Source organism: Cajanus cajan, chromosome 1, assembly GCF_000230855.2.
Source record: "Cajanus cajan strain Asha chromosome 1, NIPB_CcT2T_4, whole genome shotgun sequence".
NCBI classification, from domain to species: domain Eukaryota; kingdom Viridiplantae; phylum Streptophyta; class Magnoliopsida; order Fabales; family Fabaceae; genus Cajanus; species Cajanus cajan.
This window is the reverse complement of record NC_138517.1, coordinates 43,620,963-43,693,051: the sequence shown is the minus strand read 5'-3', so window position 1 is coordinate 43,693,051 and position 72,089 is coordinate 43,620,963. Positions and strand designations below refer to the sequence as shown.

General features: G+C 34.2%; 1 protein-coding gene and 1 long non-coding RNA gene across 2 annotated transcripts; one reads left to right on the top strand and one right to left on the bottom strand.

Annotated features, from left to right (window-relative positions):
• Positions 1–32,436: 32,436 nt before the first annotated feature.
• Positions 32,437–64,147, bottom strand: LOC114916607 (uncharacterized). Its single transcript, XM_083069096.1, has 5 exons — positions 63,641–64,147; positions 59,195–59,312; positions 58,958–59,056; positions 32,841–34,810; positions 32,437–32,705 (listed from the first exon to the last, which is right to left on the bottom strand). Exons 1-4 carry the CDS (start codon positions 64,145–64,147, stop codon positions 34,023–34,025), a joined length of 1,512 nt encoding a protein of 503 aa, XP_082925222.1. The 3' UTR covers positions 32,437–32,705; positions 32,841–34,022.
• A 4,156-nt stretch (positions 64,148–68,303) lies between these two features.
• LOC145949810 (uncharacterized) lies at positions 68,304–69,927 on the top strand. The gene is made up of 2 exons (XR_014428179.1): positions 68,304–68,668; positions 68,799–69,927. It is a non-coding gene; the product is annotated as an uncharacterized LOC145949810 (long non-coding RNA).
• Positions 69,928–72,089: the final 2,162 nt, after the last annotated feature.

The following is a 72,089-nucleotide window of genomic DNA, read 5'->3' as shown; positions in this document are numbered from 1 at the left end:
CGTCGCAAACTTTTCAGCATTTCGACGATATTGCGACCCTTCATACGACAGTTATTCAAAACCGTCGCAAAATTATTCAACATTGCGGCGGTTTATCGTAAACCGTCGCAAAATTTGTTAAACATTGCGACAGTTAATCATAAACCGTCGCAAATTTTTTTTAACATTGCGACAGTTAGTCATAAACCGTCACAAACTTTTCAGCATTGCGACGGTTTACTATAAACCGTCGCAATCTACAAGACAATTTTTTTTATTAGAATTTAAAAGTTTTTTTTTGAAGTATTATGTATATTATCTTAATGAACTTATATTTTATTAACAATTTTATATATACTTCCTTTAACATGAAGTACACAATTTTTTTTTCTTTATATAATTTCAAAATCGTGACTAGAATATAAATTTACCTTTCAACAAACTTATGAATTTATCTTGTATGTAAGATGTGTTAGAGTATATAAATAAATATAATTATCATTTTATAACTTAATTTTTGAGTTATCAGATCACATATTATTGAATAATTTACAATGTTAAATTTTATAAATTTTATTTTAAATGTCCATCTTTTTAACACTATTAAAAATATAAAAATAAATATGTTAAATTTTATAAAAATCTAGTTTAATTTATTTATGATCTAAATATGTTTTTAATATCTAATATATATTTTTAGATGATAATTTATTTCAAAATATATCTTATAATAAAAATTCTAAATGGAACATAAATCTTCAGATTTATTTTTCTTATTTTGATTTTTTAATCAATATATACAATTTTACTATTTTGATTTTTTCAATCAACGTATACAATAAATAAAAAACACAAAAGATAAACATGCATGGTACAAATTTTATTTTATCAAAAACTTATTTATTTTAATATATTACATTATATATGTGAATATTAAGACATATATATATATATACATATATATATATATTATAATTAAACTTTTTTAAAAAATTAATTCATTCTTAAGAAATTTTTTTTATCACATGAGAATTAATTTCTTTCAAAAATTTGACAGATATCAAATAAATAAATATTTTTTCTGAATCTATATTTTTATTTTAGTAGAATATAATTTTTATTTTTTAAAATATATTATTTTTTTAGATAAAAATTATGTATATGTCAAATAGTAGTGAGGCAAGTGCCCCACTATTCCAAACGTGCACCCGTCCCTGTATATATATATATATATATATATATATATATATATATATATATATATATATATATATATATATATATATATATATATATATATATAATAGGAGGTTATAATTATACCGGTGTAACTTTTACTAAATATTATGCCGCTCAATAACTTTATATTAAATGTGAATTTTGTAAATCCAACCGTTAAATTAAAAGTTCATATCACTTTATAAGTGTATATCAAATTTTGTTAAAATTGAAAAATAACTGGAAGGTAATCAAGGTGTTTATATTTTAGTGTATTTTGAAATGAATATATTACATCAATTTTGTTTTATAAAAATGAAGTATCAAATCATCTTGGATTAATATAAAGTTTTGTATATATAATCTATGAGAGATATGAACTTTCAATCTAACAGTTGGATTTACCAAATTCACATTTAATATAAAGTTATTGAGCGGTGTAATACTTAGTAAAAGTTACATTTAATATATATATATATATATATATATATATATATATATATATATATATATATAAGGGGGGTTATAATTACATCGGTGTAAATTTTACTAAGTGTTACATCGCTCAATAACTTTATATTAAATGTGAATTTTGTAAATTCAACCGTTAAATTGAAAATCTTTTACTTTTAAATCATATATACAAAATGTTATATTAATCGAAGATGATTTCTTATAAAACAAAATTAAATTTGTCAGAAAATTTATATTTTCGATGAGAAAATTTTTGTAGGAAAAACTATATTATTGATGGAATATTTCAGAAAAATTTATATTTGTCGAAAATGTAAGAACTGGTTTTAAATTTGATATGAAAATATTATGATATAATTAGATAAGATTTTAAGTTAGTATTTTATTAATGGTTGATAATTAAAAAATAAAACAAAGATAAATACATTTTTTGAATTTTATATGTTTGATTTAAGATAACTTACAAAAAAACTCTTGGTAAAGTTATTCCGCTCAATAACTCATGGTATGTGTTGAATTTCATCGATCCAATTAATTATTAATTTAAAAGTATTAAATTTTACTAATAATTAATATAAAAAAATTAATTAGTTTTGGAATAAATTATTTGCTAATTAACAATATAATTGAAACATTAATTATTTTAAATTATTTAACTAAAATCTTATTGACAATTTACTATATGATCTTAATATTTTTGTATAACTAATATCTGATTTTAAATTTGATAAGAGAATATTATATATAATTAGATAAGATGTTAAGTTAGTATTTTATTAATAGTTGATAATTAGAAAATAAAACAAGGATAAATACATTTTTTTTTGAATTTTATATGTTTGATTTAAGGTAAATAAATATATTAAATTAATTAATAATTTATTTAAAATATTAAAATTTAATTTATAAGTATGTAATAAATAAATATTTATAATTTTATAAATTATATTATCATTATAAATTATAAAATTAAATAATTTAAATTATAATTTTAAATAGAAATAAGTAGATGTTAATTATAAAAGTAAGTACATATAAATAAAGAATAACTAAATATATTATTATTATTATTATTATTATTATTCGTAATATAAAATTATTATATATTATTATTATAGTACAAATATGAGATTGTATATTTGATGATGACTTAAATGAATTAATTTGTATAAGTTATACTGACAACATACATATATATTTCGGTAGCTTACTCATCAGAACTTTACAGTTAAGCGTGCTTGACCTGGAGTAGTACAGGGATGGGTGACCTTCTGGAAAGTTTCTCAGAAATTGCACAAGTAAGGATAAAACACGCTAAACAGTGAAATATCGTGAAATAGAACCATTGAGAGGCCAAATATGAGGATTGTTACATTAATAAATTTATTAAAATTAAAAAAAAATTATAATTTTCGACGGGTAAAAAAAGGGTCATAATATTAATTTAGAGGCAGTTGGTGCGACAGTTGATGAAAGGGTCGCAATGTTAATATAGAGGCAGTTAGTGCGTCAGGTGCTTCAGGGGTCGCAATTCCAATTTTGCGACGGTTTGTGCAACGGTTCTGATAACCGTCGCAAAATTGCCTTGTGACGGATAATTCTGCGACGTTTCCCAAACTGTCGCAATGTTGTATTTGCGGCAGTTCTAACCGTCGCAATGTAGGCCATATAACCGTCGCAAAATCGTCATTTTCTTATAGTGACCTCCTTTGCTCCATCATTGGTCCTACACTCCTATATTGTATTGCAAGTGCCATGCCATCCTTATCGTAAATGCGACACTTAATTACTAGTATAGGGAATTGGTAAATCCCTGGTAGATCATGGCTTGCTTGATCTTTGGTTGTAGACAATTAACAAACTTTACACACTTGGATTACTTGTTATCGGCACCGTTGTAGTGGGGACTAAAGCCTACTAGCTCCTTAAACTTGGTGATGTATTCTGCCTCTGTTCCGTTACCTTGCTTCAGCTCTAGAAACTCTATCTACTTCCTATTCTTCACCTCTTGAGGGTAATATTTCTTCAAGAAAATCTTTTTGAAGTTATCCTATTTTACTATAGTACCCTCAGCCATCATCCGCTGCAAAGTGTTTTGCTAGTAGAACCTAACATCTCTAGACAACTTGAAGGTAGCAAATGGCACTTCTACGCATTGGGGCGCTCCATAGCCTAAAAGATCTTCCCCACCTCAAATATCCGCTGCATAGTTCCATTAGGATGAAATCCACCCTTGAAGGTAGTCAGATTGATCATCTAAAACCTTAACAACCAATTGGTTTTTGCAACGTTCATATTCCCCATCACTTAAACTATCACCTATAAAGCATCAACTAAAGTGCGATCATTCATCCTTGCCATTACTTTTCTAATTAACAAAAAGTAAACAACAACTTGAAACATTCAACATCAAACATACTAGTTAGAGTACACACATAAACATGATAAAGGTTCATAAGACACTAGGCAAATGAACTAACAAGTTCTAATACTACTAAATGTAACACCCTTTTACCCCAAAACATTTATTATAAAATATTATAGAGAAAACAAGTTTAATTAAAAATATAATATAAATAACTAATTTAACTCGCATTGTAAAAAGGTTCATGCGTTGTATAATAATTTTTTTTAGCAAAAAGATAGATAAACATAATTATAAGTTCATAAAACAAGGCACAAACCAGCTTTTAATAAAACTTCTTAAACTATAAATCAAACTAAACTCCATCTATAGCTAAAGAAAACATAACAAGGTCTTTAATCCCCAATGTTACACTATTAAAGCAAGAACCCAAAACACCAATTGATGCACTATGCTTTCTCTCCCTCAAGCTCAACCTCATATACATGCTCTACTCCTACATGACAATTATCCCAAACAAGAACAATATATAACACAAATATAAAGGAATGAGAACATATCTCATCCATGTATAGTACATACGAGGTATATAGGTAGCACTAACACAACATACATCCACAATTAATATCAACATAAAATCTTCCGGTACTCAAATTTCATCATATGTCATTCAAAGCATTAAAGTTACAATCACACTCATCAATATATACATATATTAAGGACTCATGTGACATATGCTTCTAACTCTACATGCATACGGTACCAAATCTCCAACATCACCAAAAGACGCTCCAATACAAGGCAATCTTTAAGCCATGGATTGAATCACTAGACATTGGGTGACCCTTTCAATCCACTCTTGACTAAAGAAAATCTTCTAGGATCTAATCAAAGCATTACGATTTTACATGGTTGCCCCCATACTTGTCAAGGACTCCGTACCATAATGCTCCCAAGGTTTAGGTGGATGACCATAGAGACTCTTTTGTATAATTCACACTACCTCACCAAAGAAAGTATGTATGTATGTATGTAATGTATATGGGCTCCACACAACCAAATCAATACAACACAACAACAATGAAATATATCAACAAGTCTGGACTTTCGCACAAAGTACTTAACCTTGCTTGGACTTACTCATCTCATCATCATCATCATTACTAACATCACCATTATCATCAATTATTATCATACATCTTTATCATTACTTATTACCAATAATTATACTTTCATCATTTCTTTTCATCATACACACTTCCTTTCTTTGTTTAATCAAATTATAATTATATCATTCCTCTCTTTCTTTCTATCATTTTTTTCCTTATCCATATTCTCATTTCCTTCCTCTTTGTTAAACTAATCACAATTAGCTATTTTATTTTATTTTTATTTTTAATTCTAATTATATTACTCTTTATAGGCTCCTTTACTGCTTATTTTCCTTAAAACATAGTCCAATTCTAGCAGCAACATGATGCCTAACGAGAAAGTGCTCATGCCTAACATGGAGTGGTTAGAGGGAAATCTTTTTCCCCTTCACGCCCAATGTGGTCATACCCATGCCCTACGTTGAGAGGCTAAGGACCTCTCAGGTAAAAGGGAATAAAAAGGATGACAAAAAAGCAAAGATTGAATAGTGAAATCACTATGTATTTTCATTCAAATGGAAGCGATATATATATATATATATATATATATATATATATATATATATATATATATATATATATATATATATATAGACATAGACATACACACACACAAGAGGTGACCTAATAGGATAATAATAAAAGAAAGCATATACAAATTTTTCCTATGTACTTCTCACTATGTGCTGGTACAACTCTTGTCGTATGTACAACTCACTATGCATTTGTCTTGCATATGCTGATTTGGTCCGAATTAGGTATTCCTTCTATTATCCCCCCACAAGATGGAGGTAGGAAAATGTCAACTAACTCCAGCTTGGATAAATTAGAATGAAATAGTCTAGGTGGGAGAGCCTTGGTAAAGATGTCAACCAGTTGATGTGAGGAGGAATCTGGTAGTAATTGCATTAAACCTGTTGAGATTTTTCACGGACCAAGTGACAATCAATATCCAAATTTTTTGTGCATTCATGAAAGACTGGGTTGGTAGCGATATGAAGTGCACTTTCGTTATCACAAAATAAAATAGTAGAGTTAGAACAAGTGACTTGAATATCATTAAGCAAGTAAGACAACCACTGGAGTTCACAAGTAGTGGATGCAAGGGCGCGATAATTGACCTCAAAAGAAGAGCGAGATACGGTTTTTTTTTCTTAGTCTTCCATGAGATCAAAGAATTTCCAAGAAAGAAACAATAACTAGTAATAGAGTGCAGAGAATCAATGCAAGTTGCCCAATCAGCGTTGCCGAAACCAGATATTTGGAGAGGAGAGTCTCTACGAAAAAGAAGTCTTTTGTCGAGACAACTCTTGAGATAACGTAAAACTCTCAAAGCGACGTTGTGATGAGCCTGAGTAGGGTGAGCCATGAATTGGCTGAGTTGTTGGGTAGCATAAACAATGTCTATACGAGTACTTGTGAGGTATAACAAGCGGCCAACCAAATGCCAATAGGACAAAGGATCGACCATCAAGGGACTAGAGTCATGATGGAGGTGAAGAGAACTATCCATCGACATGAAGGAGGGTTTGCAGCCAAGCATTCTAGAATCAGTGAGTATATCAAGGCAATACTTGTGTTGACATAAGGAAATCCCAACGTCTAAATGAGCCACTTCTAAGCCCAAAAAGTGTTTTAAGAGCCCAAGATCCTTAATGCGAAAATTGGAGTGAAGACATGTTTAATATGAGCAATTTCAATGGGTCAATTTCCAGTTAACACAATATCATCAACATAGATAATCATAATAGTAAAATCAAAACCAAAAACTATAATGAATAGGCTATGATCAGCTTGAGCTTGCTTGTAACCACAAGAAAGAAGCAAAAGAGAAAGTTTTTCATACCATTTGCGATTGACTCACTTGAGGCCATAGAGAGACATCTTCAGTTTGCAACATTTGGAGGAAGCATGGGAACCTAACCCAAGAGTGTCGGAACCGGAAAAATTTTGATCTTGCTCATATATGGTTTGGACCTCCGTTTTAAAAATCTCATCAGTTAGGGAATGCTTGAAAACCAGATTAATCCCTAATCAATGATTTTTGAAAAGGTTCGAAGGATTCGCACTGATATTTTTCTCAAAATGTTGGAAAAAGAAAAGATTTTTGAAAAGTCAATTATGGCCTTCATAGCCAGAATTGGGTTCGGAGGTCATTTACGTGTAGGGAAGGTATTAGACACCTTACAACGCCCTAAACCGGTACTCTATGATAAAATTAACATGGTAACGAATAATAATTTGAATATCTTATTTCCCTTTTGATTATTTACAAGTTACTCTTACATTATAATTGCATGTAAAGATGGGGGATTTAAACCCTTAAACGTTTAGAATAGTATGTCTACATGATTGTTATTTATTTATGACGATTATCATATGAACAAAGTAGTAAAAAAAAATGAAGGAATTTATGAAAGTACCTCTGAAGCAAGATTTTATAAGATTCGTCTTTGGAATATGGGGTTCAAGTGCTTTTTGGCAGCCCTTCACACTACAAATATCCACACAATTCTTAAGAAATACAAAAGAAAAGAAAGAGAGAGAGAGTATCTGAACTAAAACTATAGAAAACAAGTCTAAAGTTGTTGTTTTTTCGATCCAAATTTTGTCCCTTTGCACTGTGCATGAGGCACCTATTTATAGGCGTCAAACTAACTAGAACGATCATTTCGATTTTGGAACGAGTTGTTCCAAGCTAGGGGTTTTAAGCTAATTTTGGAATTAGGAACGAGCCGTTTTGATTTTGAAATAGGTCGTTCCCAACTGTCTTTTAGCGGCTTTTTGACCCCAATAAATAAAAAAAAATAAAAAATACACGAAATAAATTAAAAAAAAAATAATTTACCAAAGTAGGTGATTTTTGACAACGTGGCGCCACGTGGAACAGAAAACGCAGGGGGGTGGGGCGTTTTTCAGAAAAAGCCTCCCCGCCATGCGCCTTGTATGGCTGATGTGGCACCTGCACACGTGGAAAAAGAAAGAGTAGGGGGGCAGACATTTTTCAGAAGGAGCCTCCTCCCTAGGCGCCATCTGTTTTGGTGCTGACACGTGGCAGGTTGGAGAAGAAAGAGCATGGGGGGAGGCGTTTTGTAGATAAACCCTCCCCCAGGTGCCATCTATTTACGCGCTGATGCGTTGCAATGCGCCTCTCCCCCAGGCGCGTTGTACACTGTATAATACGTGGCACCCCAGCCCTAGGCGCTATCAAATTCAAACACTCCCTTTCATTAGTTAAATGTAGAACGTGTTATTGGGTTTCACAAAATTCACTTCCTCTGGTGTACTAATATTTCTGAGCATATACATAGCTAGGAACAGTTGGAGCGCTATACTAGAGCGTTCATTTTACGCATAATCGGGGGATATCTATTAACTGATCACTCTAGCTCGTTTGTATCCCTCAGATACTTGAGTTTCCTAGAAGACCTGGATATTCGTGGTCAAATGAGGAAGTGAATTTTGTGAAACCCAATAACACGTTCTACATTTAACTAATGAAAGGGAGTGTTTGAATTTAATAGCGCCTGGGGCTGGGGCGCCACGTATTACATAGTGTACAACGCGCTTGGGGGAGAGGCGCATTGCAACGCATCAACGCGTAAACAGATGGCACCTGGGGAAGGGTTTATCTACAAAACGCCTCCCCCCATGCTTTTTCTTCTCTAACCTGCCACGTTTCAGCACCAAAATAGATGGCGCCTAGGGGGGAGGCTCCTTCTGAAAAATGCCTGCCCCCCTGCTCTTTCTTTTTCCATGTGTGCAGGTGCCACATCAGCCATACAAGGCGCATAGGGGGAGGCTTTTTCTGAAAAACGCCCCACCCCCTGCGTTTTCTGTTCCACGTGGTGCCACGCTGTCCAAAATCACCTACTTTGGTAAATTGTTTTTTTTTTAATTTATTTCGTGTATTTTTTTATTTTTTTTTTATTTATTGGGGTCAAAAAGCCGCCTTTTAGCATATAGATTTACGAGCCAAAATGGTCCATTCTTGATTGGGAACGACCCATTTTAACCTATGGTTTCCATACCTTTATATTCATATGGAACGACCCATTCCAGGCTCCTAATTATGTCTTTTTGAGCTCCTAGGCCTTCTGAATTTATTCTGGATTGTTTTGATGTCATGTTGTGATGGACCATGGGCAAATCACTCCTACAAGTGATTTCCATCATGTTGGGCCTTCCAAAGATTGCTTGTCCTGTTCTAGTAGTCCTTTGTCTCATTTTGGTATCCTATACAAAATTGGGTGTCTACAAGGAGGAATAACCATGTACACATCTTTGGTAAGATCCCCATGAAGGAACGCATTGTTGACATCTAATTGTTGAAGTTGCCAATTATTAACAGATGCAAGAGTAAGGATAACACGAATGGTTGCCACTTTAACAATAGGGGAAAAAGTTTCGAAGTAATCGATCCTTTCAATTTGGGCAAAACCCTTGGCAACCAGTCGCACTTTGTAGTGTTCCATAGTTCCATCTGGTCTTCGTTGGACTCTATAAACCTACTTGCAATCGATGGGTTTGACTTGAGGAGGTTTGTCCACGATGTCCTAGGTTTTATTCAAGACTAAGGCATCAATTTCAACGTTCATGGCCTCGATCTAGCAAGGATGGGAGATGGCTTCAAGATAGTGGTGAGACTAAAAAATACAACAATAATTGGCAACAGACTGAATTGGATACAAGCATCAAGAGAATGATTGATTTGGCATTGTAGACAAATAATTGTAGTGGAAATTATGAAGGAAAGGAGGTGGATTCCTGGGGCGAGTAGAATGGTGAATAGGTGGTGTTGGTGTTGGTGGAGTTGGTGCATTGGACGGTGACTTGAAAAGATTTGGTGTAGGTGGGTGATGAGAGGTCAAAAAAGAAAAAATTATGTTGGCTGGTTTCGGTTGGTGGTGTGTGTTGTGGGATTTGTAGTGGGGATAGGTTGATAAGTAGTGTAACGACCCGCCATGGTCTCTACACTTAGTGGAATCGCACTACTACTAGTAAAACTAAGAGAAATATTAAGCTGGATAACTCATACATACATATACAAATAAAAATGAAAATAACAAAGTTTCTGGTTATAAAATAGAACTGCATATATCTACAGTCATCCCAAAAATAATATTCCCTAGTGTCGGTCAAGCACAGACAAAACCGTTACCCAAAATGGTAACTCTAACACGAGGATCAAAACTCCCCGTCTCGCAACGGACACCTCAACTCCAAGCTAGCCCTGACCTGCTCCCATACCAAGTATGATCATTGCAGTTCCACCACATGGAAATAGAAGGGTAAGCTAGAGTTCAAAAATCAATCATAAAAGTACCGACAATAGTCTATACCACACAATCATCCAACTATCAATCATGTTCATAGAGTCACACCATACTCTATCCAATACTACTCATGCATAAAATACAATCCATCAATCATGAAGCCAAACACCACACACTTCATCATATTAACGATCATGTAATAAATGTATCTCATGACAGATATTAATGCATATCAATCATCATCACAAACGACCATACAGTTCAACATAAAAACCCAACTCATTCATACAACTTAGAAGCAACTTTAATACAACAACAACAACAACAACAACAATATACAACTTAATATTTAATGTGTCGTCACGCATGTACAATTGGGAGATCTCCAACAACCGAGGTTGAGCAGTCTATGTGGCATAAACCCTACCGAATCTAGCGTTTGACCTATCTCAACCAGGTCAGGTATAGAACAACGTTAGGAACTCCGAAGAGAACCAGGTATAGACAATAATAGGCGATTTCTCAGGTGTGCCACTTAGACTCGGAGGCCCAGTACTACTGTCAGGACAGAAGGGTTTGGGTATGAGCCTACCACGACCTTGGCTAGCATCACCAATCCACATGCGGAGTTAGTCCACCCACTGTCCTTCAAGTACCACGCACCCTCCAGTACCTAGTTAAAGACTACATCTCTAACTAGATACCTTACTCAAATTGGTCATTCAACCATGACATGGATTGACTATTTTCATGTCGCCCACACAGTACTAAGGGATTCAACTTTAAAATAACTTTCAACTTATCACCTTAGTACTATGTATCTCAACATAGGACATATATCTTCACCATATGTCCCCAACTTTTCAACTTTACAACAATAGACACCATAACAACTTTACAACAATAAACATCTGGCCGCTTGTAATCGGTATAGCTCGGCCTAGCCCCTATACCGTGGTCTCTTTGTACACGTGTGCCTCGACCTTGCCCACACACAGGATCAACTAAGTCCTAGAGGAGAACAACACAACGTCCACTCCAAGGGACAACTTCCCAAGGAGGGTTTTTCAACAAATTGGGCTCTTAGAGCACCACAACTATCTCAATCCACACAATGGGATGAGCAACTTCGAAAACATCTCCCCTAGTCCTAGTGATCAACAACTCATCATCACAGCTTAATCAGCTTAACAACTTAAACAACATACAACTTTTCAGCAATAAACATCTTAAAAACTTTATAGTAATAGACATCTTAACAACTTTACAGCAATATACATCTTAACAACAATATACAACTTACAACAATATAAACAACATAAATCAACTTAAGCACCCAACAACTAAACTATTTCAACAAAAGAACACCATGCATAAAGCTTCCCTAACTCTCCTGAAATTAAACAACTTACATTCTAGCTTCCCTCACCTGAAGATTGGCTCAAAATAGCCAATAACTAAGAAGAATTAGAATTCCCTTCCGAAGCTCAACCCGGAACTTCAATCCTCCCAAAGCAAGCTTCCTAATCTAAATTTCAAGAAAAGACAGAAGGCATTAGTGATCTAGAGGAGAAAAAGAATCATACAGAGAAATTTGGGAGAGAAAGGAGCTCACAGACCCAAAGTCCTTCTTTCTAAAACTTCTCTCTAAAAACTTCACTTTCTCCTCAACTACCAGCCCCTATTTATAGAAGTTCCAGAGTGGCTAGAACGGTCTGTTCCGAATCCGAAACGGCCCATTCTGCACCCCTTCATCACGTACAAAAATCACATGTAGTATGGCCCGTTCTGAAATCAGAATGGCCTATTATAGGACTCATCCAGAACGGCCCGTTCTCCATCCATAACGGCCCGTAATCCCTCCAGAAGACCCCGTTTTGGGGTTTGGAACGGTCCGTTGTCCCTCCAGAATGGCCCGTTCTCAACTACGATTTACAAGTTAATTTAGTAGTTTGGAACGCCCGTTCCAGTTTGGGAACAACCCGTTCTAGGCTACTAAATCACCCATATTGGGCTTTTGGGCCTTCTGAAATAACCTACTACGTTATAATACCCCCCAACAAACAGGAATTTTCGTCCTCGAAAATAGGCTTACCTGAAAAGAGGAATGGATACTATTCCTTGAACTGACTCTCCACCTCCCAGGTAACCTCACCAGTAGCTGCATCCTAAAGAATCTTCACCAAGCTGATGGACTTGCCACGAAGCTCCTTCAACTTGTGATCAACCACAGCTACCAGTCTATTCTCACAGGTCAAGTTCTCTCTAACTTGCACCTCATCCATCTCTACCACTTGACTCGGGTCTCTAATGTACTTCCTCAACTATGAAACATGAAACACATAATGTAGGTTGGACAGAATCGGAGGCAACGCCAACTGATAAGCTACCAGACCTACACGAAGAAGGATCTGGTAAGGACCAATGAACCTCGAAGTGAGCTTCTTAGCCATTACTGCCCTTCCCAAACCAGTAATGAGTGCCACCCTGAAAAACACGTGTTCTCCCTCCTCAAACTCTAGAGGTCTCCTCCTCCTATCAGCATAAGACTTTTGTCGACTCTGGGTAGCCCTCAACCTTTCCTGAATCTATCTCACCATCTCAGTAGTCTAAAGAACTAACTCTGGACCAACCACTACTGACTCACCCTCCTGATACCAACATAATGGAGTCCTACACCTCCTGCCATACAAAGCCTCAAAAGGCCCCATGCCAATACTCAAGTGATAACTGTCGTTGTAGGTAAACTCCACTAATGGTAACACCTCCTCTAGCTACCCAGATGATCCAATACACAAGCTCTTAGGAGATCCTCTAGTGACTGAACTGTCCTCTCTGACTGACCATCTGTCTGTGGATGGTAAGCGGAGCTCAACCTCAACCTCGTCCCCAAAGCCTGATGCAGAGTCTGCTAACCTGGAAGTAAACCTTGGATCTTTGTTAGAGATAATACTGGAAGGCACTCCATGCAATCGTACTATCTCTCTAATATACAATTGTGCAAGCCTCTCCAAGGACCACCTCTTGACTAGAAGAAAGTGCGCACACCTTGTCAACCTATCAACAATCACCCAGATAGAGTTACTGTTCCCAGCTATCCTAGGCAACCCAACCACAAAGTCCTTAGTGACACTATCACACTTCCACTCGGGAATCTCCATCAGCACTAAGCTCAAAACCAACTACCCTCTCGGTACCAAGCAATCCCAAAATCCTCAACAACTCTGTATCCTATAATTGCTTAGTTCCCACCTGTCTCAATAACTCATTAGTTATGGTGATCATACCACAACTAATGTGATCTTGAACAACCTTCACCTCTAGTCTCAAATCTCTGAATTGCTCAATCAGCTCCAACTCCCTAATTAGCATAGTCGACATATGAATGGATTTCCTAATCAATACATCTGCTACCACACTCGCCTTCCCAGGATGATACATCAACTAGAAATCAAAGTCCTTTAGGAATTCCATCCACCTCCTCTGCCTCATATTCAACTCTTTTTGATCAAACAGGTACTTTAAACTCTTGTGATCACTGAATACACTGAATCTCGCACCATAAAGATAGTGCCTCCACGACTTCTAGACAAACAACACAGCTACAAGCTCCAAAACATGAGTAGGATAATTCCTCTCATGAGTCTTAAGTTGCCTCGAAGTATATGCCACTACTCTCCCTTCCTGCATCAACACACAACCCAACCCCTGGTGAGAAGCATCATAGAACAGATCAAAATGCTTACCAGTGTCAGGTAATACCAAAATTGGAGAAGTAGTCAATCACCCCTTCAATTCCTGAAAACACTGCTCACAAACGTCTATCCAAACGAAAGGCTGATCTTTCTGAGTCAGTTGAGTCAAAGGCATTACTATTCGAGAGAAACCTTCTATGAATCTCTAATAGTAACCCGCTAACCCAACAAAACTCCTAATCTCCGTAGTAGTCCTCAGATGCACCCACTAAATCACAACCTCCACTTTGGCTGGATCCACTGCAATCCCCTTCTACCGATATCACATGCCCCAAAAATCTCACATCGGACAACCAAAACTCACACTGGGACAGCTTGACATACAACTGCCTCTCCTTCAGCACCTCTATAACCAACCTTAGAAGCTCACGATGATCCTCCAAAGATTTAGAATACACCAATATATCATCAATGAAGACCACCACAAACCTGTCCAAGAATGACTTGAAAATCCTGTTCATGTAATCCATGAACACTGCCAAAGCTTTAGTGACACCGAAAGGTATCACTACATACCCATAGTGACGATACCTAGTCTTGAAAGCAGTCTTCGGTATGTCACTCTCCTTTACCCTGATCTGATGGTATCCGGATCTCAAATTAATCATCAAAAACACCGAAGCTCCCTTCAGCTGATCCATCAAATCATCAATCCTCGGAAGTGGATACTTATTCTTTTTCATCAACCTATTCAGTTGCTGATAATCAGCACACAAACGAGCCCCACCATCCTTCTTTACTAACAGTATCGGGGCACCTCAAGGAGAAACGTTAGGCCTCACCATCTAGTAATCGATTACATCAAGTGGTAATCGATTACCAGACACATATCACTTGTGTTGACTTATGAAAACTTAAGATATAGAGAGCTTCTATTTTCCAGTTAAAAATATTTTTGTTTAATCTTTTGAATACTTTTTTTGCTTTCTTTTCAAACAACTTATTCTTATATTCAAAAATATTAAGTTTAGGTTTTCTTGAAATTCTTATTTTAATGGCCAAGTGAAATTTGCAAATTCTAAAAGTTCATTTTACATACTAAGTTAAGCATTCAAGACTTATCTAGTTATTACTTGAGATCTTGCTTCTTGATTAGCTTGCTTTAACTTGACCTTTATTTTCTTCAATGCTTTGGCATCATCAAAACTTTGTGCATATTTTCTTCCACATTCTCCCCCTTTTTGATGATGACAATTCACTGTAAAGGGAAAGAAAATAAAACAATATATTTCGATCTCTCCCCTTTAAACTCTCCCTTAGTAAAACATTGATTGAAGTTCCTTTTATTTTATAAAAGGAGTTGTACTTATGTTTTGAAAAAGATTGTAGAGATCAATGTTTACATTTTTTAAACATAAGTGTCAAGTTGGGCATCAAGAATATTTTTGTCAAAATATTTTAGACAAACTTAGCCCAAAGTAATGTTAGAAAGAAAATAAACATTTTCTTTTCCTTTGCGGTCTTATCTCTCCCCCTTTGGCAACATCAAAAAGTCAGGTAGAGGATTAAGATAAGTGTTGTATTTTTCCTTTTGTGATCCTTATCCTTTCTCTCCCCCTTTGGCAACATCAAAAAGAATATAATAACAAAATAATCCAAAGGTAAAGAGCAAGCCAAAGTGAAGTCCAAGGAAAAATTTAACTTGTCCATCATGGACATTTCAAAGTCACTATGCATATCATTAGAAAACTCTTTGCACAAGTGATCATTAGTACTCCAAAAATAAATCATCAACATAAATTTGCACCATAAGAATATCATTCATTTTTCTTTTGATAAATTAATGTTGTATCAACTTTTCCTCTTGTAAATTCTTTTTCCAAAAGAAATTTACTAAGTCTTTCATACCATGCCCTAGGAGCTTGTTTTAATCCATATACAACCTTATTCAACTTAAAGACATGGTTTGAAAATTATGAGTTTTCAAATCTAGAAGGTTGTTCAACATATACTTCTTGAATAAAATTATTTAGAAATGCACTTTTGACATCCATTTAATATAGTTTGAAATTCATTATAGATGCATAGGCTATTAACATTTTAATGGTTTCTAGTCTTGTTACAAGTGCATATGTTTCTTCATAATCTATGCCTTCTTCTTGATTATATCCTTTAGCAACTAGTCTAGGTTTGTTTCTTATAATTATACCATGTTCATTTAATTTATTTCTAAATACCCATTTGGTTCCAATAATTGGATGATTATATGGTCTAGGGACTAGTTTCCATACTTGATTTTTCTCAAATTGATTTAACTCTTCTTGCATTGCATTTATCCAATGTTGATCATTTAAGGCTTCATCAATGATTTTTAACTTCTATTTTAGAAACAAAAACCAAGTTATTGCATGCTTATTTGAGAGAGTATCTAGTTGTTACCTCTTTTGATATGTCTCCATGATATTTTCAAGAGGATGATTTCTTGAGATTCTCAACTCTCTTTGGGGAATCATGTTTGTTTGATTCTCTTGAATTATAGAATCTTCCATTCCTTCATCTTCTTTGTCCTTATGAGTTCGCTCATGAATATGAGTGTCTTCAAAGCTTTCTACAATATCATCAATAATATATTTTCTTGGAAAACCAAGGTTAGTTTCATCAAATATAACATGAATTGATTCCTCTATTGTCATGCATCACCAAATTTATTTTTCTCAAATTTAATCTTGTATTCATTGTTTACTCTAAATCTTATTATTTTATCATGTTCATAATTTTTATGTTCAATAAGACATTTTTGTGAATCAAAAGATACAGAAAAACCTTTATCACATAATTGACTCACTTGATAAACTATGTTTAAGAATATCCACAAGACATTTTCTATGGAGGTTGAGAAATTTGTACCTATTTTTTCAATGTCAAGTATTTTTCTTTGTTGTTGTCTCCATAGGTTACATGTCCACTTTTCTTAGGAGTAATGTCAATGAATTTTAAAGTATCTCCTATCATATGCTTGGAACATTCACTATCAATGTACCAAGTTTGGTCTTTGGAATCCTTCAAGACAAAGAATGAATTGATTTTGGTACCCAAGTTTTCTTTGGGTCCTTAATGTTAGTAATACCAGAAGAACCTTTAGGAATCCAAACCATATTCTTGAGATTGTTAAAATTATTTCTAATAGAGAAAGTTGAAGAATTATGACCTTTCTTTCCACAATAAAAGCATGTTGTTAATGGAGAACCAGTAACTTGTGTGGGAACAAAGAAATTTTTGTATTTCTTTTGTTGTTTTTGAGGATTATATCCTAATCTTTCCTTATCAATACACAGTTTTGTTTTCCTAATATTATATCTAAATTATTTCTTCCACTAGTAAATTTTGCAAGAGTGTTTCTTAGGTTACTAATTTCCTCTTTAAATCTATTGCATGTTGAACATGGAAGATTTATTTTATTTGTTTCTAAATTATTTTTAATCTCTTGATTTTCTTCTTTAGAATTTATTATCCTAATTTTAGTTTTAAGATCATCTAATTCATTATTTAATTTTGAAATCTCTTTTTTCAAGTTTGAAATTGTTTTCTTATATGATGATACTAATTTTGCAAGTTTAAAGGATTCTTTATGCAAATCATTGAATGCATCTTGAAGTTCATCAAATGAAATTGAAATATCATTGTTAGAAGATGTTACCTCTTCTTCGCTTTCGTAATCTTTGGCCATGAGTCCCAAATTTACAACTTCATTTTCAGAGTCACTTGAAGAATCCATGTCATTTTCTTCCCAAGTGATATAAGCCTTCTTCCCTTTCATTTCTTTGAAGCTTGTTGGATTTTTCCATTTTTCTTTTAAGGATCGGACATTCTAATCTCAAATGTCCCGGTTGATTGCATTCATAGCATCTTGGGGTTGAAGAAGATTCTTCTCCTTTCTTCTTTATGTTGAAATTGAATTTTCTTCTATTTCCTCTATTCCTTAGGAATTTTTGGAATCTTTTTACAAAGAGATTGAAATCTTCATCATCATCATCATCATCTTCCTCAATGTTGTCATCTTTTTCATTTTATTCATGAGAGGATGAAGATGCTTTAAGTGCTATACTTTTCTTCTTTTTGTCACTATTTTCATTTTGACTTAGTCTCATCAATTCCATTTCATGCTCTTGAAGTTTTCCAAATAGAGATGCAAGAGACATGGTTGTTAGATCTTTTGATTCAGCAATTGCAGTCACTTTTGGTTGCCATTCCCTACTCAAACATCTCAAAACTTTGTTAATAAGATCTTCGTTAGGAAACACTTTTCCTAGAGATGCAAGATGATTAATTATATGTGTAAATCTCTTTTGCATGTCTTGTATGGTTTCATTTTGATTCATTCTAAATAATTCATATTCATGAGTGAGAGTGTTTATCCTAGATCTTTTCACATCATTAGTGCCTTCATGTGTTACTTCAAGTGTATCCCACATTTCTTTAGCATTTTTACAATTTGAAATTCTAAAATATTCATCAATTCCTAAAGCATAAGTAATTATATTTTTGGCTTTCAAATTGTATTGAACTTTTCTTCTATCATCATCACTCCATTGATCTTTGGGTAAATCTTTTATTTCATGACCTACTACAATAATGGGAATGAAAGGACCATTTTCAATAGCATCCCATATGTTTAAGTCTATGGCTTCTATAAAAATTTGCATCCTAGATTTCCAATAATGATACCCTTCATTGAATATTGGAGGTCTATTAATCGAGTTTCCTTCGGGAAATAAAAAATTTGATGAGGCCATTTCAATTCTTGAAGCTTTTAAGCCTTATACAAGAAACCTGCTCTTGATACCACTTGTTAGTCCCTTAGCCTCAATTAACTTAAGAGGGGGGGGGGGGTGAATTAAGTTTTCTAAATTTCCTCTTAAAAAAACTTTTCCAATTACTTTCTTATCAAATTTAATTCCTTAGATAAATTTATATGTATAGAATGAATGATGATGCAAACTACACAATTACAATTAATAACAAGAAATTAAAAGTGTAGGGAAAGAAGAATTGCAAACTTGATTTTATACTGGTTCGGCCAATCCTGCCTACATCCAGTCCTCAAGTCTCCCACTTGAGATTTCCACTACTCTTGTAAACCTTACAAGAAATGAATCCTCCAACACCTCGGAACTCCCTTTCCTTGTGTTGAGATTCAAACACCAACAAGGAGAAAAACCCTTTCTCCTTTACAGATCCAATGATCTTTTGAGTTTTACAGAATGACTCTCTTAAAGAGTGGATATTACACTTTTATGATCTTAAAGAACTCTTTAGAGATTTTGCAAATGACTTTGGCCAAGTAGATTTTTTTAAATAATTTTCACAATAGAGTTCGTCACTTTTCTCTGAAAAATTATAGGTATTTATAGACAGTTGTTTCTTAGGTTATGTCTTTTCATGAAGAGTTGTAACTCTCTATAATTTTTCAGAAAATAGGCTCTGGTAATCGATTACAAGACTTGGTAATCGATTACAACGGTTAAAGTTCAAAATGATTGAAACGTTGTATAATTCAAATTCAAATTTTGAAATTTTCTCTTCTGGTAATCGATTACAATCACCGGTAATCGATTACCAGAGAGTATTTTAACATTTGAACTTTTGATAAGAGGTTTTCTTTCTCTGGTAATCGATTACATCAATTGGTAATCGATTACCAGACATATATCACTTGTTTTGGCTTATGAAAACTTAAGATATAGAGAGCTTCTATTTTCTAGTTAAAAATATTTTTGTTTAATCTTTTGAATACTCTTTTTGCTTTCTTTTCAAACAACTTATTCTTATATTAAAAAATATTAAGTTTAGGTTTTCTTGAAATTCTTATTTTAATGGCCAAGTGAAATTTGCAAATTCTAAAAGTTCATTTTACATACTAATGCTAAACAGTCAAGACTTATCTAGTTATTACTTGAGATCTTGCTTCTTGATCAGCTTGCTTTAACTTGAACTTTATTTTCTTCAATGCTTTGGCATCATCAAAACTTTGTGCATATTTTCTTTCACATCAACTCTCTCCAAGCACAATCTATAAGGATGTGATGGGCAGATAACCAATCCATCCTTAAGATTATGTCGACATACACCATAGGCAACATAATCAAGTTCACCCAGAACCTCCCACCAAACACCTCTATCGGGCATCTCACACACATCTCCGAGGTCACCAAAAAACTGAAGCCGGAGTAGACACATACCAATCAACGTGCAATGCAGACACTAACAAACCCAATCTTCCCACACAATCAATAGAAAAAAAATGAATGTGTGGCACCGGAATCAAACAGGAATAAAACATCCTCACCTGTTGCCTTCCCCTTCCTCTTCACCAAATCTGATGAAGTGGAAGCCTCTACACCTGATAAAGAGAAAACTCTCCCTACAGCTGTAGGCCTAGGTGGCCTCAAAGCACTCCTAGATGGAGTCAATGGCATCTAACAATCTCTGGAAAGGTGGCTTGGCCTGCCACATCTGAAACAAACATTCCCCGAATGGAAACAATCTCTAACCACATGTGCTCCTCCACATCTATAGCATCGCACGGATGGTGCTCCACTCTGAGGAGTAGCAGGACGAGGTCCCCTACTGACAACACCTCTCTAAGACTGAACAGGCCTGTCATAGGGTCCCCTCTGCTGGTCTCCCCTCCTGGATCCAGATAATCGCTCCTGAACTCTAGCAGCTTTGCCGCTGCTACCACACCCTCCAATCTCTCCACAGTCTTTGCCTTCTCAACCAAGGCAGGAAACTCCTCTATGGACATAGGGACTATGACCCTCTTCAGCTCATGCCTCAACCCCTCTGTAAACTTCTTACATCTCCAAGCCTCAGATATGGCCTGAAAGTAGAAACGAACCAAATGCTCAAACCTCATAGCATACTCTGATATAGATAGGCTCCCCTGCTGCAATATCATAAACACCGCCTCCTTAGCGTATCTAACGCTGTCTGGGAAATACTTCTCCAAGAAAACTCTCTTGAAGCAATCCCAATCTATAACCACACCTCTGTTCCCCATCAACTGCCTGGTGCCTCTCCACCAGTACTCAGCCTTGCCTGCCAGCATGTAAACTGCATAGGTCAACTTTCTCTCCTTAGAAGACCCCAGAGCACTGAAGATCTTCTCCATCTCGCTCAACCACTGATCTGCCACATTAGGATCTAAATCCCCCTTAAACTGAGGAGGCTGACATCTCTTGAACTCTGCTAAATCTCTCTCATCCTGAGAGACCACCGGTCTAGTTGCCTAATCCGCAGCTCTACCCGCCTCCATCTGAGCAAAGTGAGCACTCTGCTGCTGCATCGCCATGGCCATCATCTCCATGGCCTTAGCGTTCTGATCATACTGACGCTTCACCATACTAAAAGAATTCAAACATTCTTTTACTAACACTTCACCACTACAACTCAGCAAAATTAACACATATCAGAGATATGACACAACAGAAACCTAGAAGGATCACTCCCCACAGAGTATCCCAAAAGACTTGACCGGCTCTGATACCATAAAAATGTAACAACCTGCCATGGTCTCTACACTTAATGGAATCGCACTACTACTAGTGAAACTAAGAGAAATATTAAGCTGGATAACTTATACATACACATACAAATAAGAATGAAAATAACAAAGTTTCTGGTTATAAAATAGAACTCCATATATGTACAGTCATCCCAAAAATAATATTCCCTAGTGCCGGTCAAGCACAGACAAAATCGTTACCCAAAATGGTAACTCTAACACGAGGATCAAAACTCCCCGTCTCGCAATGGACACCTCAACTCCAAGTTAGCCCTGACTTGCTCCCATACCAAGTATGATCATCGCAGTTCCACCACATGGAAACAGAAGGGTAAGCTAGAGTTCAAAAATCAATCATAAAAGTAGAGACAATAGTCTATACCACACAATCATCCAACTATCAATCATGTTCATAGAGTCACACCATACTCTATCCAATACTACTCATGCATAAAATACAATCCATCAATCATGAAGCCAAACACCACACACTTCATCATATTAACGATCATGTAATAAATGTATCTCATGACAGATATTAATGCATCTCAATCATCATCACAAACGACCATACAATTCAACATAAAAACCCAACTCATTAATACAAGTTAGAAGCAACTTTAATACAACAACAACAACAACAATATACAACTTAATATTTAATGCGTCGTCACGAATGAACAACTAGGAGATCACCAACAACTGAGGTTGAGCAGTCTAGGTGGCATAAACCTTACCGAATCCAGCGTTTGACCTATCTCAACTAGGTCAGGTATAGAACAACTTTAGGAACTCCGAAGAGAACCAGGTATAGATAATAATAGGAGATTGCTCATGTGTGCCACTTAGACTCGAAGGTCCAGTACTACTGTCAAGACAGAAGGGTTTGGGTATGAGCCTACCACGGCCTTGGCTAGCATCACCAATCCACATGTGGAGTTATCCCACCTACTGTCCTCCAAGTACCACGCACCCTCCAGTACCTAGTCAAAGACTACATCTCTAACTAGATACCTTACTCAATTTGGTCATTCAACCATGACATGGATCGACTATTTCCATGTCGCCCACACAGTACTAAGGGATTCAACTTTAAAACAACTTTCAACTGATCGCCTTAATATTATGTATCTCAACATAGGACATATATCTTCACCATATGTGCCCAATTTTTCAACTTTACAACAATAGACACCACAATAACTTTACAACAATAAACATCTGACCGCTTGTAATCGGTATAGCTCAGCCTGGCCCCTATACCGTGGTGGCTTTGTACACGTGTGCCTCGGCTTTGCCCACACACGGGATCAACTAAGTCCTAGAGGAGAACAACACAATGTCCACTCCAAGGGATAACTTCCCAAGGTGGGTTTTTCAACAAATTGGGCTCTTAGAGCACCACAACTATCTCAATCCACACACAATGGGATGAGCAACTTCGAAAACATCTCCCCTAGTCCTAGTGATCAACAACTCATCATCACAACTTAATCAGCTTAACAACTTAAACAACATACAACTTTTTATCAATAGACATCTTAACAACTTTACAACAATAGGCATCTTAACAACTTTACAACAATATACATCTTAACAACAATAGACAACTTACAACAATATAAACAACATAAATCAACTTAAGCACCCAACAACTCAACTATTTCAACAAAAGAACACCATGCATAAAGCTTCCCTAACTCTCCTGAAATTAAACAACCTACATTCTAGCTTCCCTCACTTGAAGATTGGCTCAAAATAGCCAATAACTGAGAAGAAGTAGAATTCCCTTCCAAAGCTCAACCCGGAACTTCAATCCTCCCAAAGTAAGCTTCCTAATCGGAATTTCAAGAAAAGACAGAAGTCATTAGTGATCTAGAGGAGAAAAGGAATCATATAAAGAAATTTGGGAGAGAAAGGAGTTCATAAACCCAGAGTCCTTCTCTCTAAAACTTCTCTCTAAAAACTTCACTTTCTCCTCAACCACCAACCCCAATTGATAGAAGTTCCAGAATGGCCAGAACGGCCTGTTCTGATAAGGAACGACCCGTTCTGCATCCCTTCATCACGTACAAAAATCACATGCAGAACGACTCGTTCTGAAATTAGAATGGCCCGTTCTGGGACTCATCCAGAGCGGCCCGTTCTCCATCCAGAATGGGTCGTACTCCCTCAAGAATGCCCCTTTTTGGGGTTTGGAACAACCCGTTCTCCCTCCAGAATGACCCGTTCTCAACTACGATTTACAAGTCAATTTAGTAGTTTGGAACGGCCCGTTCTAGTTTGGGAACGGTCCATTCTGAGCTACTAAATCACCCATATTGGGCTTTTGGGCCTTCTGAAATAACCTACTACGTTACAAGTAAGTTGTGACTAATGGATGGAGAGTTGGGCGTATCATCAGGGAAAAAAGTGTTATGCTAATTTTGGGCTGAATTGGGCTTATAATACTTAGGATATGAGGCTGATGTGGGAGGATCAGAAATGGTGATTTGGGGAATAGGTAAGTGAACTTGGATTAGGTGTGAAGGGAAAATTAAATTCATGAAAGAAAACATCTCGTGACCTAAATATAGGTTTGGATATTAAATAAAAAATGACATATCATTTGGTACCAATTTGAAAACCAAGAAACACTCCTTAATGAGAATGAGCTTCAAATTTTTGACTTGGAGCATGTGTGGAAGCGTAGCATAAACACCCAAAAACGTTAACCATGGAAAAATCATGTGGTTGTTTGTGGATAAGTTCATAAGGACACATGTTTTGAATGACAAGAGAAGGAACACAGTTAATTAAATAGACATTGTGTTTGACTACATATAACCAAAAATATTTAAGGAGATGAGATTGAAACATAAGTGCACAAACAACATTAAGAATGTGTTAAGGTTTTCGTTCAAATCTACCATTTTGTTGTGGAGTGTAAACACAACTAGTTTGATGAGTGATGCCTTTAGAAGAGAATAAATCTTTAAGAAAAAATTCTAGACCATTATCAAAAGGAATACACTTAATTTTTGTGTCAAATTGATTTTGGCAAAAGCATTGAAATTTTGAACATGTGTTTTTACTTCATTTTTGGATTTCAATAGGACAACCCAAGTGAATTGATTGTAATCGTCAGGAATAGTCAAAAAATATTTGTGACCATGAATAGAAGTAGTAGAAAAGGGACCCCAAATATCCATATGAATTAAATAAAAAATATTAGAAGCTCTACTAACATTGGGAGAATAAGACAATTTTCTTTGTTTTGTAAGATGAAAAATATTGCAGTGTTTGTCAACATGGTTTGAAATAAAAGGAAATTGATTATGTAAGTCATTGAAAATTTTTTCAGAGAGGTGGCCTAACCTAAAATGCCATAGCTTGGTAGGGGAAACAGATGGGGAAACAATATTGTTGATAAGTTAAATGGGGCTTTCTCCTTCCTTCTTGTTTCCTAAATGGTAAAGTCCTTTTGTCAACTTAGCCGAACCAATCACCCGCTACGTGCCCATTTCCAGTATTCGACAAGAATCATGAGAAAAAGTTAGAGAGTATTTAAGAGAGGAAATCAATTTTGATATGGAAAGAAGATTAAAATTAAATTTTTGGACATATAACAAATCATGGATTATGAAATTTGGGGAAAATTGGACAGTACCAGAAAAATAAGCTTTAACGATGGCACCATTGGGTAAATGTATATCAATAGGTTTTATTTTTTAATAAAAGGAAGATAGAGAGGAAAGGATTGAATAGTGAAATCATTATGTATTTTCATTCAAATGGAAGCGATATATATATACAAGAGGTTCCCTAATAGGATAAAAATAAAAGAAAACATTTACAAATTTTTCCTATGTACTGCTCACTATGTGCTGGTACGACTCTTGTCCTATGTGCAACTCACTATGCATTTGTCTTGCATATGCTGGTTTGGATTGAATTGGGTATTCCTTATGTTATCAGGCTTAGTCATGTTTGACAAGATTACTTCTATGCCCAATTTTGAGAAATTAAATACTCCTTTGAAACAAATATGCTCGATGAGATACTGATCACACCAAGTGTAATCTATATTGAAAAATGACATCAAGCACACTAGGCGAGACACTTGTTGCCCAACACAGATAAGTCCAAGACCTTTTTGTCAATCTTACCTCTGGTGTGGCTTTCTCCAAGACCAGTGTAGAGAATTGTGTTCATCGTGTCAAACACCATAAAAGCATGCCTAGCATTGTCGCGAATTTTAAAGTTTGTAGGATCGCAAACCTCGTGATCCATGGTCTCAAAACTCAACCAAAACCATCAAAGCATCCCTTTACTCAAAATCAATCAATAAAACACACACACATATACCATTCATAAAATAATATAAAATCATCCAACACAACAATTCATCTAATCCAATCAAAACCCCAATTCACATAACCCTAACCTTTAACCAAGTCAATTCCACACATGATTAATACATCATAATTATTCTCAAAATTGTGATAATAATGCATCACATCAATCATAGATCATACGGATATTCATCCATAAAATTCAATGAACAACCTAAGAGGCTTAAGGATCGCCCTAATAGCTAAACTCCTCATACGTGCCCACGAAAGAGACATTCACACTCCTCCTTACCTCAAGTAATGACCTCAAAGGCACTAACACGCTCATCCGTTGTTTCGCCACTACTCCGCCCGTTCTTCTATATGCCCCTCTAGGTTTCCTCGACAGTTACTCTTAGAGTGTGTTTGGATAGAAGATTTTAATGGAATAATTCAATTTTTTGAAGAATTTTACAAATGCTTTTGTGAAAAATACTTTGTTTGGATTGAAAATTTACAAAGAATTTGAAATTCAAGCATTTTTGAAAATTTCTTAAAATTATAGAATTTCAAATTCCTCAAAAAAGTAAAATTCTTATTTTTTCTTTTTTTTTTCTCCTACTTTCCTCTTCTCTCTTTCAAAGTTGACATAAACATCATTAGTTTTTTTTTAATTATTCAATATTCAAAATTATTTTTAAATTGTTAAATATTATCTAATATTATTTTTAAAAATTATAAAATAAATTTAAAACTTGGCTAATATTTAGTTTTATAAAATTAAATCTTAAAATTTCAATACATAGACACACATAGACACCACACAGACACAGATACACACAGACACAGACACACACACATATATGTTTAAAATCAATTTTATCAATGATGAAAATTAAATTTTCCCACACAAATTTAGAATTTGAAATTTTAAAAATTTGAATTGACTTGTCCAAATAAGATATGAAAGAAGATGGAAATTGAAATCAAAGTAATTCAAATTTAAAGAATTTCAAATTTCTTAAATTTTTTAAAATTCCTTATCTAAACACATTGTATAGTTTAGGATAGACCCGCACAAATAGACCTAATCCAATTCTTCTCTAAACCCATTGTTCACTTATTTTAATTGATTTATTAAAAATATTTTATTTTTATTATAAACCTAATTAATTAATAATATAATATAAATATATTTAAACCACTTATTTAATTTTTAATTATGAAAATCAGGATGTTACATATTGGGTTTCTAACATGGCCTACGTTCCATGTGTTGCGAATTCTTTGGCAAATGTTTATGCTGGTTGGAGTTCTCAAAATAATGATTAGAGTAGTGTTTTAAAACTTGACTCGGACCATATTGTCTAACCATTTTGATTGGCACTCGAACACATAACTAGCTTGAGCTAAGAATTAGAATGGATATTGATGGAATAGACTTGGTGAAGTGATTGTTGTTCTTCTTCAAGCTCCATCCATGCGTCCAATCTAGCTCTTAGAGGTTCTTCAATGGTGAAAACGCGGAAGCAAGACAAGCTCCAAAGCTTGTTTATAAGCCGCTCTTGTGGTTCGGTTCTTCTTGAAGAAGAAGAAGAAATGAGAAACCAAGACACAAAGGAGAAAGTACTTTGTGAAGGTTCCTAAGGTAGAGAGTTTCTCCACGGTTTCTAGGCTCTTAGAAGAGAGAATTTTGAGGGAAAATTCTGATTCATAACATCCAAAAGTGAGTACAAGTGTGAGGTTTAGACTTATATAGAAGTAGGTAGTTTGTGGAGGAAGCTAAGTTTAACCATGGTTCAAGTGAACCATGGTTGGCTTAACTTGACCGTCCACTCTAGTTTAGGAGGCTTGTGGAGCAAAAGTGAGTACCTTGTTTTGCTCACTTAATCCATTTCAATGATTTTGGATTTGGTTTAGTTAGGTTCACCCAATGATGGTGATACCTAGCCAAATCAATTCCTTGAAAAATATGGAGCAAAACAAGTCCAATATATAAAATTTGGCCTAGGCCTAATTCTGACCCAATTGCTAATCACACCCTCATGCCTTAATTTGCCACCCCACTTCTATTACTGAAAAATGTAAAATGAGTGACCTTTAATACAAGGTCAAATGGAGTAAAAGTCTCCAAAGAACCTACTCTAAATTCACTATACAATGATCTATAAAAAGGAAACAAAGTGCCTCACAAAGACAAAGGCAAAAAGAAACGTATACAAAAAAAACTATGTACAATAGAACTAGGCCTTCTCTTCATGATAAGGTGGTCCACATGAAGATTACCTTGGGCTTAGAAAGCCCATTAACCTTCAAGCAATCCAGTCCCTCCTGTATGCTCCTGGCCATAGCTCTAGTAATTGGGCTCTTGGTCCATGGTCCATAAAACGGTGAAAGTTGGGTTGAACCACAACAAAATTGGCTTGTTTAGACCTTCTTTATTTGAACTTTGACTTTGTTTGTTGTGATTCTTCCATCATTGTGTGTCTTTTGTGGATGCCCTTTATGTGTGCTAGAATGATTGGGTTGTTGTTGCCTCTACATTTGTTGCACTTCATGTGTGCCAATGCTTCTTTGATTATTGTGCAACTTCGATTCTTATGTATTCATTTTAAGTGAAAGTAAATCATAAAATATAGAGCTATCAAAGTAGGTAACCCGACTCGATGTGGCCTAGCCCACCATGGGTTGGGCAATAGGTGGATTAACCCAACTTTCCTCACCTTTAGGTGAACTTAAAAAAATCCAGCTCAACTCATTACAAGTTGGTGGGTTAAATGAGTTGGTTTGCTTCTACTAAAAAAATTATTGAACTTTATAAAAAAATACATATTATAATTTTATATTTTAGAATTACAACTATGCAAACAAAGAGGACACATAAAATGTTAAAAAAAAATGATTAGACATCTACAACTAACTTAATCAACTTATAAAAATTGAAGTTGTTGTATAAAATATTGACAAATAATATCAAGTTTACACTAATAATTCACAACTTGTATTTACAAAATTTAGTCAATGATTAAATATATAATCATATAAATTAACATTTGGAAACCTAAAAATAAAATAAAAATATATTAGGTGAGCCAACCCATGAGTCAACTTGACTCATCCCGGGTTGATGGGTTGGCTCGTGGTGAGCTGGGTCAAATTTTTCTTATAATTAGAATGTACCAAAATTTTCAGGCCCAACCTGGTTCAAACTTGTGGTGGGTCGAGTTAACTCATGAATTTTAGCCCATTTTGACAGTTCTAATAAAAAAGATATATTAGCAAGTTTCAAAAATCAGTCCTAAAGTTTTAGGACCAACACAATCATTACTACACCATTTAATACTTTGTTTATAATATAGACAAATATATCATATATACACATATTAAAAATTATTGATACATATATAACTTAAATAACTTTTTAAGCATATATTTTATTTAAAATTATTTTTCTTCTTATGATTCAATCCTAATTTATTTTTTCTTTCAAAAAACTTTTTTGAACATGATAAAACTTTGTATATTGGTGAACGTGATTATTTAATCATTTTAATGATCATTAAATTAACATGCTCTATTATTAAATATTTGACTTAAATTATTTATATAGTATTTTTAATTTAAAGTGTTGTATTAATTTATGTGATTCAATCAATCTATAATTTAGTTACTTTGTGAGTATTATGTTGACTATAATTCTTTTTAAGACTTTTTTAAAACATGATATAAATTTTATTAAACTTATAAATATGAAATATATATGACATAAATATTTTTTTAAAAATTAATAAAAAATGAGTCATACAATTCAATTTAGAAACTTATTAATTTAACTTCTAACTCAATATCTTTACCGATTTATAATCAATTTAGTTTTAAAAATATGGATTGAACTAACTTATGTCCCACCCATTTATCGGAGCTATTTTATCTTATAAGAGGGAATTACGTTTTGCTGTGTAGGTTTTTCTTTTTCTTCATTTTTTTTTTATTTCATCCATATGCCAAAAGAAACACGCGTTCTGCCTAGATGGATAGGTGTTGTTCTTTCTTATAGTATTTTCCTACCATTAAGTTTGTAGTTTTTATTTAATTTTTTTACATGTAAATGAGTTGATGCTATGTCTTTATCACGTAATAAGAAAATAATTTGATTAGTTATTTCCTCTTTGCAAGTCAGGTGGACAACACGAAGACCAAGACTCTTGTTCAATTATGGTTTGTACAATCCAATCACCAACCGGAAAAAAAAAGTCTTTAATTCTACGTGTTTTGCGAGTGGAAATGCCCTAGCCTTGAAGGTACAAGATTATTAGACTTTAGCCTATGAGGCAAGAGAAGATCATTATGTTATTTACAAGCAGACCATTGCTCACAATGACGAAGACCAAGCAAGACCCCTTGTTCATTAATTATGCTTTGTCTTGAATCCAATCACCAATCGGAAAAAAATAAAAAAAAAATCCTATGACAATTATAACCTGATCAAGATTTGTTCCACTATCTCAATGAAGAAGTTTTACAAGCATATCACACATGTATATACTCATTCAAGATAACCACTTTCTTGCCCCAAGAAAGCACTTCTTGTAGAGACCCACTACAAGAATTTCTTACCACTTGAGACACCTACTCAAGATTTCCCTTACACTTTACACAAATAATTAAAGGAACGAATTCACCTAGAAGCTGAATAAATCAAACTGTGAATTCCAAACAAATCTTAATCTTTCTCTCCCAAGAATGTAGTGATGATGATGATCTCTTTCAAAGCATTTCACAAAATGTTTTTCTTCTTGATTTCACAAAGAAAACACTCCAAGAAGGTCACAAAAGACTTCACAATATCAGTTTTTCTCTTTTTGATTCTTAGTTCATCTCACTTCTTAAGTTTCAAAGCGTGAAAGCTATTTATAAAGTTTTCAGATCCAGATAATCGATTATTTTAAGGATAATCGATTATTTTGTTCTTCATGACTTCTAGAAACCACTCAAGAACAGAATAACCGATTATTTTGCAGGATAATCGATTATTTCAGTGAGTACTTCCTGGGATAATTGATTATTTCACAGATAATCGATTATTACAGCAAGGCTCTTTTCACCTGTTGCTGGAATAATCGATTACACTTAATGATAATCGATTATTTTGAATTAGCTTTCAAAAAATCAATTTTATACTTCAAAAATCTTTCCAAGTATTTTTAAATCATCATGCATCATACTCACTGTTAGTCAATTTAGATAAAAATTAACTCTTGCACGAAGCATACACATGCAAAATAAGCTAACAAAAATAATACAACACATAAGAACTTATAAGCTACTCCAATTACACATCATGATATTCATATCTTCTTCTTGACTGGTTTGTGTCCTTGGTCAGCTTCAACTCTTAGAATCCATCTTTTGTTATCATGAAAAATCTCATACTCCAGGGTTGAGTTGATTCACTACTCCATGAATCTCAACAGATTTGATACTTCATTTTTATAAAACAAAATTGAGGTAATATATTTATTTCAAAATACACTAAAATATGAACACTTTGATTACGTTCAAGTTGTTGTTCAATTTCAATCTAACGGTTGGATTTACAAAATTCACAATTAATATAATGTTATTGAGCGATATAATACTTAGTAAAAGTTACACCGGTGTAATTATAAACCCCCTCATATATATATATAGGAGGATTATAATAATACTTATGTAATTTTTACTAAATATTACATCGCTCAATAACTTTATATTAATTGTGAATTTTGTAAATCCAACCATTAGATTAAAAGTTCATATCACTTTATATGTATATCAAATTTTGTTAAAATTAAACAACAACTTGAAGGAAATTAAAGTGTTCATATTTTAGTATATTTTGAAATTAATATATTACGTCAATTTTGTTTTATAAGAATGAAATATCAAATCATCTTGGATTAATATAAAATTTTGTATATATGACCTAAGAGTAAAAAACTTTCAATCTAACAGTTGGATTTACAAAATTCATATTTAATCTAAAGTTATTGAATGGTGTAATACTTAATATAAGTTATCACTACTACAAGATGCATATTCTACATCGGTTCTCCAAAGGTATCTACATCGGTTCTAAAACCGATGTAGAATAGAGCGATGTAAAAAATGTATACATTTTTACATCGGTTCTGAAAAACCGATGTAGATTTAAGCATAAATCTACATCGGTTCTCCAGAGAACCGATGTAGATTTATGCTTAAATCTACATCGGTTCTCAAGAGAACCGATGTAGATTGCAGTTTTTTTTTTTAAAAAAAAAAACATGCTTATTTTTTTGATTATTTATGATTACTTATGGAGCACGACCATTTTCAAGGATTTCAATAGTGCTTGGCAGTACCTGAAATCAAATAACAGCAAGCTCTACAAACATAGACTAATTTTTAATTGTCCTAAAGGATAGCAGTTTTAAAACTTGTCACAATACATACACTGTTTAGTAAAATAAAATAATGTTTGACTAGCAGAATCCATTAAGTAAATTTTTCTTCTTAAAAACTTGTCACAATACATACAAGGAAGTTAAAGACCTTCCAATTCCTAAAAAAAATCCCACTGACATGAACTACAAACTTTCCATGTAACTAAAAATATTAGTAAGGTCATAGAAGTCATCGGTCTCCTCTCCTACAACATACCAACAAGAAATGTAATCTTAATCAGGATTTTTGAGAAAAATTCAACATACGAATATCAATAATTCAAATTTTAAATGCAAACTTAACTAGCGCCTTGGGATTGTCAAAGATAAGATGCCATTACCATTGGATAATGGAGCATTTGATGATGAAGCCAAAGCTAATGTTTCAAAAACGTGGATCTCTCGTCCAAATCTTTCTTGCATAGCTGCAAGCTTGGCCTGGTTCAATAAAATATAATGGTAAAGAAAAGATCCTTGAAATTAATAATTCATTTAAGTGCAAAAACAATAAACCTGAACAAGGAAAAGTTGGCAACAGTGCAAATAAATAAAGAATACATATGCATTGGACAAATATCCACAATGCCTTCGTGAAAGATCACGTATTTTTAGAATCATTTCAGAGCATGATAATTGAACTGGGATTCATTATCAATAATAAAATATAGTATATTATATACAACCAAGATACATAAAAGTAAAAATTCATGAATAATAAGTAAAAACATAAACCTAATACTAGTGAAGACAGTGCTCATTGCCTGGTATGATTGCAAGCAAAGGCAAACCAACATACACCAGCAGCCAATTCCCTGTCTTATCTAATTTTTGGGAAGAGAAAAAAAAACCTCTTATTGTCAAAATCACATATACAGCTCGCCTCCGCCCTCTCCAACATCATTGAGGAAAAGGAATTTCCATCCATGAAGATGAGCTCGAACGACAATGTCCATGTCCTCAACAGTAGTCCTCTCCAGCCAACCACCAGCATCCTCCAAAGCTTTTATCCTCCACAATCCCGTGGTTCCATTGAACCCAAAGAAGTTAATAAAAATCCCATTCACTTGCTGCTCCAACAAACAAACACAGAAAAGGAAAACCTTAGCTTTGTAGTTTGTTATGATAACTCATAATAAATTACAAACGACACTGGACAGCGAATCATTAATGACACCCACCTTAAAATGAGGAACAATTTTCTTGAGGAAATCTGGCATAGGCTGGAAATCTGCATCAAAAATTGCAACGAACTCGTAGTCTCTGACGTAGCTACAATTCATGGCGGATTTCAAATTCCCAGCTTTGTAGCCATCTCTTATGAAGCAATGGCAGTACAAAATGTTGCCACCCTCTTGTTGCCATTTCTGAACCTCCTCCTTTATCAACAACTGCGTGGTTAGGTCATCCGAGTCATCCAAAACCTGAATCAACAACTTCCCTTTGGGCAAATCCAAATTGCACACCACAGCAATTGACTACTGGTAAACCTAAAAAACCAAAAACATAAATTAGATCGGAACAAATTAAACTAAAAAATAAGAGTAATTATAAGTTATTACCTCTTTCTCATTACACATAGGGATCTGCATAAGCACCATTGGGAAAAAACCAAAACCCTTCTCTCTGGATTCAAGATCTACCACACCCCCACCCTTGGGGACAAGCTTGATATTCTTAAACCGAATCCAGAAACAGCCCAAACACAGAACAAGCCTATCCATACTCTGGATATGGAACAACACAATACACGCATTGGTTAGAAACTGCAGAGGGGGAGCGAGGTACTCCACGCGAACCAAAACCCAGCGCGAGTAAACCCAATCGAAGAAATCCTTAACTCCAAACCCAGGTGCCCAAAGCAAAGACTCCAACTGAAGAGTCGCGGCGCCGAAATGCCAGCCTTTGAAGTACGCAGCGACCTCGAAGCACAAGATGGAAACGGAGAGGAAGAGGAAGAGCTTGATGCAAGAATAAAAGCGCGTCTTCACGGTGGCGCTCTCATTCTCCCGGCCACCATTAGTGTCAGCGTTGGTTTTCCTGGCGGCCACGCGGTGCTTGACGGCGGAGACGAGCCCCCACAATGCCGGCGCGAGGGAGGTCAAGAAGCCAGCGGCGCGGTGCGCTTTGAGGAGGAGAACCCATGTGAGCTGTTTGGCATTTTTGCCTCTTCCTTTTCGCTTATGATTAAGTCTTCTTCTTTGGGACCCTCCAGCGCGGGGAACCTCTTCCCCGGCGCGGATGAAAGATCGCGTGAAAAACCCTAAAGGCGAAGCGCGGAAGGGGAGCCTGGAGAAGCTTCCCAACCTCAACCCTAAACCCCAAATTCAAGCCAACCTCCTTCACCTTCGTCTCGATGGCAGAAGCGGAGCGCGGAGATGAGCTGCGCGAAGTAGCAGCGCGCAATGGACTCCGGGAGGCGGCCGCGGCGGGAGAGCTTGGAGAAGAGCGCTTTAGCTTTGAGAGTGTTTTAGGTTTGGGAGTGAGCGCACATCATTGTCGCGGGGAGGGGAAGAATTTAGTCACCTCTTCTACATCGGTGAACACAAAACCTGATGTAGAATAAATCACTATTTTCATTTCTACATCGGTCACTCATATAACCGATGTAGAATTGTTTATATTTACATCAGTTTTTAGAATAACCGATGTAAATATTCTTATTTATTCAAGTTATTTACGAAATTGCCACCGCACATTGTTTTTACATCGTTTTATAAGGAACCGATGTAAATATGGTGACGTAGAATAGTATTTTTCTAGTAGTGTATATCGGTGTTATTATAACCCTCCTCATATATATATATATATATATATATATATATATATAGGGATCCATTTACTCCAAGAGTAAGTTTACCTAAACTTACTTTGTTCAATAACTCATGTTCTACATCAAATTTCAACAATCCGACCGTTGAATTTAAAATTCTTAATATTTAGATCAAGCCTGCAAAATTTTAAAATGTTTAAAATTTATTTTATACTTCCTTTTAATAATTCAAATTGACGTATAAAATGCTTTTATAATTATCCTTCAATTTGAATTAATGAAACAAATTATCAAATAATTTTAATTTTTTTTTAAATTTTATAGACTCTATGCATTAAAAACTTTAAATTCAATAGTTTAATTGTTAAAATTTGATATAGAACATGAGTTATTGAATGAAATAAGTGTAGGTAGACTTATTTTTAGAATAAACGAATCTCTCCTCCTATATATATATATATATATGTTGAGATGAGTTAGTCACAACATCCATATGCATTAATACTCCTTAGAATCACATAATTGTTAAATACGACAACTTGTAATTGATTATGTTTAATATAGTAAAACTTTTCCACAGAAATTAATTATATTTTTCATGATCTATTATGATGAAACAATTAATTTTGTCTTTTAAGTTGCTTACATGTATTAGAGGTAATTCTAATTTGTTGGTTTCATCATAAAGAAATTAAAGGTGAATCTACTTTATGCTAAAATCTTAGCCTGTGGGTAGATTTTGATGACTTAATATTGATTCACATGCATTTTTGAATTATTATATAAGCTTTTATTCAATTATGTTTGATTCTTATTTCAATCTTTGATTATTCCAGATAAAAAAATGAATTTCCTATGCCTACAATGATAACTATAAGGAATGGAAAGAGAGTTCTGCTTCATTTAGGGGTTTTTGACCTTGACTATGCACTCCATAGGATTAAACTGTCTAAACTCATTGTTGCTAGTGCTTTTATTAACAATGGGAAAGATCTATAACTAAATTAAGACACATATCTCTGTTAGAAAATAATGGCTCAATCCAAGAGGGGGGTGAATTGGATTCTATGACACTTAAAAATTTTTCAGAGTTCTAAGGATCTTTATTTTAACTTAAACTTTTCTAATATGAATTCTCAAAGAAGTTCCTTAAAAGACTTGCCAATGGGAATGAGTCCTATAAGCTTTCTTGATTAATCTTGATTAAGTTCAATGTTAAGAACACTTAATATGCAACACTTTGGTTCAGTTTTAAAGCAATGTTATGCATACAAACATATTAATCAAGATCATCCACTTTAACACTCAACCAAGATTTTGCTCAATGAAAAAGATAAGAGTGAGAGAGAAGAATGCACAAGTATTTTATCCTGGTTCAGCCACTCCACATGTGACCTACATCCAGTCCTCAATCATAACCTGATCAAGATTTGTTCCACTATCTTAATGAAGAAGTTTTACAAGCATACCACATCTGCATATACTCATACATTCAAGATAACCACTTTCTTGCCCTCAAGAAAGCACTTCTTGTAGAAACCCACTACAAGAATTCCTTACCACTTGAGACACCTACTCAAGATTTCCCTTACACTTTTAACAAAGAATTAAAGGAACGAATTCACCTGAAAGCTGAACAAATCAGACTGTAAATTCCAAAAGAAAATCTTAATCTTTCTCTCCCAAGAATGTAGTGATGATGATGATTCTTTTTCAAAGCATTTTACAAAATATTTTTCTTCTTGGTTTCACAAAGAAAACACTCCAAGAAGGTCACAAAGACTTCACAATATAGTTTTTCTCTCTTTGATTCTCAATTCATTCTTTGTTCTGAAGTTTAAAGTGTGAAAGCTATTTATAAAAATTTCAGAACCAGATAATCGATTATTTTAAAGGATAATCGATTATTTTATTCTTCATGATTTCTGGAAACCACTCAAGAACAAAATAATCGATTATTTTGTAGGATAATCGATTATTCTAGAGAGTGCTTCCTGAAATAATCGATTATTTCACAGATAATCGATTATTACAGCAAGGCTCTTTTCACTTGTTGCTGGAATAATCGATTACATTTAATGATAATCGATTATTTTGAGTTAGTTTTCAAAATATCAATTTTATACTTCAAAAAATGTTTGCAAGTATTTTAAATCATCATCATACTCACTCTCAGTCAAATTAGATTAAAATTTACTCATGCACAAAGCATACACATGCAAAACAAGCTAATCAAAACAATAAAACTCATAAGAACTTATAAGCTACCCTATTAGACATCATGATATTCATATCTTCCTTTCTTGACTGGTTTGTGTCCTTGATCAGCTTCAACTCCTTTGTTATCATCAAAACTCTCATACTCCAAGTCTGAGTTGATTCACTACTTCATGAATCTCAACAATCTCTACTAGCATCCATGGTTCAATCACTAAATACCAGAAAGTCAAAGACATTCTAAAATCCATAAATGAGTAGTTTTAAACGTCTGACAAGGATTTGCCTAGTACCCCAATGGGAAGATTGTTGTCAATGAAACTCATGGAGTTGATGGTGTAAGAAAACAGAAATGATGATCTAGCGACTCAACTAAAGTTGCTTGAAGTTGACATTTCTGAGTCTTCCTTGGTGCACCTAATTCTAAATGAACTCCCATTATAGTATGGTCCTTTCAAGATATCATACGACACATATAAAGACAAGTGGTGAATTAATGAGCTATTGACCTTGTGTTTTCAAGAGGAAGGGAGACTTGCTCAAGAGATTGGTTAAAATGCTCTTACTGTGACTCATAATAATAGGAAAAAGGAAAATAAACACATTCCCCCTATTACTAAAGTCAAGAAGTAGACTATATACTTTTTCTATAAAAGGAAGGGGCACATGAAGAATAACTACTATAAATATAAGGCTTGGTTTGTAATATAGGATAATTATTTTTCTTTTGTATGTTTTGAATCTAATATGGCTAGTAATTTTCATGTTTCATGTTGGATTGACTTTGGATCTACAATCCATAGTTCTAATACCATGCAGGCTTCTCAAGCCAAAGGGGCCAAATAAAGGTGAACAATTCATCTATTTTAGAATTGAATGTGCTCGAGTGTGGTAATTGTTAATAATTCTATATTTAATTTAGGATCAGGATTTATTTTTGAATTGAATAACGTCTTTTATATTCCTAAGTTTTCCAGGAATTTAATTTCTGTTCCGAGACTTATTCCTTTGGGTTATTCAATGAATTTTAATGCATCTAGATTTGATGATTGTTAGAAATTGCATATTAAATGATGGCTTGCTCAAAATTAATTTATCTAACACGATTCCTGATAGTTTGATAGTTACACAAGAAAATATCGGTATTAAAGTTGTATCATGAATGAAAAGTCTTCAAAATTGTGGCATAGGAGACTAAGGCATATCTTTATAGAAATAATTAAAAGGTTGATGAATGATGGTGTACTTGAGACTCTTGACTTTACTAACTTGAACAATTTTATGGACTACATAAAAGGAAAATAGATTAACAAGACAAAGAAATTAAAATTCCAAAAGGAGTTCTAAAACATTAGAAATTATACAAACTAATATATGTTGTGCCAATATGGACTCACATGGCAAAAAATATTTCATTTCTTTTATAGATGACTACTAATGATACATGTATCTTTACTTACTTCATAATAATTATGAGCTTTTGATGCCTTTAAAATTTTCAAGATAGAAGTAGAGAAACAATGTGGAAAACAAATAAAAATTATGAGGTTAGATAAAGGTGCTGAACTTTATGGCAAATACACTAAAAATGGACAAGCACCTAGTATTTTTGCAAAGTTTCTTTTATAGCATGGTATTGTGGCTGAATACACCATGATTGGCTCATCAGATCAAAATGGTGTGGTTGAAAGAAGAAATCGAACCTTATTAGACATGGTAAGGAGTATGCTTAATAATTCCAAACCTCCTCGTTCGCTATGGAGTGAAGTGCTTAAGACAACAACATACATATTAAATTAAGTTCCAACTAAAGCAATCCCTAAGAATTAATGAAACATTGGAAACCAAGTTTGAAACACGTGCATGTTTAAGGTTGCCCAAGTGAAGTTAGGATTTATAATCCAAATGAAAGGAAGTTAGACCTAAGGACCATTGATGCAGATTTCATTGGTTATGCTGAAAGGTCTAAGGGGTATAGATTTTATTATGCAACTTGTAACACTAGAATTGTTGAATCAAAACATGCAAAGTTTCTTGAAAATGATGTGGATAGTGGGAGTGATTTGACAAGTCATTAGATTTGAGAAAAATCAATATGAAAAAATAATTCTTACATCAAGTTTTAAGCTAGTAATTTTTGGTGATGCTCACCAAAATCAAGTAACTCAAGCTTCATGTCAAGTTGAGCCTATTTTAGAAGATTTAGTTGAACAACATCCACTACAAGATGTTGAGCAACTTTTTGAACAAAAACCTTATCTAGGGGTTGTGGATGTAACATTGACAAGGTCAACTAGAATGAGAAAATCAATAATTCCAAGTGATTATCAAGTGTATTTATAAGAGTTTGAATATGACTTTGGAGTTGAGAATGATCCTGAAACATTTTCACAAGCAATTAATAGTTATAATTCAAGTTGTGGTATGATGCTATGAAAGATGAATTGGATTCTATGACACATAATGAAGTTTGGGGTCTTGTTAAGTTGCATGATAGAGTAAAATCTATTGGATGTAAATGGGTTTTTAAAACCAGGAAGAACACATTAGGCAACATTGAAAGACACAAAGCTTGATTTGTTACCAAAGGATTCTCTCAAAGGGAAGGAGTTGATTATAGGGAAACTTTTTCTCCTGTATCCATGAAAGACTCTTTATGCATAATAATGACATTAGTTGAACATTTTGACATCAAATTACATCACATGGATGAGAAAATGTGATGGAAACCTTATGGAGCAACCAGATTGATATGGCTTTTCCTTTAAGTTCCTTCCTAGATCTTTTTCTTCTTGATGCTACTCAAGCTTCTTCAAGGTCTCTAATGGAGGAAGAGACCTCTGGTTTCACCTTAGAAGTTGAAGAACTCTTTTCAAGAAGTTCCACTTCAAGGTAAAAGATAAACCATTCAACCTTCACCCCACTCTTAGGAAGAGAATAAGAGAATTGGAAGTAAATGAAAGAGAGAATTTAAACTTTTGAGAGAGAGAAATCAGAGATAAATCTTGGCCAAATCTCATGAAATGCATCAAAAGTGAGTTTTACAAGAGAAACAACCTATATGTAGTGGTGGAGAAGCTTGTAGTGCAAGCTAGACAAGGTAGAGACAAGATAGGGACATTTAGATCTAGATTAGCCAATCATAGGAGAGAATGAGGGGACATTTAAATCTAGAAGAGCAAGTCTTAGGGTGCTAAGTGTCACCTGTGATGGCATCCTAGCTTGCATGAACTTGAGATGATCAACAAAGAATAGGACGCCTTCTCCAAGGATCAAGTTCTTCAAAGGTGGCACAAGGTTTTAGGGTGGATGATGATGGAATGGACGAAAATGGAAGTTGGGTAGAAGGTGTTTGAGGAAATGCTTGAGAAGGGTACTCTAGGGTTGGCTCACTTCATGATGATGAAGGCCACTTCTAGGGTTGTTTCTCTCAAGGTGGATATGGGAGGGAGGTGGCCGAATTAGCCAAGGGTGACTAAGGAAAGATATAAAGGCACAAAAGGCTCTCTTTATATTCAATATCCAAAGTATTTACAAGGTGTGGTGCCTAGGGTATTTATAGGAGTGGGAGGCATCTAGGGTTGCATTTAGGGTGCCAAATGCACACCAAATGAAACCCAAATTAACCCTAGATGCAACTTGGTGGCCAAGGATGGAATCTTTGGGTTTAGTTAGGCTACATCTAGGTGCATGATAAGACCGTGCAACCTTTGCCCTCCACTTGGGCTTAAGCCTTTCTAACACCAAAAATAGGTCCAATAGCCACAATAATATGTCTAGGTTTTTGTTCCCACCCTAATCAAATACCTTAGCTCAAAAATAAAATCCTATGATCTAAAGCACCCCATAATACAAGGGTAAAATGGGAAATACAAAAGAAAATAAATCCTATGACTAAGATACCCCAAAATACAAGGGTAAAATTGGAAATACAAGTAAAATAAATTCTAAGACTAAAATACCCCAAAATACAAGGGTAAAATAGGAAATCAAATACAAGGAAAAAATAGGAATAAATGCTATGCTAAGAAAATCTTAGGAGCTAAGGCCCAAAAGTGGGCTCACTCCTCTTATGGTTTTTTTTTTTCAACACTAACCCATTCCTTTTGCCTCCTTCAATACATTACCTCTTGGACTTCTTGGCCTTAATGTTATTCCATCATTCCCTCTCTTTTGAAAAGGATTTGACCTCAAATCAAGAGGTTCCTCATGGTGGGCATCATGACCAACAAAAACATAAAAATAGGCATTAGAGGTAATAGTATATGATAGAAATGGGAAGTGTATCCTAAGAGGAGTTCCCCTAAAAATGCTAAAAAGATTGTCTAAATTAAAAGGACTAGACTCTCTAATGCGAAAGATAGGATCCTCCCCATGGTGAAGTCTAAGTGTATAACTAAAACCTAAAAAGGTAAAAAGACTAAAACTATAGCACACTAATGCATTAGTCCTAAAAACTAAAATGTCTTATTAGAGGTACCCAATGTAGTGACCTAGGTATGTATTGGAAAATAAAGAAAACTTAACTAAAAAATTACCTAAACAGCTTTGTATTGCATAATTTGTTAGATACATATGATAAAAAGGTGCTAAGAGGAGTCTAGAAAACTCATATAATCTAAGTTTGTCTTGTAGGAAAGTAACCAAGTTAAGTTCAAATAAGTGTGAACTTCCTTCAAGATCAAAAATAGAAGATACAACACCATGAGATGTATCTAACAAACCATACAAACCAAAAGTTGGGTGCTTTATGAAGGGAACTAAAGTGGAAAGAGTCTTAAAGAAGGAAGGCTTATCTTCCTTGGGCACCACCAAGGAAGTAGCACAAGAAGTGGGACTAAGTGAATTCCACTTCTTCTTCACTAAATCTTGAAGTTGAGATTTTTTTTCTTTAAAAAGGATTTGTTTTTGAATCTCCACTTCATGACTAGTGGCAATGTGAGAGAAAGAGTTAAGGTCTTAATGAATGAAAAAAGTCTTTTTTAAATAATTTTCAATGGGAAAGTGACTCTCTTCAAGCATAAGCCCTTTGGAAGAAACATTATCCTCCTTACTCTTCTCTAAGAGTGTTGGTTGTTGTTTTTCTTGTTCTAACCACTCTTTAACCCTCTCTATACTTTTCTTCTTTTTTTCTTTCTTTTCTTTTTCTTTGCTTCTAAGTTCTTCCTCTCTTTTTGTATTTTCTTCCTCATGCATACTCTTAGGGATTCTAACCTCTTTGTATTTTTGATACCTAGTTGGGAAAACCCTAGGTTTGGATCCACTAGTTTCTCTCCCCTCAACTAATTTTGCAAGTAATTATTTTATTTCCTCCTTATTCCTAGCATTTTCTTTTTGTATTTTTCTAATTTCTTCCTCTCTTTTTATGTGTTCCTCTCCTTTTTTTCTTATGTACTCTTTTAACTCTCTAATCTCATCTCTAACACTAGACCTAGTACTACAAGAATTATGACCATGTACACTAGAATGAGCACTCATCTTTGATCAAGAAAAGGTTTTCACAAATTTGTTTTCAAAAGGTTGGTAAAAAGGTTTTCACAAAGAATGAGTGATAAAAAGGTTTTCACAAAAAGGTTTTCAAGATGCAAGATTGGTATGAAAAAGCCTAAGTGTACAAAGTGAACTATCAAGGGAGGTGGACTACAAGGAATCACTTAAAAACCAAGCCTTTTCAAGTAAGAATCACTAAGCCTTTTCACACATTTCTCACAAAACAATTCTTTTTTTGCACAAGAAAAAGGTGTATGGTGTGAACGGCCCCCTAGTAAGCAAATTGAAGCCATCTAGACGAAACAAATAGACAAAGTAAAGACCTAGGCAGTTATACTACAAAAGCTATAAAGCATGCAAAGGAAAGAACTTAAAACATATGGTAGTCGGATTCCTAGGTGAAGGTTTTCAAATCACCTTCAAACTACACGAAATTACTACCAAAAAATGAAGAGGTTTAAAATGGCCAATTACAACCCAAAATGGAAGAAAGCAAAGGCCAAATACAAGAAGGCCAAAAATAAAACAAGAAAGAAACAAGTAAGAAAAAGAAATTGTTGAATCTCCAAGTCTTCAAATCTCCACCCCTTCACAATGAACACCCAAGGTTAGCCTTTCAATGGTGTTTGCACTCTTTGATTTGGTGTGATCCTCCAAAGTTCCTTGAACTTAAATCGGACAACCCCTCCACTCAATCCACCAAGAAAGTGTGTGGTGTTTAGAAGCTTTCCTCACCTAGGTCAAGAAGAAAACACAACCCAAGAGTACAAGAGGCCAAGGAAGAAAACTAAAAAGGCACAATTAAAAAGGCTAAACTCAAGTGGATTTGTTGAGTCAAACTTAAGAGTAGAAAGAAAGACTCAAAAACTAAAATTAAGGCACATTAATAAAAGGCAAGCACACAAAAGAGTAAGTCCTAGAATGGCACTAGACTAGAATTCAACAAGTAGGCTTAAAAGAAAATAATGCACTTAAGGTGTTTGATTAAATGTCTCATAAGGTAAATAAGCATTATCCAATGGTCCAAGATTAACTCCAAGTGCCAAGGTATGAAAATTTTGGGTCCAAACTCCACAAGCCTAGCAAAGGTTCCCTTTTTCTTTTGTCTTTGATTCTTTTGATTTTGTTTCTTTTGACACTTGACTAGGTCACGGTTTTGAGGTCCAAAAGTCCAGCCAATTCTCTTTTTTTTTTTTTTTTTGAATTTTATAGTTCTCCTTTGCTTGAGTTTTACAGTTGTGTTTGTTAGTTTGATGAGTAAGTCCTTGGAGTATCTTTTTAGCAACTTACAATGGCTTAAAGAGACAAGTTTTGAGTGTCTTCTTAAGGTTTTTAATGTGCAATGTCCAGCAACAAGAACTTGCACATAAAAGGCATTTTCATACTCAAAACATCAAACAATACATAGGCATGTTAAGTGCACCAAGGAATACACAAAGTGGCCAAAAATTTTAAAGCAAGTATGTGCAAAGAAATTAATCACACATGATATTTTAGGAATGTAGAACATGCTAGAACTAATTAGCATGCATGATTGACTCTCTAAAGCACATCAAGGACTCACGACCATTTTATCAAACAAGTGGCATGCATGTCATTTTTTGTTCATTTCAAAGGCTAAACATAAAAACTTGGAATTTCTTTCAAGGTAGTTAAAAGGAAACAAGCTTATGACAAAACCATATGGATTATAAAATGAAAAACATCATTATATCATGCAGCCCAAAAATTTCCAGCAACTCAATTTTAAAGAAAAAATGGTAGGAACCCTAGCAAGGAAGCCTAAAGCACCAAGATGATTCACAAGAATGATGAGGCATGAATCAATACATGAAAAGGAGAAATAAGAATCATTACATATGACAAGATGATGACTCAATCACACACAAAAATTTAGACATTCAAGGAGACACAAATGACATGACCGAAAATACCAAAGATGGAAAAGTTACCCTTGAAGAACCAAGGCTCTGATACCACATGATGGCATCTTAGCTTGCATGAACTTGAGATGATCAACAAAGAATAGGACGCCTTCTCCAAGGATCAAGTTCTTCAAAGGTGGCACAAGGTTTTAGGGTGGATGATGATGGAATGGACGAAAATAGAAGTTGGGTAGAAGGTGTTTGAGGAAATGCTTGAGAAGGGTACTCTAGGGTTGGCTCACTTCATGATGATGAAGGCCACTTCTAGGGTTGTTTCTCTCAAGGTGGATATGGGAGGGAGGTGGCCGAATTAGCCAAGGGTGACTAAGGAAAGATATAAAGGCACAAAAGGCTCTCTTTATATTCAATATCCAAAGTATTTACAAGGTGTGGTGCCTAGGGTATTTATAGGAGTGGGAGGCATCTAGGGTTGCATTTAGGGTGCCAAATGCACACCAAATGAAACCCAAATTAACCCTAGATGCAACTTGGTGGCCAAGGATGGAATCTTTGGGTTTAGTTAGGCTACATTTAGGTGCATGATAAGACCATGCAACCTTTGCCCTCCACTTGGGCCTAAGCCTTTCTAACACCAAAAATAGGTCCAATAGCCACAAAAATATGTCTAGGTTTTTGTTCCCACCCTAATCAAATACCTTAGCCCAAAAATAAAATCCTATGATCTAAAGCACCCCATAATACAAGGGTAAAATGGGAAATACAAAAGAAAATAAATCCTATGACTAAGATACCCCAAAATACAAGGGTAAAATTGGAAATACAAGTAAAATAAATTCTAAGACTAAAATACCCCAAAATACAAGGGTAAAATAGGAAATCAAATACAAGGAAAAAATAGGAATAAATGCTATGCTAAGAAAATCTTAGGAGCTAAGGCCCAAAAGTGGGCTCACTCCTCTTATGGTTTTTTTTTTCAACACTAACCCATTCCTTTTGCCTCCTTCAATACATCACCTCTTGAACTTCTTGGCCTTAATGTTATTCCATCAACCTGTCCCTTGGCAAGCCAAGAGGCAAGTGTGTTGGAGAAGCTACCAACTCTTAGAAATCGTTTGTTATGTGAATGAGGGAAAACCCTAAAGAGTATGCCCTAAAATGAGTTGGATGAGTCACATTAGGGTTCTCGTACCTAGCGCAATATAGTTTCACACCCAGTGCCAATGTCTTCAAGAGAGTAATGTTCTCTTCCTCGAGTCACGCCCGACACTAGCTTCATCCTAGAGAGTGATGTTCTCTACCTCAAACAACGCCTGGCGTTGGAACACACAAGCCCGGTGCGAGTTGCTTCTCCAACTCTTTAGCTCCTCATTTTCAGCTTGATCATGCTCCAATCTATGGTATCCTCAACACCAACCTCTTCTACTCAATACCTACACAAAAATTGAGGTGTATCAGGGTATTGTTAAATGATTTTCAAGTTAGCTATGTATGTTCAAAAAAAATTGGATTAAAAATAGAACAAATATTATGCAAGGTTAAATGAAGAATTTGAAATTGTCCAATAATTTGTAACAAAAAATAGGTGACTATGAGACTTATCAATGACCTAGGTTGTTCCCTACATTACAAATCTTTGGGAAAATTCTAGTAATTTTTTTATAGTGATTTAACAAATGCTATCAAATAGACATTGTCAATTGTGCTACTTAACAATCCTTGATTGATACTGAATCTTATTTTAAGTTGTCATAAGGATGTCTTCGTAAAACTTGTGGATAAATTTGTCTTTGATCATTAGGTATTGGATTTTGGCTATTTGGACCTATATAACACAAGATATTCCAAAAGCATTGCAACAACATTATGTTGTTATGGACAAATCAGTATTTCCATATTGTAGACATAATTTATCCATGATAGAGACCTTATTAGTCCATGAATTCTTTATCGAAGTTCTAAACAATTCTTCTATCTTTCTATAGCCACCAAGTTTGGTTCAGACACATGTCTAAAAGTCCATATATTCTTAAAATACTACATTAGGTTTGTGCTACAACTCAAAATAATGTTTTAATCTTGATTTCCATATTTGTCCATGATCTAGGCTTTTCTAGTGCATGACTTCTTATAAGGTTGTTGATAATTTTTCTAGCTTTCCATAGTCATAAAGTTTGTCTCAAGATCATATCTACAACTCAAGATATGTGCAAAATACAAAAGTTGTGTTCTATAGTCAAGATCGACATGATCTACAACCTCTTTCGGAATTTCGCACATGATCTACTCCATATAAGCTCTTAACTTCTTTATGAAGAATATAGATACTTCTTCAGGCTTTTCGTTGCCACCAAGGTCTCCATAAATAAATTCAATTTGAGCCATTATGTATTCTTCATTCTAAAGCTTTATTATGATATTTATACCATATTTATTCTTGTTCTTTCTCATCCCCTTTCTAAGAGTCATTATGAATAAATCTTGAGTTTACTTTAATTAATGTTCTGAATATACTAAGCAAACTTATCAGTAGAATAAATGCTTAGAAAGCTTATGATTTCTGTTCATAAGGTTTGCCATAATTAAAACATAAAGGGGTTGGACTCAACAATCTCCCCCCTTTTGACGATGACAAAACTTTGAAAAGATTTTAAGTCTTTTGAAGAGTTTCTTAGCACTTGATAATTTATTAAAAACTCCCCCTCAATATATGCATCTATTTCAAGTACATTCATTAAATATATATGAAAAAGTTTGTTCAACCAAAGATATGAATAAGATATAATACAATGAAGTACAATCATATCTTTCTATCTCTCCCTCTATTGGCATCCATCAAAAGGAGGGATCCACAAGTCAAAAGACTTCCTTATCTTAATTTTGAATAGAAGGGTGACATAGTATAAGGGTTTGGACAAATAAGAATAGAAGGTTTGTGGTCCCATATTCTAAAAGAAATCTACTTCCCTTTTCAAGACCTATTAGTTTACATATCATTCATATGAAGTTATTTCTCAAAAATACACGGTGCATACTAATGTAAAAAGATATGACTTTTCTTACATATGACTTCTATGTTTCTTGTCCACTTGATTGAATAGTTTTACTTATATGAGAGATTTCATAAACTTCCCCTCAAAAGGTTCTTTTTGTTTTCTAACAAATGGATCTAAATAATGTCAAACACTAATGAAAGATAAAAAAAATCAATAGATTATAAAATATTAATCTAGATATTTATCCATGTCCAAATATCACATGGTTTAGAATATTTGTACACTTGCACCAAAACATGCCAATTCAAATATAACATGGTTTAGAATATTTGTACACTTGCACCAAAACATGCCAATTCAAATGCAACAATTTTATCACTTAGAAAGTATATTTGGCAAGTCCAAAAACACATCTTTATGTAGTATATAGATGTCAATTACATAGAAGAAATTCAATGGCTAAAAAACATTTAGTTAAAATTTTTACAAAGCACAACTTCTCATCATGAATTTAAAAAGGTGTTTGCAAATATGAACATTTGTGCATGCATTTTAACAAATTAATTTTTTTTATCATGGCTATAACAACTATAAAAGTGTAAAAATTTGAAAACCTAAAGAATATGTTAATGCAACAAGTAGAATCACCATTGAGAAAGTTTTTGATATGGATAAGATTTTGAAAACCAATAAGTTTTAGTTGCATAAAAAAAATAATTCTTCCCTTTTTAAAAGAAATTTCTTTCCTCTCCTTTTTCCTTTTTATATGGAGATCAAATTGTAATTATGCATTACATATAAGAGAACTACAATATTTATGAATGAAAGAAACATCATATTCATCAAAAGATAATGTATATTCTAAGCACTTATCCTTTTATCAAGCAAGTGAATTATATGGTATTATTATAATTGCAAGGTACCTCATTAAACATTGAATCTTTCCATACCATTTATGAGCAGTGAAATACAACCATGTGTAGCATCTAAAGTTGATGTGTAGTTCATAATGTCTTTGTAAAATCGCTAAGAATTTTTGTAACATCCACTATTAGAAAAGAATGGCTCAATCCAAGAGGGGGTGAATTAGATTTATTGACACTTAAAAATTTATCATAGTTTAAGGATCTTAATTTCTTTAAAACTTTTTCTAAAACCAATTTCCAATAAGGTATATTGAACCTCTTAGTATATGGGAATGCCTCCTATATGATTTCTTGATTAATCTTTATTGAATCAGTTTAAAAACTAATTAACATGCAGTGCTTATGTTCCAATTTAAACCATTTTAATCACACAAGTATATTAATCACAAGCAGCCATTTTAACATTCAAGTAAAGATTGTTTAATGCAAAAGATAAGGGTGAGAGAAGAATGCAAAGTGATTTATCCTAGTTCAGCTACTCCACATGTGACCTACATCCATTCCTCAATCATAACATGATCAAGATTTGTTCCATTATCTTAATGAAGAATTTTTACAAGCATACCACACATGCACACACTTTTACACACAAGATAGACGCTTTCTTGCACCCAAGAAAGTACTTCTTGTAGAAACCCACTGCAAGAACTTCTTACCACTTGAGAAACCTACTTAAGATTTTTACCACAATACATAAAAAGATTTAAGGAATGAATTCACCTGAAAACTGAATAGATCATACTGTGAATTCTTGACCCATCTTAGTTCCCCTCTCCAAGAATGTAGTGATGATGACGATTTTTCTCAAAACATTTCACAAATTGTTTTACTTCTTGGTTTCACAAAGAAAATTGTCCAAGAAGATCACAAAGATCAAAAGTATATCACAAAATTTTCACAATATCACTTCTTTTTTTCTTCTCTGAGTTTCTGAATGAGAGAACCCTTTTTTATAAAGTTTTCAAACTAAGATAATCAATTATTTTGAAGGATAATCGATTATTTTGTTCTTCAAGATTTCTTGAAATCATTCAAGAACAGAATAATCAATTATTTTATAGGATAATTGATTATTCCAGAGAGCACATTCTAGGATAATTGATTATTTCACAGATAATCGATTATTGCAACAAAGTTTCTCAACTATTTGAAAAACAGAGCATAAATAATTGATTATAGTTAGTAATAATCGATTATTTTGAGTTAGTTCTCAAAATTCGATTTCACACATCCAGAAACTCTTGAAGTTATTCTCAATCATCATCATACTTATTCTTAGACAATCAGAATTGAGACTTGACTCATGCACTGTCGCAACCTGAAAATTTCTGATCTTGCGACCTATGGTTTAGACATCCTTTTGAAAATCTCATCAATTAAGGAATGCTCGGACACCAGACTAATCCTTAATTAATGATTTTGAAAAATAGGTTCTTGGAGTCATCACAAATGTTTTACTCAAAACATTGGAAAAAGAAAAGGTTTTTAAAAGTCCAATAATGGCCTTGATAACCAGAATTAGGTTCGGGGGTCGGTTACGTGTAAGGAAAGTATTAAACACTCCTACAACGCCCTTAATCGGTACCCTATGATGAAGTTAGCATTAAAAAAAATAATAATATAAATATTGAAGCCCCTTTTATTATGACTATTTACATGCTTGAAATTTAAATTACACAATTGACTCTAAAATGTCTACATGATTGCTTTTATTATAAGAATGTTTATCAAAGATAAGAAATAAAAGGGAAAGAAGAAGATTGATTGAAATACCTCTTGAACGAGCTCTATTGAATCTTCAAATATAGGGACTTTTAGGTGCTTTTTGGCTACCTTTCACACGACAATATGCCTCACAAAACTCAAGAAATACAATAGGAGGGATAGAGAGAGAAATTTCGAGCTCTAAGGAGTCTTGGAAGAAATTTTGTGGCCTTGAGAACAATGCCCGAGTTGTCTATTTATAGGCATCAGAAAGTGGCCAGAACGGCCCGTTCCAAAACCAGAACGACTCGTTCTGAATCCGAACGTTATGTGCTAATTTTGTAAGTGGAACGACCCATTCTTAAACTAGAACGGCCCTTTCCAAAGATAATTTTAACACATAATTGAGTATGCAGAAACGGCCGTTCCAAGCTAGCATTTTCAGGCCTTTTTAATAGCTCAGAACGGCTCATTCTAGTTTAGGAACGACCCGTTCCAACTTTAGGTGTTAGGCCTTTTTAAGGAAATTGGAACGGCCCATTCTGGCTTTGGAACGACCCATTCCAGTTTAGGAACGACCCGTTCCAAACTAGGGTTTTAGCCTTTTATAAGAGCCTGGAACGGCTCGTTCCGATTTTGTAACGGCCCGTTTTAGGCTACTAAAACCAGCTTGTTTGGACTTTTAGGCCCTCTGATGTCATGTCTTGTTGCTTTTATACTTCGGGAACTTCTTTCCTTGATAATAGATGTCCATTTCCTTATTTGTATGCCCTCCGGACGAAATTGGGTGTCTACATGCGCAAAGCATAAGCACTCATAAACATGTATAAAACATAAAATTGACTAACAAAGCAACATAACACATAAAAACACAAACTACTCCTATTACATTTGATATTCATTCATGGTCTTCATGTCTTCTCCTTTGTTAATTCATGACCTTTGTTATCATCACAACCTTCAAAACTTGATTCACCGTCCATGAATGTCAACATCCACCCCATGCTCTTTTTCTCCATTTATCTTCTAAGATAAGGATCTTTAACTTTTAAGCTTCTAGGAGAATTCCCTTGATATTTTTATCTTCCTTTGTACTCTTTTAATAATGAGTAGTGAATAACTTTTCTTGTGAGAGTTAAAATTTGCAAAGTTAGATTTCCTTGTTGAGTAATTTTGCTATTGTTGTTGAAGGTGAATAATATTCATTCTAGATGTCCTTTTGTCAATCCAACTATTGAAAACAAAGGAATATCAAATTTAGATATTGTGTAAAAAATGGTCAAATACTTCATAAATTCAATGAAGCTGTCTAGAGCTAAAAAATTTTGGACAAAATTTTTGCTATTCATGTGCAAGGTTATTAATTCTCGTTTTATACATGATCATGTATATCTTACCATTGAATGTAGTTAGTATGAGAGATGAATCTTTTCGCTAAAAAATGAGCAGGATCTAATGGTAAACTAATACATAATCAATATTTCACAAATGTTGGCAGATGTTGAACTTTATGAGTGAAAATTCTACGGTTGTTGTGTGAGGCAAGTAACTCTTGTTCTAAAAATTCTATTATTGGTCCATTGTTGAAAGTAGTGAATTATAAGATATAGATCCTATTTCCCTGGTGAAGGAAGGGTAGCAACATTTGTTTCCTCTGTAAAAGGTTCCTCTATGTGTATATCCATTGGTTTTAACTTCCTACTTTCACAAGAATGTTCTCAATCATAGAGCCATGAATCAGAGGAGGTCTCATAGAAATAAGAGTGACAAGATCAAAAATAAAGCAGCAGTTAGGTATAAGGATTCATCGTCTCATTCAGAAAATAGTTGAGGAGTGATTTTACTAGCATTAGTAGGATCAATAGAAAATCATTCATTTTCCTAGTCTTCACTTTTTGCTGATTGACTCCTTGGTGCATCAAAGGCACTATTTTCGAACCTTTCTTAGTCACACCATTCACAGAGGTTGTCTTGAGAATTTCATAATCAACATCTTGATTTTTTTTTTTCTAGAAGTGGAGTTTCTAATTTGTTTAGATCCTCCTTAATAAGTGATGTTGCATCATGAAGTACTTCTTTTGAACCATGAGGGTTTGGTTTCACTTCTTCGACAAGATTTAATATGCTTTGTTTTTGGTTCTTCAACAACTTGCCAAAAATGTAACTCAACAACTTTGCTTAAGTCAACATTCTTTGGATACAACCTACTGAAACTTGTTCAACATCTTTCTTTTTTATCAACATGTTGAGAATTGACTTTTGTTCTAGTTCATCAAGGGAAGTTCTTCTTTCTTCACTTGTAGAGACTTATCTTCTTTGCTGCAAATTTTTGTATGGTTTTCCCTATGTGAGAATCCCCTATCATTCCATAAGATGGGCTGGAAGTGGCTTTAATTTAAAGTTATGACATCTTTCATCAGAAGCCTTTCAAGAAACATTTCTCTTTTTTCCATCTATATAACATATAGTCAAACTCTACATCATAAGATAATAATTTTGGTACACATAACTTATTGGGTCCTTAAGGTTAGTGCATATTTCTTCACTACAACAAAAATTATTTTTAACGACAATTGTTTAATGGCAATAATTTAATTACCGCTATTTAATTATATAATAAAAATATTAATGGCTAATATATAATAGTCACTAAAAATGTATTTATATTACATTAAAGTTTATTATTAGCGACAATTATTTATTGAAAAAAACTAGTCTCACATCGATTAGAGATAAGATAATTAAATAGTATATAAGTGAGTAATAATTATCACCTTGTAAGTTGATTTATAGGGTTGAGTTAGATTCTTAATTCACTATAATAAATTAATATCAAATCACTCACTATTACCAAGTTCAATAGTGCTATAAAATAATTAGAGAGCAACTTTCATCTTATAAATCTCACATCTCTTAAGAGATAAGACAATTAAAAAAATATATAAATAGAAGACAACCCTCATCTTACAAATCTCACATCGACTAGAGATAAAAAAAAAGAGTATATAAGTTATGAATTTAGAAAAGAAAATTATAGGAATAAATTATTTAAAGTTTTACTAGCAAAAGATAAAAGTCACTAAATGGATGGAAAGGAGACAATTGAAAAAATAACTTTTAATAGCCTTTAAAATGGCTACTAAAATTGCCACTAAAAAAAATAAGTTTTCCCGACAATTTAGTAGGTCTTTACCAGCATTTTATATAAATGTCGGTAATAGTATTAGCGACGCTGGATACACCAGCCATTATCTAAATGCTAGTAAAAAAAATAATGACCATTTATATAGTCACTAAAGAATAAATTAATTACCACAAAAACCTAATTTTGATGTAGTGCTTATTAAGATAGCTAACATTATGAGATATCAAAATCCCCGAGCTATCTCACAAACATTTTTTTCCTACGCCTTTTAAGCACTAATAGAAGCACATGATGCTTTCTCAAATAGTTCAACAATTTTTCTTTTAGTGTTACGAACACCATTTTAATTTTCAAAGCATTTTTTTTAAATTGTTATAACAAACCTTGATTAAATCGGATCATCTAATCCATTTTTGCTTTAACAAATATACTCTCTTTTTTTCTTATGTGCAAAATGATTTGGCCTTTTAAAATATTTTATCTCTCTAGGAGCATACCAATCTCAAACATAGATTCTTAAGAGTAAAATTTTTCATATAAACGCCTTAAACAAACTTATAATATAATATGTTTTGCCAAAAATGTAGAATAATTTCAAATCATTTTGTAAGATGATTTAGAAGGAATATTTTATTTTCTTGAGTTATCATAGTCTATCATGAGAAATGCCTTTTATCTTTTGAAGACAGATTTCCAAGTCTTTTTAGAGGACTCCCTTTTTGAGAATGTTCCAACAACAAGGAGCATGCCTTTGGCCACCATTTTCAGAGACATCTTTCTTTCTTGTTATTGTGTAATAGATATTTCTACATTAGAATGTAAGAAAGTTCTAAATACCCACACTTTGTTAGGTCCTTTCATGTTAGTTACCCTTTATGTTAATCATGTTTCTCTTTTAGTAATAGTATGAGGTGTAATGTCCCTGTTGGTTACAATTAGAACACTTCTTTTTGGCTGTTCTATTTTCATGTCTGTTATACATAACCTTCTTTTGATCTTCGGTAAAACCGAGACTAGTTCTATTTTCATTTCCTATTTGATGAAAATATTTCATTTCCTTAGTGACCCCTTTTAAGTGTTTGAACATACTAAAGTTAGTGTCTCTTAGACAAGTGTTTCTCTTATTTATAATTTCATTGTCTAAGGAAATCATCTCATTTTCCTTCCAAGCAATCAAAAGTTCTCCTTTAAGAGAAACACACTTCTAAGAGATAAGATTTGTGTCATTTAAAAGATTATCAAAGACAATTTCTAAATGTCTATCATTTTAAATGTCAATTTCAGATTTAGATAGCTGATCTTTTTTAAATCTTCCATTGAGCATAGATTTACTGCTTGTTCATTAGTTGCATCAAAAGATGAGGTTTTTAAGTCATCTCAAGTGACCATCATAGCATTCCTCTTAGTTTTCTTGTCATCCTTCTTGAGGTGTGGACATTCTGATCTATAGTGTCCCAGTTTATTGCATCCATGGCATTTGATTTGGGTTGTGGATGTTTCCTCAATTAGTGATTCCTTTTTGAAATAGATTCGTTTTTTTTCTCTTTGTGAGTAGTTTTTGTACTCTTTTGGTTAGAAGAGCTAACTCATCATAAGGTTGGAGGAGGTTGCTGTGAAAACTTTGTGTTTGGGAGTATAAGGAATGGCAAGATCCTAAGCAACCTTCATGGCGCGACGACGCACTAGGAAGGGGTCAAAATACCTTTTCACTAGCTTGGCTAAAGGACGATGAGCAATGGATGCTCGGTGATGCAGTTAAAGGCACAACCAAACCCATTCATGAACCTCAAAGGTGCGTGACATTCAAAATTTATTAGCCTAATCAGTTATGCTTTGGCAAATGCACTATAGATTTTATTTTAAGCAATTTAAGATTGATTGTTTTTATTGCAAGGAACTATGCATATGTTGTAGATCAATCGATCCCATGATGAAATCAATGATGGAAGGCAGAGGGTGACCATATAGAACCTGAAATAGTGTTATTCCTATAGTAGAACGGAGACATGTATTACGCCAAAATTCAACCAAGTGTAAAAAATTGAACTAGTGACAAGGGTAATTAAATGTGAAGACCCAAAGGTATGCTTACAATGAGCAATTAACAACCTCTGTCTAACCATCTACCTTTGGGTGGTGGGCAATGCTATATTGGAGCGTGGTGCCCTGAAGACAGAAAGGCTCCTTCCATAATTGACAAAGGATCACGATCGGTGGTGACTGGTGATAGACTTAGGTATGTCGTGAAGATGAGAAATCTAAACTAAGAAATAAAGAGTAAGGTCCTAAGTAGAAAAATTGGTTGGCAATGCAATAAAGTGCACAAATTTGGTTAAGCAATCGCAGATGACCCAAATCACTATGTACCTTGAAGAGTTTGGTAGATGTGTAATAAAACCCATGGTAAGGTCTTCCCACACCTAAATAGGAATCAAGAGCGACTGTAATAACCCCTATTTTTTTAGGATCGTATTTATTTTGTTGACACACAAAACATTCTTTAATAAATCCTTTTTTTGTTTTATACATGTTAGGCCAATAGAATGAAGAAACCAAATTTGTTATGGTGGGTTTCAACCCTGAATGACCAACCAAAGGAGTGGAATGGTATTCAGCCAAGAGAGATCGATGGAAATCCTAAAAATCTGGGACAAAAAGTTTTTGGTGGAAATACACCATGGCTTTTGAAAAGTGAAAAATGCCCTGCATAGAATGATCAATAGTGATTTTCTGAACAAAAACCTAGCTATTGGTTGATCATAAAAATACTTGTAGTGATAGTCCAACAATAAAGGGACTAGGGTTAAAGTGAAAGAAAGAAACAATGGCTCCTCCTAGAACGGGTGAGATAAGGAGTCGACCATAGTATTGAATTTTCCATATTTGTAGAAAATTTCAAAACTATAACCTTGAACCTTTGAAACCCATTTCTACTATTTTGGTGTCTAAATTGTTTACTTCATAGGATTGCTTAAACTCTTTTAATTTGTGAAGAAGTGAAAATGGTGACATATTAAATATTGACACCATTTTTTTGTGGCTTCTATGACAATAGAATTCTCATATGTAGGCAGAGGAAGCTTGGAGGCAAGGGCACATCTTCTTGCTAAAGAAAGTAATAAGGTGCCCTTTCTGATTTAACACAACATCGATGGCCATACCAAAAGTGTAATTTCCACTACAAAGGTGGCAAAAAAGTCCAACAGTTGAAGAACTAGAGAAGCTATTATTTTTGCTTTTAAATTTGCAAAAGCCAAAGAGGCTTTTGTAGTCCATACAAATTTAGTGAAAGAAAGAAAATCTATGAGTGGGGAGGAAAGAGTAGTGTGTTGTGTTAGTCAAATAGTCTCGTATAACTTAAGAGGGGGGGGTGAATTAAGTTAACTAATTTTTTTCTTCCTTTATTTCTTTCTAGAAATGCTTGCTCATATATTCAAATTCTTAGACAAGTTGTATGTAATTAATGATGAAAAAATACTCAAAACACAAGTAAGTAACAAGTAATTAAAAGTATAGGGAAAGAAGAATTGCAAACTCAATTTTATACTAGTTCGGCCAATCCTGTCTACATCCAGTCCTCAAGTCTCCAACTTGAGATTTCCACTATTCTTGTAACTCTTACAAGACTTGAATCCTCCAACACCTTGGAACTCCCTTTCCTTGTGTTGAGATTCAAAAACCAACAAGGAGAAAAACCCTTTCTCCTTTACAGATCAACTGATCAAGTGGGTTTTACAGAATGACTCTCTTTGAAGAGTAGATATTACACTTTCTAAGATCTTGATGAACTCTTTAGAGATTTTGCAAATGACTTTGGCCAAGTAGTTTTTCTAAATTGATTTTCACAATAGGGTTTGTAACCTTCTTCTGAAAAATTATAGGTATTTATAGACAATTATTTCTTAGGTTGTGTCTTTTCATGAAGAGTTGTAACTCTATGATTTTCAGAAAAGATACTCTGGTACTCGATTACAAGACTTGGTAATCGATTACAACTGTTTTAAGTTCAAAATTTTTGAAACGTTGTATCTTTTAAATTCAAATTTTTGAAGTTCTCTCTTCTGGTAATCGATTACAAAGTCTGGTAATCGATTACCAGAGCACGTTTTAACATTTGAACCTTGAACAAAGAAGTTTTCTTTCTCTGGTAATCAATTACATTAACTGGTAATCGATTACCAGACAGATATTACTAAATTAGCTTATGAAAACTTAAGATATAGAAACCTTCTATTTTCTTTTTAAAATATTTTTGTTTAATATTTTTTAATACTCTTTTTGCTTTCTTTTCAAACAACTTATTCTTATATTCAAAAAGATTAAATTTAGATTTTCTTGAAATCCTTATTTTAATGGCCAAGTGAAATTTTGCAATTTCTAAAAGTTCATTTTACATACTAAGCTAAGTAGTCAAGACTTATCTAGTTATTACTTGAGATCTTGCTTCTTGATCAACTTGCTTTAACTTGACCTTTATTTTCTTCAATGCTTTGCCATCATCAAAACTTTGTGCATATTTTCTTCCACATTCTCCCCCTTTTTGATGATGACAATTCACTGTAAAGAGAAAGAAAATAAAACAATATATTTCGATCACTTCCCCTCAGTCTCCCCCCTAGTAAAAGAATTTGTATTTAAATAGAAATTTGTAGTCATCAAGTTATATTGTTCTAAACATTAAAGCCAAAAAAAAATTTTGATCATAGAAACCAAGAGAAAAGAATAGAATATATAAAAAAATGGTTGTTTCTTTTCCCTTGTTTCTTGAGAAAAAAAATAGAATATATAAAAAAATGGTTGTTTCTTTTCCCTTGTTTCTTCTTTTCCCTTTCTCTCCCCATTTGGCAACATTAAAAGGAATAATGCAATATAACTAACAGAAGTAGAAAATGTAAAGTCAAGAGTTAATGTGAGAGGAGTCTAGAATTCTCAATTCTTGTCTAATTGAAAAGAAGTTTTCTTTTGGTAAAGGCTTTGTAAAGATGTCAGCTAATTAATTCTTTGATTCAAAAAATTCTAAAACACAATCCCCTTCTTGAACATGATCCTTAAGAAAATGATGTCTAATCTCAATATGTTTGGTTCTAGAATGTACTACTGGATTCTTAGAGAGATTGATAGCACTAGTATTATCACACTTAATTGGAATATGATCTAATGATAGACCAAAAAATCAGATAATTGTTGTTTCATCCAAAGAATTTGAGCACAACAGCTTCCAACAATAATATATTCTGCTTTAGCAGTCGATAGGGAAGCACTATTTTGCTTTTTACTATGCCAAGATACTAAAGCTGATCCAATAAAGTGACACGTTCCACTAGTACTTTTTCTATCAGTTTTACACCCAGCGAAATCAGAATCAGAGTACCCTACTAGATTGAAAGGCATGCTTTTAGGATACCATAGTCCTAGATTTGTGGTTCCTAACAGATATATCATAATTCTTTTAAATGAACTTAAATGAGATTCCTTTGGATTAGATTGATGTCTTGCACATAGACATACACTGAACATAATATCAGGTCTACTTGCAGTTAAATATAAAAGAGATCCAATCATACCTCTATATTTCTTTATGTCTATGGATTTTCCATCTTCATCTTTGTCTAGGTAGCAAGTAGTGTTCATTGGTGTTGCCATTGGTTTAGCATTCTCCATTCCAAATCTTTTGAGCAAATCCTTACAGTATTTGCTTTGATTTATAAAAATTCCAGTTTTGGTTTGCCTTACTCCAAGGAAAAAATTTAATTCTCCCATCATGGACATTTCAAATTCACTTTGCATATCATTTGAAAATTCCTTGCACAAGTAGTCATTAGTAGCTCCAAAAATAATATCATCAACATAGATTTGTACTAAAAGAATTTCATTCATTTTTCTTTTTATAAATAGTGTTGTATCAACTTTTCCCCTTTTAAATTATTTTTTCAAAAGAAATTTACTTAGTCTTTCATACCATGCCCTAGGAGCTTGTTTTAATCTACATAGAGCCTTTTTCAACTTAAAGACATGGTTTGGAAATTCTGAGTTTTCAAATCTTGGGGGTTGTTCAACATAAACTTATTCTTGAATAAAACCATTCAGAAAGGCACTTTTAACATCTATTTGGTATAGTTTAAAGTCCATTATTGATGCATAGGCAAGTAACATTCTAATGGCTTCTAGTCTTGCTACAGGTGCATATGTTTCTTCATAATCTTTGCCTTCTTCTTGATTATATCCTTTAGCAACTAGTCTAGCTTTATTTCTTATGACTATACCATGTTCATCAAGTTTGTTTCTAAAAATCCATTTTGTTCCTATAATTGTATGCTTAATAGGTCTATTAACCAATTCCCATAGTTGATTTCTTTCAAATTGATTTAATCCTTCTTGCATAGCATTAATCCAATGTTCATCATTTAAAGCTTCATCGACGTTTTTAACTTCTATCTCAGAAACAAAAGACATATTATTGCATATTTCTTTTAGAGAGTGTCTAGTAGTTACCCCTTTTGATATATCTCTAATGATATTTTCAAGAGGATGATTTCTTAAGATTCTCCACTCTCTTTGAGGGTTCATATTTGTTTGATCTTCTTGGATTGTTGAATCCTCATTTTCTTCATCTTTCTTGTCCTTTTGAGTTTGCTCATTAATATGAGTATCTTCAAAGCTCTCTACAATTTCATCAATAATATCTTTTCTTGGACAAACAAGGTTAGTTTCATCAAATACAACATGTATTGATTCCTTAATAGTCATCGTTCTTTTGTTGTATATTCTATATGATTTGTTATTTAGATAGTATCCAAGAAATATTCCCTCAACAGATTTAGCATCAAATTTTCCTAAGTTATCTTTTCCTTTATTAAGTACAAAGCATTTGCATCCAAAAATATGAAGATGTGAAATATTAGGTTTTCTACCATTGAATAACTCATAAGGAGTTTTCTTAAGAATAGGTCTAATCAAAACTCCATTCATAGTATAGCATGCAGTGTTAACAGCTTCTGCCCAAAAGTATTTAGGAAGTTTTGAATCATTTAACATTATTCTTGCTAATTCTTCTAATGGTCTATTCTTCCTTTCTACTACTCTATTTTTTTGAGGAGTTCTAGGAGTAGAAAAGTTATGTTCAATTCCATTTTCTTCACAAAATAAATCAAAATCTTTATTTTCAAACTCTTTTCCATGATCACTTCTTATGGAGACAATCTTAAGGTTTTTCTTGTTTTGAATTAGTTTAGCAAATTTTCTAAACAAACCAAAAGTATCACTATTATGAGAAAGAAATAAGGTCCAAGTATATATAGAGAAATCATCCACTAAGACAAGACCATAGTAACTTCCACCAAAATGCATAGTTCTATATGGTCCAAACAAGTCCATATATAAAATTTATAAGGGTCTAGAGGTTGTGACTATATTCTTTGGTTTAAAAGATATTTTAACTTGTTTTTGTTAGAAAAGAATGGCTCAATCCAAGAGGGGGGTGAATTGGATTCTATGACACTTTAAAAATTTTCAGAGTTCTTAGGATCTTTATTTCAATTCAAACTTTTCTAATATCAATTTTCAAAGAAGTTCCTTAAAAGGCTTGTTAATGAAAATGAGTCCTATATGCTTTCTTGATTAATCTTTAATAAACTTCAAAGTTAAGAGCAATCAATATGCAACACTTTGATTCAGTTTAATGCAATGTTGTGCATACAAACATGTTAATCAAGAATAATCTTTTTAACACACAACCAAGATATTACTCAAAATAAAAGATAAGGGTAAGAGAAGATTGCACATGTCTTTTATCCTGGTTCAGCCACTCCACATGTGACCTACATCCAATCCTCAATCATAACCTGATCAAGATTTGTTCCACTATCTTAATGAAGAATTTTTACAAGCATACCACACATGCATATACTCCTACATTCAAGATAACCACTTTCTTGACCCCAAGAAAGCACCTCTTGTAGAAACCCACTACAAGAATTCCTTACCACTTGAGACACCTACTCAAGATTTACAATTATTCACAAAGAATTAAAGGAACGAATTCACCTGGAAGCTGAACAAATCAGATAGTGAATTCAGAAGCAAATCTCAATCTTTCTCTTTCAAGAATGTGATGATGATGATGATATTTTCTCAAAGCATTTCAAAAACGTTTTACTTCATGGTTTCACAAAGAAAACACTCCAAGAAGGTCACAAAGACTTCACAATAACGTTTTTCTCTTTTTGATTCTCTGTTCTATCTTGTTCTTGAAGTTTCAAAATGTGAAAAATATTTATAACATTTTTAGAACCAGATAATCGATTATTTTAAAGGATAATCGATTATTTTGTTCTTCATGATTTCTGGAAATCAACCTAGAACAGATTAATCGATTATTTTGCAGGATAATCGATTATTCCAGAGAGTGATTCCTGGAATAATCGATTATTTCACAAATAATCGATTATTACAGCAAGGCATCCTCTTCACCTTTTGCTGGAATAATCGATTATATTTAATGATAATCGATTATTTTGAGTCAGTTTTCAAAAACTCTGTTTTATGTCTCAAAATAACTTTTCAAGTTTCTAACTCATCATCATACTCACTCTTAGTCAGATTAGATAAAGATTAACCCATGCACAAAGCACACACATGTAAAATAAGCTCAACAAAACAATACAACTTATGGGCTACTCCTATTACACATCATAATAGCCATATTTTCTCATTGACTTTGTTTTTGACTTGTTGATGTCCTTGGTCAGCTTTGATTCTCAAAATCCACACTTTGTTATCATCAAAACCTTCATTCTCCAAGTTCGAGTTGATTCACCACCCCATGAATCTCAACAATTTTCCCTTTTGGCATGCATCACATAGTTTATTTTTCTCAAATTTAGTCTTTGGTAATCCTATTACTAAGTCTTTTGAGATTATTTTATTTAAGTGTTCCATGTTTATGTGAGCTATTCTTTTATGCCATAGACATGATTCATCATCTTTACTCATGAGGCATTGAGAATTATTATAATTATTTTCTAATTTTATTTTATATACATTGTTAACTCTAAATCCTACTATCTTAACATTTTTATCATTCTTGTGTTTAATTAGACATTTTTGTGAGTCAAAGGACACTAAAAAACCTTTATCACAAAGTGGGCTAACACTTAATAAACTATGTTTAAGACCCATCCACAAGTAAGACATTTTCTATGGAGGTTGAGAAATTTGTACTAATTTTTCCGATGCCAAGTATTTTTCCTCTGTTGTTGTCTCCATAGGTTACATGTCCACTTCTCTTAGGATTAAGATCAATGAATTTTGAAGCATCTCTTGTAATGTGCTTGGAACATCCACTATCAATGTACCAAGTTTGATTTTTGGAATCCTTCAAGACAAAGAAATGATTGATTTAGGTACCCAAGTTTTCTTTGGGTCCTTATTGTTAGTATTAACAGAAGAACCTTTTGGAATCCAAACTATATTCTTGAGATTGTTAAAATTCTTTCTAATATAGCATGTTGATGAGTTATGACCTTTCTTACCATAGTAAAAACATGTTACGAATGGAAAACTAGTAACTTGTGAGGGTATGAAGAAATTTCTGTATTTCTTTTGTAGTTTTGAGGATTATACCCTAATCCTGTCTTATCGAATACACATCTTTGTTTTCCTAATATTATCTGTAAGTTATTTCTTCCACCTATAAATTGTGCAAGAGTTTTTCTTAGTTTACTAATTTCTTCTTTAAATTTATTGAAAGTTGAACATGGATGATTTGTTTTATTAGTATCTAACTTAGTTTTAATCTCTTGTTTTTCATTTTTAGAATTAATTATCTTAATTTCAGTTTTGAGATTATCTAATTCATTATTTAATTTCGAAATCTTGTTTTCAAAATTTGAAATTGTTTTCTTATATGATGATACTAATTTTGCAAGTTTAAATGATTCTTTATGTAAATCATTGAATGCATTTTGAAGTTCATCAAATGAGATTGAGATATCATTGTTAGAAGATGTTACCTCTTCTTCACTTTCGTAGTATTTGGCCATAAGTCCCAAATTTACAACTTCATTTTCAGAGTCACTTGTAGAATCCATGTTATTTTCTTCCCAAGTGATATAGGTTTTCTTCCCTTTCTGTTCTTTGAAACTTTTCTTGTTAGATTTTTCCATCTTTCTTTTATAGATTGGATATTCTAATCTCAAATGTCCTGGTTGATTACACTCATAGCATTTTGGGATTGAAGAAGAGTCTTCTCCTTTTCTCTTATTGTTGAAGTTGGATCTTTTTTGGTTTCCTTTGTTTTTGAGGAATTTTTTGAATCTCTTTATAAAGAGGCTGAAATTCTCATCATCCTTTAAATCATCTTCCTCAGTATTATCTTCTTTCTCATCTTCTTCTTGAATAGATGATGATGTTTTGAGTGTTATCCCTTTCTTTCTTTTATCACTTTCCTCATTTTGATTTAGTCTCATTAGTTCCATTTCATGTTCTTGAAGTTTTCCGAATAGTGAGGCAAGAGACATGGTTGTCAGATCTTTTGATTCAGCAATTGCAGTCACTTTCAGTTGTCATTCCCTACTCAAACATCTCAAAACTTTGTTAATAAGATCTTCGTTAGGAAACAATTTTCCTAGAGATATAGATGATTGATTATATGTGTAAATCTCTTTTGTATGTCTTGAATACTTTCATTTTGATTCATTCTAAATAATTCATATTCATGGGTGAGAGTGTTTCTCCTAGATCTTTTAACATCATTTGTGCCTTCATGTGTTACTTTTAATGTGTCTCACATTTCTTTTGCATTTTTACAATTTGAAATTCTGAAGTATTCATCTATTCCTAATGCAGAAGTAATTATATTTTTTGCTTTTAAATTGTATTGAACTTTTCTCTTGTCATCATCACTCCATTGATCTTTGGGTAAATATTTTATTTCATGACCTACTACAATAGTGGGAATGAAAGGACCATTTTCAACAGCATCTCATATGTTTAAGTCTATGGCTTCTATAAAAATTTGCATCCTAGATTTCCAATAATGATACCCTTCACCATTGAATATAAGAGGTCTATTAATAGAGTTTCCTTCAGGAAATAAAAAATTTTATGAGGCAATTTCAATTCTTGAATCTTTTAAGCCTTATACAAGAAATCTGCTCTTGATACCACTTATTAGTCAAATAGCCTCGTATAACTTAGGAGGGGGGTGAATTAAGTTAACTAATTTTTTTCTTTATTTCTTTCTAGAAATGCTTTCTCATATATTCAAATTCTTAGACAAGTTGTATGTAATTAATGATGCAAGACTACTCAAAACACAAGTAAGTAACAAGTAATTAAAGGTGTAAGGAAAGAAGAATTAAAAACTCAATTTTATACTGGTTCATCCAATCTTGCCTACATCTAGTCCTCAAGTCTCCAACTTGCGATTTTCACTATTCTTGTAACTCTTACAAGACTTGAATCCTCCAACACCTTGGAACTCCCTTTCCTTGTGTTGAGATTCAAAAACCAACAAAGAGAAAAACCTTTTCTCCTTTACAGATCAACTGATCAAGTGAGTTTTACAGAATGACTCTCTTTGAAGAGTAGATATTACACTTTCTAAGATCTTGATGAACTCTTTAGAGACTTTGCAAATGACTTTGGCCAAGTAGTTTTTCTAAATTGATTTTCACAATAGATTTCGTAACCTTCTTCTGAAAAATTATAGGTATTTATAGACAATTATTTCTTAGGTTGTGTCTTTTCATGAAGAGTTGTAACTCTTTATAATTTTTCAGAAAAGATACTCTGGTAATCGATTACAAGACTAGGTAATCGATTACAACGGTTTTAAGTTCAAAAAATTTGAAATGTTTTATCTTTTAAATTCAAAATTTTGAAGTTCTCTCTTCTGGTAATCGATTACCAGACCTTGGTAATCGAATACCAGAGCATGTTTTAACATTTGAACCTTGAACAATGAAGTTTTCTTTCTCTGGTAATCGATTACATGAACTGGTAATCGATTAACAAACAGATATTACTAAATTAGCTTATGAAAACTTAGGATATAGAAAACTTCTATTTTCCTGTTAAAATATTTTTGTTTAATCTTTTTGATTACTCTTTTTGCTTTCTTTTCAAAAAACTTATTCTTATATTCAAAAAGATTAAATTTAGGTTTTCTTGAAATCCTTATTTTAATGGCCAAGTGAAATTTTGCAATTTCTAAAAGTTCATTTTACATACTAAGCTAAGTAGTCAAGACTTATCTAGTTATTACTTGAGATCTTGCTTCTTGATCAACTTGCTTTAACTTGACCTTTATTTTCTTCAATACTTTGACATCATCAAAACTGTGCATATTTTCTTCCACATGTTGACAGGTGAACCTAAGATAAAGTCCTATTAGTTTTAAGAAACCATGTAATGATGTGAGAGACAATGAAGGTGGCTGGTCCATGATGACCTTTAAATTGTTTAGATCAAGGGCAATCCCTTGAGTAGAAATCACATGTTCCAAATAAGAAATTAAATGAACCATAAATACACATTTAGAAAGTTTAACAAAGAAATGATTAGACCCTCGTGAATAAAAAATAACTATAAATGGTGTAAGTAGTTAGAATAATTAGGACTAAAAATAAGTATATATATCATTAAAACAAAACAACACAAATTTGCGAAGGTAAGGCTGTAATAAAGCATTCATAGCTAATTGGAATGTAGATGAGCATTTGTGAGGCCAAAAGGCATCACTAGGAATTCGTTGTGGCCATCACATGTTCAAAAAGTTGTCTTGTGAGTGTCTTTGGGCACCACCCAAATTTGATGATAGCTAGAGCAAAGGTATAATTTAGAGAACATAATAGTTGACCCCAATTTATTTAGTAATAGAATTGAAAATTGATCCTTAACTATAACAATATTCAAGGCCCTATAACCAATACATAATTGCGAGGTTCCATTTTTTTGTGAACCAACACAGGGGAAGAAAAAGGGGTGTAACTTAGGGTGATAAGACCTTGCTAAAGAATATATTTAATTAATGTAGTAATGGGCTTCTTTTGTGAGTGTGGATAACGATAGGGTTTTACATTGAGAGGATGAATGTTGGGGGTAAAGGGTGGTGTGGTGGTCTTGGGGGCGTGAGGGTGGTAAACTAGTAGGTAATTAGAAAATATGGGAATGAAATGAGATTAGGGGTTGTAAGTCAAGGTTAAGGGGTTAGGGTGGAGTATGGGGCTTTATGTTGAGGCTTAGGCGAGTGGCGAAGTCATGAACTGAGAGTAAATCGAAAGAAGCAATGGAGTTACGATGAATGAGCTAGGTGTAGTAATTGGTGGAAAGTAACGAAGGAAAAATGATATATCTTCCGAATGGATGTTTTGAATCATACTCCGACTAATTAAAAAGTTTTTTTTTAATTAAAATTTATATTTTATAATAAAAAAATTATAAATGCCAATCATAATTAATTCGAATATGTTTCCAGACAAAATTTTGGAGGCTGTATCATTGCTCGTAAAGTAGCTAGTGGTAGAGGACGAATCAACCTATATAGTAATGGTTGAGTTATTATGATTGACAGAAAAGCTAGGTGTGGCAAAGTCCGTTGTTAAACGGCCAAATCATTACCTTTAATTAACATTAGGTAGAATTGAATATAGAAAATTTGGCTCTAAATAGTGATAGGAATTTGTTCACACAAACATGTACACTCAATACTCAATATGTTGGGAATTATCAACTGTTCCTGTGATAGAAGACACATCTTAATCACTAATTATCATGATCCTAACTTCGGGTCAAGGTCTTCACGTTTTGCTTTACGTAGTCCGAGGCGTGAGTGTTTACAAAAGACACTCCGACGCTCAAGTCAATAAGGGATCGATGTATTAAATGTAATAGTTTAGTTGGTTCACATACCTTGTGGGGGGTTTATTTATACTAGTGGGAATTTGGTCGTAATTAAGGAATGGGAGTCGAAAAATTAGGGGGTTAAACCGGTACATTAAGGGGAAGTAATCTCATCTTAACTAGCATCAACTGGTTCCTTATGGCCAAGCAAGTTGACCCCTATACCAAGTCGACCGACCCGTGGTTTGCCAAGTTGGCCAATTTGGTTACCTTAGTTGTGCTAGATGATTTGGACCTTCCGGTAGACAACATGCCAACCAGGTTGACATTAGGTTGCCGATCAACCCGAGCATGTCGTAACGAAGCCGATTATGTGTGGGAATTAGGGGATTCTCTGGTATACAACCCCCACAATGTCAAGGATAATAATACAAAGATGGTACTATTAGTTCTACTAATTTGAGAAAACCAGGTCAGATTATGCTATGGTTGCTTGGGTCAATATCCAAGTGATGAGTCGACTATACCGAGGCTCCTATCCCAAGAGCCATATCGTCTAACTAGGGAGTAGGGTTTTCCCCTGATAACGACCAAAACAGGCGCAATGTTCTGCCCATTATGGTTAGTTATTGCCGAGACGACATGCCAGGTTGCATGCGGTGGTTATGCCTCGTCTTGTAGGAGCGGTTGAAAGTTCAAAAATTGTGAGATTTGGGTCATTCGATGATTGGGATCCAATGGTTTCAAAGTTAAGATATCTTTTCACCTTTTCTTTTCACCTTGCCTATAAATAGGCTTGCCAATATTAAAAATTTCATGCGTTGTAGAATTTTCGAGCACTAGGTTTTAACTAAAAGCAGCTAAGGTAAACAATCAAGGTGAGCATTTGAATCTATTTATAGCCTATCCTACATGGACGACGATTACTCTTCAGTCAGGAGATGAACTTTGTCAAACCCGAGTGCCGAAATGGGGGCTCTTAAGGGTGTTTACATCTTTGTACAAGGGTTTCAAGAGTGGTTTCTTCAAAAATACGTTGGGGATAGGATATGAGAAATTGCTTCTTTGATAGACAAGGGGAGAAGTTATTACCCTTTTATTGCTCGAACTCCCCGACGTGCTTTGAAGTTATATCCTCCTTAGGTCTCCCTACCAAAGACCAAGCGATTATCAGCTTCTTGGATAGGCTACCGAAGGTTTTGTCTATTCGAGGTCTTTTAGATATTTTTTACACTTCCAACATAGAACTTAACATCCTAAGTATGTTATCATGGCTTCGGTTATACTACTCTGTGTTATATTGATGTTAACTCATTTTTGTTGTAGGAATGATGGTTGGGCTTGACGATCACATGGATGTGATCGGTATGCTTGTTGGTCGGGTAAGCACAGCCAAGGTAAGTGGAAAGGTACTGCCAGCTCGATCTGTCTTGCGGATTCTGAGGGATAAATCGGCTTATGTGCCCCTTTCGGAGTCTGATCCGAAGAAAAAGAAAGCCAACTTGAGTAAGAGGAAACACTCTGAGCTAGTAGTCGATACAGATCATCTGAGATTATTTTCGAAGCGCCTGAAGTAGTAGACTCTCGATCAATCAGGCTACGTGCATGTGTCATGCCCACAGTGGTGGTTGGGTCAAACTTCCTTATACCTTCTGCCCAAGCTGAGAACCTGGTTAGCCTGGATATCACATCTGGTGGTGGGCTACAATACTTGGAAGGTATGTCTGTAGAGGTCGAGTACAAGCTCTTCAGCAAGTTGGATGCTCGAAACTCGTTGGTGGCTTAGCACATGATGATGAGGTCGACAATTGGAGAGGGTCAACTTCAAGGTCATTTGAAGGAGACCGAGAGGAACTTGCAAGAGGCGTTGGCTGCCAATGTGGAGATCACTGTGTTAGCTGAAGAGTTGAAGAAAACTTCAAATGCACACCGAAGGGAAGTAAACGACCTGAAGCTAACCGTGCAAAATCTTCAGGCCAAGGCAGATGCGACGGCGGGTGAAATTGACCGGCTGAAGGAGCCTTTGGTGAAGGTGAAGGCTGATGCCATGGAGAAGATTCTTGCTTAGCACGATGCTAGTTTTCACCATGTTGTTTGCGAAGCCTTCTATTTTTACGACGTCACGGATGACTTTGAGTTTGACAATGACAAAGATTTCCTTGGGGAAAGTTCATAAGTTATGCTGAATTCTCTCGTGGCGATAAACCTGACAAGCATGCTCCTCCTCGGGGAATCTCCACCATGCTGAGGCAGACGCGGGCTAGGATGATGTCGTCAAAGCGGAGACAGGTGGCATCGATGGCATTGATTCGTCAATTCAAGCATAGGAATGAGGTTTTAGGTAGGTTAGTGTAATCAGTTTTCTTCTACTTAGGTTAGGGATAATGTAACTCGGCCATTAGTGCCATTTTGTAAAGGGATGTATTTTGTAATTAACTTTGCCACTTTGGCCTTATATTAATGACATTTTTGTCTTACCTTTATTTCATCCATTTTTTTTAATTAATTCATGATTGAGCACTTCCTTGACTGAGGGGTGTGGTCGGTGGGGAAAGTCGTTGAACGGAAAGCAAAGCGAAGTTCATGGCCGAGGACAATATTTGGCCCATGTGCGTCCTCGGCCAATGAGTGTTCAACAGGGAAATGGGTGTAAACGCAATAGACTCGTGGCCTTGGAGAGTGTTCGACCCATGCGTGTCCTCAACCAATGAGAGTGCTCGATGAAGGAGAGTGCTCGACACATGCGTGTCCTCGGCCCATGAGAGTAGTCGACCAAGGAGAGTGCTTGACACATGTACATGCTCGACAAGTGGGTGATCGTCAAGGAGAGTACTCAACGCATGTGCGTCCTCGACCAAATAGAGTGTTCGGTATGGAAGATTAAACGTAAATGGTATCTATTCAGGATTATGGAGAGCGCTCAACTTGGAGAAGTGCTCGGCACAAGTGTGTCTTTGGATTTGCGACCAAAAGAAGTGCTCGATATAGTTGCATACATGGTCGAGGAGAGTGCTTGGCATATGTGTATCTTCGGCAAGAGAGTACTTGGCACAAGTGTGTCTTTGGCCGAGGAAGGTACTAGGTAGGGAAACATTGAATTCCTAAGTAGGAATTATGATCGAGGTAAGTGCTCGGCACATGTGTGCCCTTGGCCGAGGAGGGTACTCAATAGGGAAACATGTTGGACTCAAGCTCGATTCATGATCAAGGAGAGTGCTGGCATAGGTTTGTGAGCGAGAAGAGTGCTCGGCATAAGTGTGTCCTTGGCCGAGGAGGGTACTCGGTAGGGAAACCTATTGAATGCCTAAGCCAGATTCATAATCGAGGAGAGTGCTTAGCACAGTGCATCCTTGGCCGAGGAGGGTACTCGGCAGGGAAACCTATTGAATGCTTGAGCTGGATTCCTGACCAAGAAGAGTGTTTGGCATAGGTGCATCCTTGGCCGGCGAGGGTAATTGGCAGGGAAACCTATTGAATGTTTGAGCTGAATTCGTGATCGAGGAGAGTGTTTGGCACAAGTGTGTCCTTGGCTGAGAAGGGTATTCGGTAGGGAAACTTGTTGAATGCCTAAGTTGGATTCATGATTAAGGAGAGTGTTTGGCACAGGTGCATCCTTCGCCGAGGAGAATACTCGATAGGGAAACCTGTTGAATGCCTGATTCGGATTCATGATCGAGGAGAGTGCTCGGCATAGGTTCATCCTTGGCCGAAGAGAGTACTCGGCAGGGAAACCTATTGAATGCCTGAGCCGTATTTGTGATCGAGGAGAGTTCTTAACACAGGTGCATCCTTGGCCGAGAAAGGTACTCGGTAGGGAAACCAATTGAATTCATGAGTATTCATAATCAAGGAGAGTGCTCAACATACATCATCAACAAGAGAGTGCTCAACATACATCATCAACAAGAGAGTGTTCAGCACAATTGCATCCTTGGCCGAGGAAGGTGCTTCACAGGGAACCTATTGAATGGCAAAGATTCATCATTAAGGAGAGTGCTCGACACAGGTGCATCCTTGGCCGAGGAGGGTACTCGACAGGGAAACCTATTGAGTGCCTGAGTTAGAATCACGACCAAAGAGGGTGATTGGATCTGCATGAGCGTGATATGCACAATAAAGTTAACAATGATATTGTAAACACATGGGCATAAACATGATATCTTTGTAAATTAATTGAGTGCCTTATTAAAAACCTTACCGACCCAAAACCCTCCTTAGGGAAAAAAGAGTCAGTCAAGGAAAAGAGTGCACTATTACACATCAACTATAATACATCTTTAAGTGAGTAGAATTCCAGGTCCTAGGGATGGGCTCTCCTGAGAGGTGTTTTAGCTTGTACACCCTATTGTGTAAGTTGTGTCATATTCTGAATGGTCCATCCCAGTTTGGAGTGAACTTTCCATGTCTCGGATCCTTCCTTGCTTCTCTTGTGACTCTCTAGACGAGGTCACCTTCATGAAACTCTCTTGGTCTCACCTTGGAATCGAATCTCCTTTTGTAGCGTTGCTTGCATGCCTTGGCTATGATGAGTGCATAGTGTTGAACCTCTTCTACAATATCAAGGTTTGTATGAAGCTCATTCTTGTTGGTATGGTCAATGAAGTGAGCTCGGTGAAA

Coding starts and splice junctions, on each gene's coding strand:
- LOC114916607 (XM_083069096.1), bottom strand. CDS start 64,147: ATGTCTCTTGCCTCACTATTCGGAAAACTTCAAGAACATGAAATGGAA. Junction 59,057..59,194: donor AGACATAAAGAAATATAGAG/GTATGATTGGAT, acceptor TATATCTGTTAG/GAACCACAAATCTAGGACTA. Junction 34,811..58,957: donor GTGTAAAACTGATAGAAAAA/GTACTAGTGGAA, acceptor TTTGGGGTTTAG/GGTTGAGGTTGGGAAGCTTC.